At 36.3% G+C, this 72089-nt stretch overlaps 2 protein-coding genes across 4 annotated transcripts; both read left to right on the forward strand.

The window, feature by feature from the left end:
• Positions 1–27944: 27944 nt before the first annotated feature.
• On the forward strand, positions 27945–29500 carry LOC149155619 (auxin transporter-like protein 4). The gene is made up of 3 exons (XM_089445812.1): positions 27945–28801; positions 28899–28996; positions 29086–29500. Exons 1-3 carry the CDS (start codon positions 28748–28750, stop codon positions 29372–29374), a joined length of 441 nt encoding a protein of 146 aa, XP_089301938.1. The 5' UTR covers positions 27945–28747; the 3' UTR covers positions 29375–29500.
• Positions 29501–29801: 301 nt separating this feature from the next.
• On the forward strand, positions 29802–32583 carry LOC149155620 (protein S-acyltransferase 18-like). Of its 3 annotated transcripts, XM_089445810.1 has the most exons (6): positions 29802–30098; positions 30416–30768; positions 30912–30983; positions 31678–31758; positions 31926–32096; positions 32250–32583. In XM_089445810.1, the coding sequence occupies exons 2-6, from the start codon at positions 30727–30729 to the stop codon at positions 32523–32525; spliced, it is 642 nt and encodes a 213-aa protein (XP_089301936.1). In that variant the 5' UTR covers positions 29802–30098; positions 30416–30726; the 3' UTR covers positions 32526–32583. The 3 variants fall into 3 exon arrangements, with proteins under 3 accessions (XP_089301936.1, XP_089301935.1, XP_089301937.1); XM_089445809.1 differs by having other exon boundaries at positions 29802–30768; XM_089445811.1 differs by having other exon boundaries at positions 29808–30734.
• Positions 32584–72089: the final 39506 nt, after the last annotated feature.

Here is a 72089-nt window from a genome sequence, read left to right on the forward strand (position 1 = left end):
ATGGCAAGAGGTTAAACTACAACTGGATAATGTAATAGGGTCACTGTCAGAGCTGGCAGGATCTACTGGGTTTGACTTTGCTACACAGCTTTTGAGCCAACGGTAGCGACCGTCATGGTTGAGAAGGTATATTTTACAATTAAAGTCATTTTTGGTTTTGAAGTATGATAATTTAAAACTATTTTTTGTTTAATTGACTGTTATTCATTATAATTTGGAATGTCAGCGATGGTTAATTGAGTACAATTCTTTATAATTTGGAATGTCAGCGATTATATGTACAAAAATTCAAATAAATAAAACCATATGACAGGAGTGGGAATCTGATCAGATATTGTCAGCAGCAACACCATTATTTCTCCACAGACAGGTTTTAAGCCGTGCATTCTGAAAACACTGGATTAATATTGTGAAAGAAGGTCTGAAATGATTCACAAGCTTGTTTTTTTGAGAAATTGAGAAAGATCAGTGGCATGATGATCTTACTTGCAATTTCTCCTGTTTAAAGAAAAACAAAATGATAAGAGGTTAGGTTTAAAATGAAGGAGACTCTGTGGCCATTTGTTTTTAATGTGACCTTGGGTTGTAACATTTTAAAAGTTATGTAAAAATATTTTAATAAGTAAAATCTAAATATATGAGATTATTTGATTTATCTGGAGTAAAATTCATCATGTTATTGGATCAAATTTTATTGGGAAAGGTTGATGTAGAAATCATAATTATTTCAAGGAGTTTTTAAGTTTCACTGAATCATATAATCTTAATGACAATATTTATGATCAAATTTCAAAAATTGATGGAGAAATAATAATTATCCCAATAAGTTTCTAAGTTTTACTGAATCTCATATAATCTTAGTGACAACATCCCACCAATAAAGAGATCATCCTTCATCTAACATAACTTCAACTCAACTTCAACTCAACCTGACTGAATTAAAAACCAAAAAAAACAAAAAAACAAGTATAAAAATGGTGGTTTGTAATGTAAGTTTCCAGTTCAGCAATCAAATAATTGCAATGGTATCATTGGATTTATTATAATCCGAAAATATTTAAAATGAATATATATTAATCTTAAGGAAAAAAAATTAAGCGAATATATATCATGTAGGGTTTAATATACTAGCATGAGATGATTAGATTGATACTAATTTGAAAAACATTAAATATAAATATATATATGAATATCTATCCAGTGAAGTTTATATATATAAAATAATGTGAATATTATATATATATATATATATATATATATATATATATAAAATAATCTCAATATTTATGAGATGAGGTTTAGTATGAAGTAGTGATAACATTAGATTTATATTAACTAGAAAATCAATATAGTTTCAGTTTTATATATACAAATATAGTTTCAGTTTGGAAGAGAAAGTGGATTTATAACATTAGATTTATATTAACTAGAAAATAAATATAGTTTTAGTTTGCAAGAGTGTATGAATTAATAGTATTTAGTAAGATGATTAGGTTTATATTTATTCTAATAAATTTTTGTTTTAATTAATTATATATTATGTGTAGTTAAATGCAAGCAGTGAGATGTTTAGGTTTATCTTTTTTAAAGGGCTATTATGAATTAATAAATTCATAATAAAATTATTGTAATATATTATGTGTAGTTAAATGTAAGCAGTGAGATGTTTAGGTTTATCTTTTTTAAAGGGCTAGTGAATTAATAAGTTTATAATAAAAATTATTGTTTACATCATTTTGTTTGTTTATCATTTTTGTTTCAGTTAGCTAAGTAATTTTATCATACCATAAATGATGTTAATTACAATGTTAATAAGAGAAATTTAAAAAAAAAAAATCTCTTTAATTCATATGTATAATAAACAAATAAATTTCTTAAATGCAAATAGATAAACCTAATTTTATTTTAAACTTTTCTAAATAATAAATTCTAATAAGTTTATTATAAACTTTATCAAATATCTTGAGTTAAAATTCAAAATAAATAAACTTTTAAATAACAACACATTATACATTAATTTTATCCATATCCATTAGAAATAACACTTACCTATAATTAATTATTATAAATTTTAAATTAGTAAGGTTAGGTTTGAAATGAAGGAAACTCTGTGGCCATTTGTTTTTAATGTGACCTTGGGTTGTACATTTTAAAATTTATGTAAAAATATTTTAATAAGTAAAATCTAAATATATGAGATTAGATTACTTGATTTATCTGGAGTAAAATTCATCATGTTATTGGATCAAATTTCATTGGGAAAGGTTGATGCAGAAATTTTTAATTATTTCAAGGAGTTTCTAAGTTTCACTGAATCATATAATTTTAATGACAATATTTATGATCAAATTTCAAAAATTGATGGAGAAATAATAATTATCCCAATAAATTTCTAAGTTTTACTGAATCTCATATAATCTTAGTGACAACATCCAACCAATAAAGAAATCATCCTTCATCTAACATAACTTCAACTCAACCTAACTGAATTAAAAACAAAAATACAAGTATAAAAAATGTTGTTTGTAATATGTTGTTTGTAATGTAAGTTTCGGGTTCAGCAATCAAATAATTGCGATGGTATCATTAGATTTATTATAATCCGAAAATATTTAAAATGAATATATATTAATCTTAAGAAAAAAAAATTAAGTGAATATACATCATGTAGGGTTTAATATACCAGCATGAGATGATTAGATTTATACTAATTTGAAAAAAATTATATATATATCCGGTGAAGTTTATATATATATATATATAAAATAATGTGAATATTATAATTATATATATATATATAAAATAATGTGAATATATCAGATGAGGTTTAGTATGAAGTAGTGATAACATTAGATTTATATTAACTAGAAAATCAATATAGTTTCAGTGTTATATATACCAATATAGTTTCAGTTTCGAAGAGAAAGTGGATTTATAACATTATATTTATATTAACTAGAAAATAAATATAGTTTTAGTTTGCAAGCGTGTATGAATTAATAGTATTTAGTAAGATGATTAGGTTTATATTTATTCTAATAAATTTTTGCTTTAGTTATATATATATTATGTGTAGTTAAATGTAAGCAGTGAGATGTTTAGATTTATCTTTTTTAAAGGGCTAGTGAATTAATAAATTCATAATAAAAATTATTGTAATATATTATGTGTAGTTAAATGTAAGAGGTGAGATGTTTAGGTTTATCTTTTTTAAAGGGCTAGTGAATTAATAAGTTTATAAAAAAAATCACTGTTTACATCATTTTGTTTGTTTATCATTTTTGTTTGAGTTAGCTAAGTAATTTTATCATACCATAAATGATATTAATTACAATGTTAATAAGAGAAATTTTAAAAAAATTCTCTTAAATTTATATGTATAATAAACAAATAAATTTCTTAAATGCAAATAAATAAACCTGATTTTATTTTTAAACTTTTCTAAATAATAAATTCTAATAAGTTTATTATAAGCTTTATCGAATATCTTTAAGTTTAAATTCAAAATAAATAAACTTTTAAATAACAACACATTATACATTAATTTTATCTATATCCATTAGAAATAACACTCACATATAATTAATTATTATAAATTTTCAATATATATTATTTAATTTTAAATATATTTAATAATTAATTTTGTAGATATAATACAATTATATATTTTTAATATAATATAATTATATGATTTTGATTTTAAATATAATTTTTAATATTAAATTAAAAATATATATTTATTCTTTTATATAAATTGAATTTTTAATAAGTATATTATTATTAAAATATGAATATTGTTCATCTTATTCCCATTAAATTTGTAATAGAAAGTATTGGAGAAGACCAAGGAGGCTCTGATGGCGCGCACGCGTACGGGACTAGGCTGAAGGGTTCCTCGCTGTCGACTGCAGAACGACGCGGCTAGGGTTTTACTTACCATTCTCGATCTGTTTTACCGCCGCGGTCACAGCCCTGGGACTTTACTGCAACAGCATCTCCATTGGATTCTCCACCAGTCGTTTTCGGTCGCCGTTCAAGAGACAGTTATGGCTGACATGGAGCTAGAGGCGGTGGACTACACGGAGGATCCTTCGCCGGACAAGGCTATTTTCGGAAACCCTAGCTTTGCATCTCGATCACAGTTTGCGCCGTCTACATCTTCAACTGCTCCGGATCTGCCGCAGCACCCGCCCTCCGTCTCGCTGGCCGTTCATCGCACCCCTCAGACCTCTGCAGGAACTTACCCTATCGAATCTCCGCCATTTGAGGTCCCCCCGCTCTCGCCGGGCTCTCTGCATTTCTTGGCTACTCATACGCCCCCTTCGCCCTCTTTTGATCCGCTGGCCCCTCCCCTCCTTTCGGTGCCCTCCCCCCCTCCGTCGGTTCCCCCTGCATCTCATCCCTCAGCTTCGGGAGTCCGTCCCTCCGGCTGCTTTGAAACCCCTGCTGTCAAAGTTCGGCCCGCAAAACCCCCATCTCTGGATGGTATTACAAATCCCCTGGTCGACCATCCATCGGCTCCCCGCACCTGCAAAAAGAAGATCAAGTGTGTAAAGGCTACAGCCAAGGACATCTCCATCAAGTTCGACGAATCGAAGCCTCTCGGAGAATACATGGACATTGCCAACACTGTGTTGGTAGGGCATGTTAGGGGAAGGACATACTCGGTGAAGCGGCTCACACAATGGGTAAAGGAGATCTGGGGCGGTGTTCTTTTCGACCTACCTGTGGTCCATGTCCTCCCCAGAGGATGGTTTTCCCTTCATTTCTCCAAGGAAAGTCACACAAATTTGGTTTTGGGCAGATACTGGCATATTGAAATGGCCCCGGTCCTCCTCAAGAGATGGAGTCCCCTCTTCGACCCAGAACGTGAACAGATCGGAGCCGGACCAATTTGGGTACGCCTGCCAGGCCTACCATTGCCGTTTTGGGCTGAAGAAGTTTTCATTAGGATCGGAAATGCCCTGGGGACTTATCTGGATTACGATCGCACATATGTTGAATCTGGGAACCGAACCCTAGCGCGGATATTGGTCCATCTTGACACACGAGAAGGACTTGAGGAACATATCACTCTTCAGTGGGGAAGGTGTATCAGAGTGCAGTTATTGGACTATGAAGGAGTCCCCTTCCGTTGCAGACGATGTCACAAAGTGGGACACCTTGCGAAGGACTGCCCACTCAACAAGAAAGCAGAAGATACTCCGAGAGGCACCCCGGCTCCAACCAGGACGGCATCTCCCATTACCTCTCGTCCTTCCTCTTCGGGACCGCCCCCACCGTCAACCTCTCCTGTGGTCGATCCGGGACTTCGGCAACCCTCACCGCCAAAGACCAGGGCACGCTCGGCAGCAGAAGCGGGTACGGTCTCGGGCTCTCTTAACCCTCCCTTGCTTTCTTCTTTTGATGTTATGAATGAGTATGGATCCTCCTCACAGACTTCCATGGTTCACTGTGCATTAACATCTTCCCCCCATATCTGCACCACTGATCCCATCATATCCACCTCCTCCCCCGCGGCTAGCCCCTCCCTGTCTCCCTCGGAGCCCTCCCCACCTCATTCATATTTTCTCCGGTCAAGGACTCTTGCCAAAGAGCCTTCTGTCAGACATTCGGGTCTGGGCATTGCGATACCTGAGGGGGGATCCATGAATACTAGAGGGAGAAAATCCCATCTCTCAAAGGCTATTAAACAAGCCGGGGCAGAGGTTGTTTCTGGCCGGCAATCGACCATTGACGGGGTCCTTAGAGCAGGACACACCCCGAGAGGTGTTCCCCCATGAAGTGTCTATCCTTCAACTGCAGAGGACTGGCTAGTTCCTCCAAGAAACTAGCCATGAAGCGGCTCATTGAATCTGATCCTATCGATATCATCATGCTCCAAGAGACCCTCTGTACTGCAGATCAGATTACTCGGGCCATGCAAGCCTTGACCCCTGGCTGGATCTACTCTGCCATTGATGTCGTTGGCCGATCTGGAGGTCTGGCCATTGGTATCAACCCTCGTTCCATTAAGGTGGACTCGACTTGGGGAGGATCGGGGTTTATAGGGCTTGACATATACTCTGCTGAACTTGGTATGAACCTTCGAATTGTCAATGTTTATGCTCCCTGCACCCAGAGAGAATCGTTCTGGCAGCATCTACTACATCTCTCTATGATGAATGAAGACCGGGTTGTTATTGGAGGAGACCTTAATTTCTCTCTGGGATTCAGGGAGTCATGGGGCTCGGCAGCACAATTTGACCCCATTACCGACTATATGACCAATCTGCTTGAGCAAACAAATTTTATGGATATACCCATGCAGCGAATTCTTCCTACATGGAGGAATCGGCGGGTTGGGGATGCTGCACTTGCCCGCAGACTTGACAGATTCCTTATGAAGGAGACACTCCTACAGCGTTTGCAACACTACAGACAATGGGTTGGCTCGGGGGGATTGTCGGATCACACTCCAATATACCTGGAGATTCAGGGTCCTTTCAAGAAACCCAAGGCACCTTTCAAATTTAATCATACCTGGCTGAAGGATCCATCATATGTCAAGATGATATCGGATTACTGGTCCTCTCACCCTATCAATGACACAGAATCTCTCGCTAAAGGGTTCTGCAGGAATCTCTCTGAAATTAAACATATATCTATTGTTTGGGCAAAGGAGAAACAGGACCGAGACACGGCTCAGCTTACCCAGATTGAAGCTGAATTAAGCTCTCTCACCGACGAAAGAGGGCTGGGGTTCATAACAGCAGCAGATAAATGCAGGCTAATTGAATTGGAGAATCAAAAAGTAAAGATCCTCAAAGAGAGAGAGGAATCCATTAGACTGAGGAGTAGGGCATTATGGATTCAAGCAGGGGATGAAAACTCGAAGTTCTTTCATAGTTTTGCCAAGAGCAGGAAAGTTGCAAATACTATCTGGAAGCTCCCTACCCCGGATGGTGATATCGCAGATACTTTTAACAAGCTCGCTCATCTGGGCACCACTCACTTCAGGGATCTATATAAGTGTCCTCGGGAAGTAAATCTACCTGATATCATTAATGTGGCAAATCACTTCCCGAGATTTGTGGAGGAAGAAGACGTGGAGGCTCTAAATGACCCGGTCTCGGCAGAGGAGCTGGAAGGAGTGCTGAAATGGTTCAAAAAAGACAAGAGCCCTGGCCCGGATGGATGGACCATTGAATTTTACTTAGCCTTCTATGATGTCCTGGGACAGGATCTGCTGGGTGTGGTCGAGGAGAGCAGGACATCGGGTTCCATCTATCATGCCATCAATTCTACTTTCATTGCTCTTATCCCTAAATCTGATTCCCCGGAATCCTTCGATGATTACAGGCCTATCTCCTTGTGCAATTGCCTCTATAAAATCATTTCTAAGACCATTGCAAATCGTCTTAGACCTATCCTCTCCAGATCCATTGCCCCGCAACAATTTGCTTTCCTTGAATCTAGGCAGATTCACGAGGCCATTGGTCTCGCCCAAGAAGCAATACACTCCATATGGTCCAGGCATCTAAAAGCCATTCTCCTCAAAATTGACCTCTCAAAAGCCTTCGACCGGGTTAGCTGGCTCTATATAAAAATGATCCTCATCCACCTGGGTTTTCCTCATGCCTACATCTCTTGGATCATGGCCTGTATATCCTCCCCTACCTTCAGTATCCTCATTAATGGCTCGGCCTCCCCATTTTTTCACTCCGAAAGAGGACTGAGACAGGGCTGCCCCCTATCGCCCCTGCTCTTCCTTTTGGTCATGGAAGGTCTTAGCCGCCTCATGGACTCTGCAAAAAGGGCTGGAGATGTAGGGGGCCTCCGCATATCCGACCTATGCGCTCTCACTCATCTGCTCTTTGTGGACGATGTTCTCATCCTACTTGATGGCAGTGTTCGAGACTCTCGGACTTTCTCAAAGATCCTCCAACTATTCTCTGCAGCTACAGGTATGCTACCAAATCAGTTGAAATCAACCATCACTTGCACTCGCACTTCGGTACAGGAATCTCGACTAGCCCTTCAGGTATTCCCATACAATGTCCTCCCTCTGGATAGAGGTCTCAAATACCTGGGTTTCAATCTGAAGCCTACTTGCCAAAGGATAGCAGATTGGGTCTGGTTGGTTGCCAAATTGGAAAAAAGACTCACAGGCTGGAGCTACAGATTTCTCTCTAGGGCTGGCAGATTGGTGCTCATTAAATCTGTATTAGAGGCTACCCCGGTATTCTGGATGGCACTTGCGTGGATACCGAGGAATATCCTAGGGCGACTTCAGCAGCTGTGCAACCGATACCTCTGGAATGGGAGTCAGGATAAAAGAATTTTTGCTTGGATTAGCTGGAAGAAAATATCTTTGCCCAAAAAATGGGGTGGATGGGGCCTCAAAGACCTTCCTGATTTCGCTATGGCACTAGCTGCCAAGATGGGATGGACCTTATTAACCAGTCAAAACCTATGGGCGCATGTATCCTATCACAAATATATCTGGCCCCAGAATATTATGGATTGGGCTAGATTACCAACTTGGTCATCGAAGGGATGCTCATCAATCTGGAAGGCCTTGATTCATTCCCTTCCCCTCATTCGAGATAATCTAGTTTGGAGAATTAATGATGGCTCGACGGGCAGGATTGGCCTGGATCCGTGGATCAACAGTGGGGGCAGACACATCCTCAACCATGACCTTATTACACACCTACATAATCGAGACATTCGGAATTTTGCTCATATCGCCGATCATCTGCGCACAGACATATTTACCCAAGCTTGGAAATCGGCCCAGCAACTCGATCTCCCCCCGCAATGGCATCAGGAATGGAATGACTATATTACTGCATTATCTGAATCCCATATTCGCATCAAACAAGGTCCTGATGAACTCATTTGGTGTATGGCGGATCATGGTATATACGCTCCAAAGTTTGGATACAGAGCACTCATCTCTCACAGAATACCTGATCCAATACCTTCGTGGTGGCATATCATTTGGAAATTAAAGGCTCCACCTCGCTCCAGACTATTTTTCTGGTGTGCCCTCAAAGGTATCGTCCCCACGGGTGAACATCTTACTCGCAGATCCATCTATGGTCCTTCCTGGTGTACATTTTGCAAGGCTGCATCTGAGACCTCGGATCACATTTTTCTACACTGTCCGGCTGTACACACTCTATGGAACAACATATGCTCAATTGGGCATAGCAGGGAATTGGTATGGGGATGAACTATCGGGTGCTTGGACTGCATGGACTCACAGTCACCCGAGCTCCAAACTTTTAAATCTTCCCCTCGTGGCAACATGGTATATTTGGCTTGCGCGGAATCGTGTTATTTTCGAGGATCAAACAGTATCTTGGCCCCGGACAGAAGCTACCATCATCGCCGCGTACCAAGAATTACCCGACCCTCCTCCACCTCGAACCAGGTCGATACAGGCCCTGCCCACTATTGACAAATCGACCCCGTGGGCCTTCTTCGACGGGGCAGCAAACCAAACGGGATGTGGAGGTGGATTCGTACTGCACATAAATGAACACCACAGATACCTTGTAAAAATGGGATTCGGCAGAGGATCTAATAATTTTGCTGAGCTATCTGCCATCCGGAATCTATTGCATTTTGCTTTAACACATCAGCATACAAATCTTAACATATTTGGGGATTCAATGATGGTCATTAACTGGATCAATAATGTCACTACATGTCATACACACACACTCAGCAATATATTATATGATGCTCTCACACTCAAAGCAGCATTTAATCATTTCTCTTGTTTACACATTTACAGAGAACATAACAGCGAGGCTGACAAATTATCCAAAGAGGCCTCGATACTTCCCAGAGGCGAATGGCTAATTGTGGAGCAGAAAGGAACTGAAGAACGCAGGTTCTACCACAGGCCATACATAGACCAGAGAGAACAGAGGGACAACAGTCCCGATAGCTGACAGTAATGGATAGTATATTTTGTCATGATGGAACTGTACATAACTATGGTTATTTTTTGTATGTAAATGGATCCTATGTGAACTCGAATAGGCTAAAACAGCCAGACATATGCATGTACCTAGCTCAATTTTGTAATATGCTCTGATACAATCACCCTGTGAGGTGAATTTTGTATGAACATCACAGCAATGCCAACGGCATCTACTATATGTAATTTTCTAATCTTAATGAAAATTACTGATTTTTCCAGTGGAAAAAAAAAATTGTAATAAACTTATTGTGATCAAAATATTTGAATCTAACATTATTATAATTTAAAATTTATATATAATATTTTAACTTACTATTTTAATTTAATAAAAATTAGAATGGTGTTATAATTACATATTTTTTTGTATTTTTTATAAATTTATATATTAAATTTTTAATAAATAGTTTATTGATATTGATAATGATAATGATTAACTTCCACTAAGATTAATATGGTTTATTAGACCTTAAGAAAGTAAGATATTAGTTGAGATTCTTTAATATTGTATTCTATAATAAAAAAGAAATGAGAGAATTGTTCCTAGATCACTATGGTTTTGTTGACTTAACAAGTCAAGAAGGTTGATAGTGTGGAAAAGATTTTGAAAATTAGAAAGGATATGAGTAAGAGCTGGGCAATCCAAGAAAAAGTGATTTTCATCTTCAATCCTCTTAGTATAACAAAGGTGATAGACTCTTTTTTCTCAAGGTGTTTTGGGAATCGAACAAAGCCCAGTTTCACTTTGGAGCTCATGAGAATTAGTTTTTATCTTGGCAATATTTATTTTCTTCTTAGGACTTGTCAAGACATAAAGATAATTCTCGCTATTAAGATTGGATATCTTTCGGGTTATCAAGATTGGAGTTCATTACCTACTTATTTATTTTTCCTTCTAACTCCTTATCATCCCACAACTTATCCTTAAATTTGGAATAATAATATTTTTAATATTATCCTTATTCTCCAAGATTATCTCTTCTTTTACCCCAATGGTCTAGCCAAGATTGGGCATTCAGCCTCAATTGAGCTGGAGGTGGGGGTTTTGGCTAAAGTTGGAATCAATTTTGGGGAACCTCTTAGCTTCCATGTTGTATAGCTTATTTTTATACATGAGATACCTAATCATAGCCATGCTTTCAATGGGGGGAAGGTTAATTAGCTTCAATCAAGAGGATTGGGTAGGGAGTCTTTCCTTTAATTTTGAGGTTGTAGGTTATAAATTTCTTTTGAATCAGCTCAATCTTCCTCATGATTCTCTAGATATAATACAACCTCAATCCTCACATCCATATAAAATAATAGGGGTCACAAGAGTCTTAAAGAGAAACTTCTGTTTACTCCACACCCAAAGATCTGTTGACTTACAATTGTTTTCAAGTTCATAATAATCTTTCCAACCTATTTAAAATTTATCATAATTTACAATTATATATTAAAATAATATATCCCCAATGGTTAGCTCAATTGGTCAAGTCCCTGTCGTTAAAGCGTCACAGATTCAATTCTCTCGACACTCTCGGAATCAAGATCCATGGTTGAGCCAGCAGGAAGTGATCCCTTCGAGTGGATCTGCCTTGTACAATTGTTTTGTGGGTGTAGCAGTCACCAATCTCGGATGTTCATGAACCACATAGAAAAATATATCAAAATAATATCAAATTTTATTAATTTCTTAGGTCAATTCAATTGCAAATAGCTGTGAAAATGAAATGTTATGTGTCGGGAAGTTCAAAGTTTAAATGCCTTGATACTCCATTTTACCAAAGAAGAACTCTCAACAAGCCAATCTAAGATTTTCCACTTCTATTTTTACATTACAAACTCTCAACTTTACAAATAGTGCATAAGTGGTTAGATAAAAATCCACATTTATAATGTGGATTGTTATCCAAATACTTATGCAAACTTGTATCATATTGCAGATTAGAAGTGGTTAATTGCGAAGGTGGATGCAAAGATAAACATGTGGGTAAATCTTTGTTTATATTTAGGTGGCCGATGGATCTTGGTGAAGGTCGTCATGGAGGAAATTCCAATTTTTTTTATGCTTTTAGCAAAAATACCAAAAACAATTCTAAAAGGCATTCAAAAATCCTATAGTAGGTTCTTATGGGCAAGAGATAAATTAGGCTATTATGTTGCTTATGTAAGCTAAAACAAGGTGTATTATCCAAAGAAAATTGGGAGTTGGGGTATCAAAAATTTATTCTCTTTCTTTGAGGCATTAGCAGTAAAAATTTGTTGGAGATTCATCACTTCTAATTTATGGAGATCAATTCTTAGAGAAAAATATTGGAAAGGAACTTTTGTGGTGGGGTGGATCCGTAAACCAAAAAAAATAGCATTTGTTACTTTAAATTTTTGGAAACATATGGTGGAAGGGTTTTACAAAAGTATAGCAATGGATTTTATGGAAGATTAGGTCAAGCTCACAAGTCTGATTGGGGGAGGATTCTTGGCTTGGATGTAATGGTAAGGTTCATCTATCAAAAGGTTTGTTATCATATCTAAACATAATTTAAATTTATACTCCTTGAAAGATGTTTCCATAGTGGAGAGATCTAGTTCTATAAGACAAAATTGGTTGGATGAATAAATGTTAGGAGTGCCACACATTTGGAAAAATGAATGGTAGGGTTATATAAAGGCCTTTCACTGAGTTGGAATATCTATGAAATATGACATTCAAGACAAACTAATTTGGTCAGCTAACACCACTATAAGAAATCTGGAGGCAAAGGTGTGTTATTTGGTTTTGATAGAAGAAAAGAGTCATTCGTGAGCATGGTGGTGGACTAGTTTTATTTGGAAAAGTCCAAGCCCTTTGAAGATTCGAATATTTTTTTTGGCTTCTCCTTGAGAACAAGGTATTAACTCAGGAAATTTCCCCAAAAGAGGTTAAAATGGTCCAAGTATATTCTATCTATGCAAGAAAACTGAGGAAAATATCCCCCATCTGTTAATATTTTGTGAAGTGACAAAAAAAAAATTAAAACAAGTAAAAAATCTTTTGAATTGTTGGGGCTCTTGGGTTGGATCTACAATGGAGGAGTGTTTGTGTTCTATTTAAGATCTTTTAGAGGTTCTTTATTTAGTTACCTACCCTTATTTATGATGTGGGGAATCTAGATTGCTAGGAATAAATGTCTCTTCAAAAATACAAATTTCAATCTTCTTCAAATTGTTATAAAATGTATGGTGATTTTAGGGAGCATACAAAACCTCGGGAGAAAAAAGAGATAAGAATAATTCTAGAGCTAGTATCGAAGATACTAATCCATGTGGTTTCTTTGATGGTTCTTATCAACAAAATATATGTGGAGCTGGTATTATTATAAATATTACTCAGTCTCATTACTTTAATTTAAAAATTGGATTGAAGGAAGGAATAAATCAAAGAGCGGAATTATTGGGTTTTTGGGGCTTGCACAAATTTGTGTCAAAGCTTTCAATTAAATGTATGAAAATTTTGGTGATCCATTTTCAACCATAGAATGGGAAAAAGGAAGACAATAACTCTGATGAATTGCTTTGGAGACATGGCATCTTAAGATCAAAGTTGTTTAGGAGGAATTCTCTGATTTGAAAATGGTTCATAATTTTAGGGAACAAAATGTAATGGCAGATGGCTTATCAAAACATGTTACCTTTGTAAGTAATGGATTATACTTAGTAAAATAATGAAGGAATAACTTTTGTTTATCATGCTTATCTCTTTGGATTCATCAGGCATATTTTTATAGCAGTGCGATATCGTTCTTGTGGTTTTTCTCATAATTACAATTAAAGTTTGTAATGAAGCTTTAGAATTCTAGTTATCTTGTTGAATCTTTAGTAAACCCTCTTGATGTGTTGAAGATAAATTCATTGTAATTTTTTAGTATCTTTGATAATAGCAAAAGTACATTTTTCTTTGGAAAAAAAAACAATCCAAATTTATAAACAGTTTAATTTATATAATTGTACTACTTATTATTATGTATTTGGGGACATCTATGCTCGCTTGAGATTAATTACACTATTTGTACTTATGCACAATATTTCAATGTCCAAATTTTAACATTAGAATTGTATTTTTTTTATTTTATGATTTTTTTTTCTAAGTAATATTGTTCTATTAATATGATACAAAAAAGAAGTTACAGAAAATCTTGATCTCAAAATTGTTGAGCATCAATCATCACCAAAAAAGAATCTGTCTGTTTTTTACTGCCCCAACATAGGGGAAACCAGTCCATTAAACCAGAAAGAACCCACACATGGGTAAGCAGTGTTTATCCAAAAAACAGAGAGAGATATTGCATGTCTAGAATCAAAAATAGTTAACCGAAAAGGATTGTTCAAACTTAGACACATCCACCTAGAAAAAAGGAATAACTAGATGCCATGCGTTAAGACTAGAGATTCTCCGGTGCTGGTTCCTCTTCGATCCAACACGCGAATTGGTACCAGTCATCATCTGCATCAGGCACTTCACTACCCTGAGATGGAGGAGCCTCCTCAATGCCACCTATGCCTATCTGCATTTCAAATGTGTCGTTATGTCTGCTTCCCGATGCCTTTGTGTCACCATGTCTGCTATCCTCAGCTGGTTGACTGCCAGCTACAGCTTTGCCATGCAGAGCCGCTTTGCCTTCATCATGATGTCGATTTCCAGGAATGCTAATACCGCAACTACTTGGAGCCGCTCTGCTCTGCTTGTCATTGTGCCCAGACGGAGGAGCTTGTGGCTCAATCTCTTCCGAGAAGGAAATGGTCACAGTAGCAGTGATTACAGGCCAATTTAAGGAGCTACGGAAACGGAACTGAGTGCTATGGGGAGCAGGATATGGTGGAAGGGGGAAATCCACTGAGTGAACGGAATGACCCCTTCCACTTCTGGTGTTTGGGTAGCGGCGAGAGGGAGAGCTGAGAGGATTAAGCATATCAGTGGAGGAGTCAGGGGAAACGGTGGCAGAGCTAGTCGAAGCCGGTGTGCAGATGATGCCTCCACGAGTTCCGCCATGCCTGCTGCGCATACGATGCCTGATGCGTGCCATAGCAGGATTAAGAGTTAGGTTGATAGCAAAGGGATTGATTGAGTTTTGATGCAGAGAATGAGCAGGGGAGGTCTGGGCCTGGTCTAAGATACAAAGGCTGGAGTGAGAGAAATGAAATCTGTTGCCGAGATCAAGGCAAGGAAGCAACCAGCATCGGCTGCTAGTCACAGTGCAAGTGCAGGGTTCTGCAGCCTGCGGAGGGCAGACACAATGGAGCAAGGGAGGAATTGCATACTGCTCTGCTGGAGCCATGTCTATGAGGGTGGTGGAGGTGGCTCGGTTTCGGAGTCATTTAATGTCCTCTGCAAGGTGGTATGAATTTTCTTGAGGTTGGCGTTGGGGACGACGTTGGCGGCCATATGGCCATCCTGTCCGGCTACCAACCATCTAATCATATTGATTATTAGAGCAATCACCTGCATCCGGGTATTTTATGATTTTTTTTAAAAAGTGATTTATTTCTCATTTGATTAGATGACAGAGGAATATTTCATGCCCCGAATATCTTTGATTCCTATATGGGATGGAAGGATGATTCAATAGTAGTGTCCTGTAGTAGATAAATGTTGCAATGAACGCAGGGTGATCTCATTCTATGGCTCTCCAGTCAATGGCATTGATTTTGTTGATGTCAAGGTTATGACATCAATGAGGTTGAAGTTGAGGCAGTTGTAGGCATGCGCCAAGAGAATATAAAGTGCCACATGCTAAATTTCATGGATGGGTGATTACTTGCAAAGAAATGCAGTATCAACCTCATACATGCAAAGCAATGAGATGTCAGGTGATCTTGCAGGGTAGTTTTTCCCTGATTCTCTTTCCTTCATTTTGTTTCTGGTTCAGTTATGGTTTCAATTGTGTGTTAGTGGGTTCTTGTGCTCTCTTTTCCTGTCAAGTTTTCTTTACTTTTGATTTAAAGAGATGGAATCAACAAATGTTCAGTTTTGATGCTTCATTGGAGGGCTTTCATGATAGAATCCTACAAGAGATTTTCGGTCCCTAAGGAAAGTCGGGGAATCCAAGCTAAAGCTATGATTTTTCTTTTGATGGTTGGGTAAGTCTCTACTATATTCTATTTACAATATTTATTGTTTATTTTGGGGGTTTTAATGCTTTTGTAGGTGTATTTTGCTCATTTCTAATGGGTAAAACATGGTTTTTGATTTCTGCAAATTAACAGTGACTAGAAAATTGAGAGATCTCGTGGATTCAGCTTTGTGACCTTTAATGGTGAGCAATCAATGAGGAATGCTAAATCGAGGCTTAAGACTAGTGAAAAGAGGAGCCAACCAATGATGAATCAATTCATGGTCAAATTATACAAAACTTTTTGTGGTTAAATTAGTTGGGTAATGAAGTTCACTCGAGGGTTATTACCTACAACAAAAGAATAAAAATCTTAAAACCCTCTAATGACAGACCGGTACAGGATACCATAGCTGCCAATAACCTAGGACAACTCAAAAAACACCCACAACTTTGTATCCAATTTGACAATAATTCAGGAAACATTTACACTATGCAGACAATATAGGAGTATGAATTCACTTTGCTCAAAAATGCCATGAGAGATTCTCCATCTAACCTTCTAATCCTCACCTCATCCAATTACATGGGATTCATATATCGAATGATGTGACAAGTATGCCAAAACTTACATTCAAAACCTAACACGTAGCCTTGAAAATTGTTGGTTGTAGGTGCTACAAGTTGATTGTGTAGTGTTGTTATAAAATCTTGTAGGCGTTATGAACTAATTTCATAGCACTTCCAAAAGCTATCTTTTCGAATTCCTGGAAGGTGAAATGACTTGGCCTTGCTACCAATCGACTCTACATGACCTAGAATTTCTTCCTAACATTACACATGACTTCATACACCCTCCTTCATGGGGATTTACAACTCTAACTCAAACTTACCAAGTAGGAACAAATTTGAAAGGTTTGGACAACATTCAACAAAACTGGGTGCTCTGTTTTCTCCATACACGTGCACTCTATGAACACAGTGACTCAAACAAGGCTAGCACAACTATAAGCTACAAGCATGGTTTCTCAACTCTTGAACACACTATTTATAACCTTAGGGGAACCAAACAATGCATATCGTATTCCAATCAAAAGGGGTGTGACTGCAACCAAACATTGGTGTTATGTTTTACTCTAACAACATTCGAATCACACACAGTCACCTACCAGAACACAATAAGTGACCTACTAGAACACAATAAGTCACCTACCAGAGCACAATAAGCACTCCATCACGGGGCGTTGAAACCATTTAAACAAGAACAAAAAATGTATGAATGAACCCCAACGATTTATGGTTCCAATATTCATATTCTTTAACACAAATCGACTTTACAAGTGAAAACTTCTAAAGGAAACAATGCGTAGGAATAAAAGGAGATTGCAATAGTTTACAAACAAAATCAATTTTTCTAAATACCAACAACTTCATTAACCGTTTACATATAGAGATTTCAACAAACACAGAAGTACATAAATTAATTTCTCATTAATCAAATTCAAACATACATTAATCTAGCCAAATATACAATGCAACCCATGCCTCTTTTGATCTCTATCTCTTCTCCTCATTCTGGATCTCCTCCTCTCTACCTCTCCACTACTCCACTATTGTTGCACTCCCTCTTTTCAAACACTCTTTATCTTTAGAAAGGAAGCTAACATGGGACAACCAAGAGTAACAAGAGACAATTTGCTTCCCCTTCTAACAAAATCAGGGAAACTAAAACTATATTTACATTAGGGAATATTTCCTCCAACTTATTCTAAAAACAAACTCACATCCTAATGTAAATATCTACAATTTTCTACAAAAAATTTAAAATATATCCTAGCATCCTCATGTGACCATCCCATCACATTGGTTAGCTTCAATCTAGTCTTCATCAAACTTTGTGCCCCATCTACGCACCTGCACCACCCTCCATGTGAGATCGATCATGGCCACTTTACTGATCTCCATATTCACGTTATTCTAACTTCACCTTAGTCACGCCACTGTCAATTGTTCTTAGTTTATATTTTTTTTTTTCATTTAGAGGGTTACAATGGGGTTTGATTCTTACGCATCATTTCCCTTGAAATCTATAAATTTTCCCTAAATTGATTCCCAATGAATGTTTTGGAAATTGAATAAAGGACATGTTTTCCCTTTATTGTTGAAACCAATGCAATTCCTTGAAACTATTTTTATTTTGGGAATTTTATATAAAATATCCTTGAATTTGTGTATTTAATATTTTTTGAATTTTTTGTGGTCATGGTCCATATATTTAATCCTAGTTCAATTTGGAGTTTTTATTACGCCCACATATTTTTTTTGCTGTTAAGATTTAATTTGTGACAATTCTTCTCGGTTGTATCTCTTGTGTTGTGTGACTTGTTGGATAAGCTCCTAATTTTGGTTAAGGATCTTTGGGCTTTGGCCTCCTTAGGAATCATTTTTCCATGGATAGTTATAATGTAGTTATTTTTTCTATAGACAACTTTGAATTGTGCTAGATCATAGACTCTACTTAACTTGTTCGAATTGGCAACCCCTGTTTGGTCTCCTGGTGTGGACGTACATTTACAGTTCTAAATACAAAGGTCGAAATTATTGGATCATTAAAATACTACATATGAGTATTTTTTTTTCTTTTGCTGGAACTTTTATGAGCTTTGAAGCGGTGTGAAATAGAAAGTTTTTTTTTCTTTGAGAATTATAGTGGGGACTAACTTCCATACATGTAGTAGTTTGATAAAATTCTATTTTGTAATTCTTTTAGTTAAAAATTAAAAGTTTTATATTTAGCAATGGAATTTAAAATTATTTTTCATACATAAGTTAAAATTAGATTAAATTTAAAAATAATTGGACTCTAATAAGTATAAATACAAGTCAATATAAAGAGTAAAGATAAAATTGATTTCTTCATAAAAAGCTTATGTGTTCAACAAGAGCCCAGAAGCATCTTCTGCAGATCCAAACAGCAATATTGATCCCTACGAATAGGTTTGTACAATCTTATGGACGTTGTATATCAAGGTGTAGATTGTATGGACAACAAGTTACAAATATGCAAAAAAAATTCTAGATTTCTTAGTTTATAATGGATAGATTTCTCAAAAAAGTGCTTAGTTTTTTTTTTTGTTAGAGAAGAAAAAACAAACATTTTCCATTATGTATGAAAATTTTCACATAATATCCAAATATTACATATCATTTTCACATATCATATTTACATATATATCCTCAAAATATAATCTATGTTGTTCTACCCTAAGTTCTAATCCCATATATTTATATCCTCTAACTAGCACCAAAATGGACATATCTACATATTCTTACGAGCTCAAAATACATAACTAATATTGATACTATAGAGTAAATATTGGCATTTTCCCTCCTATGAGAGGCTCATCCTTGAATTCCTCAAAATATAAAAGTCCCTCCACCTTACCAATACCATCCTTTGAGAGAATATCTACAGTTGTGTTCAATTCTCGATAGATGTGATGATATGAAATCTTGTTGAAGGACTCCTCTATCAATCTAATTCTTTGTTTCCAAAAGTACAAGGGTGTGGCTTCAAGTATATCCCTATTCATAACATATACAATGGTGACTTGGGAGTCCCCAAAAAATGTCAAATTATGCACCTGTCGAAGATATGAAACATATAAAATACATCATAAAGAAATCAATTCCACCCTTTGGTTTATCTTGTTTCCACTATTCATACACAACTTAATAAAATTTGATTTTGTCATATATATGATTCCACTGCTACCACATCTCAAGTTAACATTAGCCCTATCAAAATATGTTTAAGGTAAATTACATGATAACTCATGTTGGATAACTCTATCTGTATAGATCTTCCCCTTGTGCCTTGATTCCATCTAGAACGCAATTATCTGTGGAATACGTCTCCGATTGGAAGGGTCCTAACCTTCAAAGATAAGTAGATTCCTTTTTTTCCAAATGTAGCTAAATATGAATAATGGAAACGCAGTGTGCCTTCTATTCCTTTGGTTTCAATCCTGTAAGAATTATGAAATAAAAATCATTGGCCAAATATAATGTATTCTCATGTCTCCTAAAACTCCTTCTCAAATACCTTTGGCAAAAGAATACTACAAAAAAAGATATGTTATTGATTCATCTTCACCCCTACATAAAGAACACAGTCCAGGTCCATTTAAACCTCTCCTTTTCAATTTGTCCCATGTGGAGACACAATTTTTCCCCTTCCATAATCTCTGGAACCACCAATATTTGTCTTGTGAGAATAGTCCATTTGTAATATAGAGATAAACCATAAACGTCGTAGCATTCCCACCTGCATTAATGTCTTTCCATACTAGTTGGTTCACCTGTTGTGTCAACAAAATGCCTGCATGTAAGAGGTACATAATATATTCACTCCACTCAATAGTAAGCTCTCCTAATAGACCTACTTCCCTACTATATTCCCATCTCGGTAAATGGCTCATTCCATCAATACCATGTGCAATCTGATAAAGTTATATGATACATATCTCCCTCAAGTTTCTAATCAAAGGAATGGATAATATGCACCTACCTAAGGAACCCATAAAAGTATCTTCACCCACTCTAAAAATTTGTTCTGAACCAATCCTCCATTGGAGATTTTCAGTGATCTAACGCTTTATAGAGGTCAAACTATGCCATATAAATGAACATTTTTCCTGGGATTTGGAAGAGTTCTAATATCATGCCACATCCCTTCCTCAAAAGTACTCTCCACAATTATTTGACCTGTAACACCCACCCAAAACATTCAATGTTCTTTAGCCCCCATCAACCATCAATTAAAGGCTTGGTAGTATATTTTATCTTAAACAATGGGATATTTTTCTTTTCCTTGGTCCCAAACCAAAGTAAACTATTCAGAATAGACTCCAATTTCTTATGATCCCCTTTGGGACTCTAGTAATCATGATCCAATAAACAAGTAGATTGTGTAGTTTTGTTCTAGTAAAGACAAACCTACCTCCAAAAGAAAGACATATTGATGTCCAATTTCCCAACTTATATTCAAATATTTTTATATTGACCAAGACCAGTCCTCTGCCAAGTACTTGGAAGCTTTAACAAAAAATCCTAGATAGCGGAAACCTTTTTCCAATGGCTAACAATTGATAGAGAAAAGTTTTGTAATATCCTAAGATGTCTCCTAATCAAGACCAGACTCAATAAAAAGTGATTTTACTTTGTTAGGCACTAAACCAAAGGCCCTACTAAAGTTATCAATCACCTGCAAGTATTGAATCCATTCCTGCATCTCACCCTTTCCAAATAACAAAAAATCATTAATGAATAGCAAATGAGTAACAGATTTGTACCTAGAAAGTTTGATACCAAAGATCTTGTTCAACTATTTTTCCATCATAATCATCCTCCTAAAACCTTCAATAACAATAATAAACAATAGAGGCGAAAGGAGGAAACCTTGTCAAATCCCATGAGAAGCCTTGGCCCTTGAAGAATTTAGAAGGAATACAATTAATAATAATGGAAAACTGTAATGAGGATATATAGGCCATGATCCATTCCACTATATAAAAAGTGAGACCCAATCGATAGAGGGATAATTTTAAAAAGGACCAATCCACACAATCGTAAGCTTTTATAAGATCTAGTTTTAAGATTAATGCCTTGGATTTCCTCTTATTAATCGAATGTAAACATTCATGAGTAATAGCCACAACATCATGAATTTGTCTCTATTTTAAGAACCCAAATTGTTCCCTAGAAATATACTTGGCCAAACCATCTCTCAATCTAGAAGCAATAATATTAGCAATCAATTTGTATAAAACATTACAAAGTGAAATGGGCTTGAAGTCATTAAAGGTTTTTGGATTAAATTTCTTGGGGATCAAATCCACAAATGTAGAATTCAGTGCTCTAGTCACCTTTATTTCGTTCCTTAATTCCTCCACCATTTGTACAAGATCCATCCCCATCAACTCAAAGAGGTAGAGGAATAGTTCAATGGTCCATTTATTCAGACATGGAATTTTTTCCTTGGAAAAAGCATTAAGCGCCCTCTCAACCTCCTCCATTGTAACAAGCTTACTAATCTGCTCCATATCTTTATTTCCAAAGATTTTAGGAATCAGTTGTGACATTTGGATCTGATGTTCAATGTCAATATCCTCTCTAACAGTGTATTTTTTCCCAAAATGTTGAATGGTTTCCAAGTGCAGATACTTTTGTGTATGTATCAGCCCCCCTCCATCGTCAACTCCTAGATGGAATTATCCCTACACCTTTGCAAAGCAAATATATGAAATAATTTTTTGTTCTTGTCTCTTGAGGTTATCCAAATTGCACGACTCTTGAGCCTCCACGCCTCCTCCTATAATTTAAAAATATATTTCTTCCTCTTCCCCAAAACCAAGGCCTACTCTGTACTATCATCTAAGAATATGTTTTACCGTAACATGGTCAAATAATAGTTCCATCTTGTTATCGATAGATTCCAATTCATGTGAAAGTTCCTTATTTTTTCTATGTTCCCAGTTATTAACCTCACCTTTTAATAGCTTAAGTTCCTTGCAAATCAAACCCATATGTCATCTATATTCCCCTTCCAAATTCTGAGCCTAACATGACTTTATTAACTCTTGTAAATCCTTCTCAAGAGGCCAACTATGGTTGAATTTGAAAGGGATTCTTTCCTATGCTTGGTCATCTTTCCACTATTAAAAGTGCTCAATTATTATTTGGATTATGCATCAGTGATTTATTTGTAAGTTTTATATTTGATTGTTGATGTTCAAAAATATTAATTTATATGGTTAAATAATTTTTTATTTAAAGAGCCAGGACAACAGTCGCATAGGTTTGAAAATTCATAGTCTTAATCAACATTGAAAATTGGAATTTAATGGGTTTAATCAACAACGTATTACATTTTGAATTTTGCTTAATCATAGACCGTGATTTTTTTTGCATGGACAGATGTTTTCCTGTTAAACAACTGAAATACTGCAGATGGGCATGTTTATTTTCTTTTATGGTATTTTTCTCGTCTTCAATGGGTGGAAAAGATAAGCTACTTTGGGGTTGCCTCTGCTTTTCATATAAGCAGTCCATTTAAAAATTGGAATTTAATGGGTATAGTCAATAGTCTAGTTACATGTTGATTGCAAGTTGCTAGGCTTATGATCGGAAAGGTAGGCTTGAGCTTCCAAAGGCAATGGGTAGGGATGGGAAGAATGCATCCCCATACTCAAGTATGTTGTTTTGCGCAATGAAAAAGCTCGAAGAAATTTGGAATTGACAGTACATGTTGACACTTTGTAATGTTTAAGATGCTCAATATAACCAAAGACATACTAGACACACAAATTAGATTCGGGGAGCATTATTCCCAAGTACAATAAATATGATGAGTTGCACAACATATAAAAAAAGGTTTCTTAATAAACCGAGAAGGTAACACTTTTCAATAATTATATACAATTGTATGTGAATGACTATAATAATCTCCTATGTATACTAATTCCTCACTCCTTACTTATATGGACCCAATACCTGGCCAACAAATTATAAGTTGTCCCTTGTACTGCTCAGAGGGATCACACCATTGTTGCCATGTTATAGGTACTAGAAAAGACTCTTTGTATGGTTACACAAATCCATCTAAAGTAGGCTCTCATAGACACTTCATGGTTGCATATCTTAGATTATAATATTCAATATGTCATGTAATTATGTGGCCTTTATATATGCATCATTGATCTTAAGGATCTTGACATAAGTATTAGATCCTACTTTAGATGGGTCTATGTTAGTGTCCATATTCATTCACTATTACATATTGGATGCATATAAGCACGAAGTGTTAATGGATCACCTTACCTCTAACTAGGTTGTAGAATGCACTTCTATTATTTGATAGTTTACTGTTGGGAGTTTCTTATTATATTTACAATGATTAATGAGGTGACTCTGATGGGAGATTTTGATTATTGGATTTATGGATTTTTCCTTTTGGGGTTAATTTTGTCCTATTTCAGTTAATTTTTTTGTGTATTACTGTGTGTAAATGAAAATTGGTTGAGCGAATCAGGACAAGATTTAAGGAAGTGGATATATTGAAATGGATGCATGATGGAAGTGCTAGTTAGTGGGTGTTGGATCTCCATATTTTCATGGTTTAGATTGAGGATTTTTATTTTGTAAACAACTAAGAGCATCGTCTAGTAGCATGGATGGATCAAATTTTACTGGCTATTCAAATGGGAAGTGTGGTCAATTTTTAAGTGCTTAAGCTTGAAAAGGTCAATCAATTTTCAAGAAAAATTGGAAGGTTGAAATTTAATGAAAGAGCCAAACTTTCCCATAGGTGGTGCCTCATCACATGGAAAGCATCTGCCTCTTTCATTGATCATGTTGTTAGATACATTGTCAATGGGAGAACAAAAATATCCTAGTCAAGTTGAGCTGAGAAGGGTGATTAACGTTGTTGTGGGAAGTCAACTAGAAGGTCCATCATTGGGAGCAGTGTCTGGCAAATCCCTTTCTTCCCTTGAGGTAGAAGATCTCAAGTGAATCAGATCAATTTTTAGTGAAGATTCTCAAAAGGCCAGGTATTTCTTGTGAACAAGACTTAAATATCTACTCAGTGCTCAATATGTTTTTTACCCCTGTCTTCATTGCAAAAATTTAAATATTGACAATAGCATCAAGAACATCAGTCTTTCTCTCCTTTCCAACAAACTAATGGTCAATGTAATTCTTTTATGTTAGGGATAGATTTAGGAAACTAAAATTAAGGTTGGCTAAAGATCCAAGGACTTTCCCCTTGAGATAGTTGCTAAATAGATCAAGGTATATGAGGCTTTGGAGATCACCCATTTGCAAAGGAATTTCACCAAAAATATCATTTCTTTTTTAAGTTAAGCTCTTTAAGACATTTCAAAGACCCAATACTAGACAAAATGTTTTTAGAAAGAAAATTTACTTGTAGATCCAATCTATAAAGCTCATTTGTAAAGCTTCTTGAAAATTTATTGTTGCCAGAATTGAAAATGTACAAAATCCCTATATTATCAATCTCATATGGAAATCTTATATATGTCTAGAAGCATAGTCAGGAAGGGTAGTTGGTCAAGTTTTGGGTAAAAAAATTCGGATTGATGTGTTTCAAATACCCTGTTTCTTTGTGAACATTGGCTCAGTGTAGGTTGTTTTGATTCATAGGCAGTCATAAACATTCATTTAAGGACAATTGTAGGTTATTTTATTTCCATTTTCACTGTATGCATTAACTGGTTGTCATAACCTTTTACGATGATATTGCACCTATTAGCGAAATTCTATACCAATTTAGCATTTTTTTCATTTTCAAAAGGTTTAATTGGAAGCACATTATAGTGAATTCATGCATAATTTTATACATTAAGCCATCTTGAGCTTTGTGGGATTTACAACTCCCATAAACCTATCTAAAAAAGAAATTTTAACAAATAGGTGTTATCTATGAATTGTGATCTAGACTTGATAGTCAGAGCTGAAAAACATCTCTACAATTCCATGTGAGTACATATTCCAGGTTTCAAATCCATACTTTTGGATTAAAAAAAACTTATTGATTGTTCTTTCCTTCAGCAAGGTTTTCCTTTTCCTCTTCATGTTTTTCTTAATCAACATCAATGGTATCAGTGACAGTATCCTTGACATCTTTAGACAAGAAGATTTGTTCCACTTAAATAGTTTTGAATGTTGATACAATATCCTAGTCAATATATTTACTTCTTTGAATTTAGTAGGATATTCATACTCTTTGGGTTATTTCTGGGCAACATTTCTCGATGATTCATCATGTAATTTGTTGAACTCTTCATCTTGTAAAAGGCTACCATATTCTCGATTTACATTATGCAACTAATTTATCATAAGCCACCCACCTAAATTCATTAGATGAGTAAATTATTGTTTTCCTAGTGATTCATCATATAATTTATTGAATCCTTTATCTTATTAAAAACTACCATATTCTTCATTTACATTATGAAAATAATTAGTGATAATTTATCACAAGCCACGAGCATTCCATCTTGCGTTGTTCCCAACCTCAATTCATTAAGTGACTAGATTGTATGCAGAGCAACAAATTAAATTTAAATACAAAAGTGCTTTTGTTCCAAACTTCTTAATTGGCCCAACTTGTTCAATGGCTTTGGTAAATTCTAGGTCATATTCAAGATTCCAAATACTACTCGTCTAACATACAAAATTAATATTTAGTTTCACCTCTTGTTAGTCCCTGCCTGGGACTCTTAGCAATCGATAGTGCGTTGACTGCCTATTAATTTCTTGTTTGACTAAAAAATATTGCTATACATCACAATTTTAACCAAAGTTTTCATATTAAAAAATAATATAAAATTTATTATGTAATTGTTGATTGGCCAACAAAGTTGAGGGTCTTATTGCGGGCTTCGCAGGTTTCAAGACGGGTAAAAGTAAGATATCCTAAGTTTGGCTATATATTTCATATTAATTCAGGCGCACTGTTACATTTAACCAATGTTTTTTTATGTTTTAAAAAAACATATCGTGGTTTTTTTTGTTTTATCCAAAGTTTTGTTTTGAAGGTCTTATTGCCGAGATTGATTTCATAATAATAGGCGGTTCTGATCCATTTTATCCAAAGTTCTGTGATTTTATATACAGCGGGGCAATGTTGCATAAACCTTTGTTCAAAAGGTTTGAACTGGTGATTACACCTGTTACTGCCGGCTACCAGCATTATTTACACCTGTCGCCCATGGCCACTGCCGACTGCCACCGACTCTCTACTTGAAATAATTGAAGGAGACATCAGCCTCATTCAGCCTCATTGCAAAGCCATTGAAGCAGATAACAGCTGCATTGCAAAAAGTTGCGGAAAGTTGCAGCAGAAGAAGAAGTGCATCCAATCTAAAAGGAATCAGACCAAAGAGGAATTGATTGGTAAGCATAAACTCACCATGAACTATAATACGCACTTCCAATCTAAAAGGACTCAGACCAAAGAGGAATTGATTGGTAAGCATAAACTCACCATGAACTATAATACCCTTTGATTGCAAGAAAAATGGTTTCCCCTGTATATTTATTTCTGTGTGCATCATCTTCATCTGAGTTATTATAATCAATCTTTATTTCTATATGTCTATGTGCATTTATTATATTCAAAATAAGGATAACCAAAATCAGGGTGGAGGGTGAAGGAAAGTACTTACTGCCAAAGTGATTGCCCTTAGTTGCAGCATCGGGAGTCAGTCAGGCTGAAGCTACACTCTTGATACAGTAACCCAACAAATACGCCACCCTCCAGCACTGCCCACAATGTAGTCCTTCATTTGCTTGAGCTTTTCCATTTTCAGCGGTGCTGAATTCACAAACCTTATCTCCAAATGGTTGGCATGACCTTCATTATCTTTCTCAGGAGGTATACTTTCCTTATCAAAGGTTCCCCTTTCTTAAGCATCTATGGTTCCAAGTCCTTTCCTGAGGATGCATGTCAGGTTTAGAGCTCAGGTTCGACGTCCTTTACTCACATGTTGCATACAAAACTGCAAGGAAAGCACAGTGGAACTTGAAATCACAGCACTTGCGACTCAGTTTCTTACCTAACAGCCCAATGGTCCCCTGTGTTGCGTACTTCTCTGCAATGTACCGAACGATGGCCCTCGATTCTGCATTAACCATAAAGCAAAAAATGGATAAGTAAAAGATGAATCTCTAACAAATTGCCATAAGTTTCTAGATGTAGTTTGAGTAATTATGTGATATGTATGCATACAAACCAAAAAGAGTCAGAGCGTTGTCCTTGAGCACAGGTACGTTCATCCCCTCTCCCCTCCCTATATTATAAATCCCCGTCAAGCCGCAGACACCTTTGCTCTGCTCACAATTACCTCCCTGTATTATACATCCCCGTCAAGCCACAGACACCTTTGCTCTGCTCACAATTTACGCAGGCAGTGGGGAAATTGCTATTGCCGACATTGAAGTTGTACTTGAGCACGATACCATAATTCCAGCAAGTGGGATCTGTGGCATCGTCGCCTAATCTCTAAATGCTGGTGTAGGACTGGCATTCGAGCTTAGCCAAGTTTATCTCATCAGTGGAGCTCAGATTGATGGGCGCATATACACAGCAGGAGGAAATTGGGGAATATGGCTGTAAACCAAGGCCTACCACTCCAGGGCAGCTGTAGAGACTAGTGCAGATTTGGGAGCTACCGGTGTCGCACATATAGCACAGGTACCTGTCCGAAGGGCTGCATAAACGAGAACCCATTTCATTAAATTTTAAATTCGAGTGTCTGCTTTGTGTTGTCATCGTGCATGTTAGGTTATCGCATGATAGATAAGCGGTAAGATCCTTGGCCCACAGCGTCAGACAACCAGTAAAATTATCGGCGCACACGACCAGACAGGTGGACAGTCAAAAAAGCAATCACAATCATAAAGTAATGGTTTACACAACAGAGTTTCATTTTCATAATATTCTGAAACCTATTTACTTTTATTTCATAACTTTATTCTTTCACAAAGGCATTTGATACACAACAAAGTTTCATTTTCATAATATTCTTGGACATACATCTTTGGAACTTGTTGTGCAACGACGGTCTTCATCCCGTCTTTCCATAACTACCGCATTTGGTCATTCATTGGACTTGGAATGACAACATACACTGCATGGTATATGACAATCGTAGCATCTGTTCATGGACAGGTACATATAGCCAAAGCTCGTACAGTTTTCTCTCCGCAATAAGATGAAGTTCCCAGAGTAATTCATAGGGATATCTAATAGTGTCCAAATTGGGCAGGTTGAAAATGTGGAACACTCGGCCCCAACAAAGATGGTGTTATACTTCACAGGAGCCACAAACATCCTTTACACTTTTGGGGGTCATGCAGTCACAGTGTAAGCAACTCTTTATCAATTTTCAAGCTTTTCTATGAGTTGAGTTCTCTACGGATTTATCTGACCAATTACGGATTTGTACTCTACAGTGAAATAATGCATGCCATGTGGAAGCCTCAGAAATTCAAGTATATCTACTTTTTGGCAACTCTCTATGTATTCACATTAACGCTGCCATCTGCAATATCGGTTTACTGGGCTTTTGGAGATGAGCTCTTGAATCATGCAAATGGTTTCGCTTTGCTCCCCAAGTCAGTTTTCCGTGACATTGCTGTCATTCTTATGTTAATTCGCCAGGTACGCTGGAGTCTCTATCAACGATTACATTTTCAATTTACTCAGAAATTAGAATTATCTTGGAATGAGTTTAATATGTGACATCCTAGAGACCCCATTTTGGACTTATTTTTCTCTGTAAACTGTTAATAAAAGTAGTTTGGTTACACTGACAGTATAATATCTTGCTATTCTTTGTGTACAGTTCATTACCTTTGGCTTTGCATGTCCCCCTCTCTACTTTGTTTGGAAAAAAGTCATTGGAATGCATGATACCAAGAGAATTTTCTTTGGGCACTAGCAAGGCTGCCTGTAGTGATTCCAATCTGGTTCCTTGCAATCATATTTCCTTTCTTTCGCCCCATGAATTCTGCAGTTGGAGCTTTGTTGGTTAGTTTTACCGTCTACATCATACCAGCCATGGCACACATGTTCACCTTTAGGACACCTCCTCTTAAATGGATTTTACTCTTACTTAAAAATACCCTCTCTGATCTATAAACTGAGGAGCCGCGGTAGCATTTCCTAGATTCCACAGTGCCGCATTCTTATATTTTCACATTCTCACATTCCCATACCCATTCATCTACATGCACCTATTTAGTTCAAAGTGGAAGGCTCTGGCAAAGGGTGGCATATGAAGCTATATCTCGTCATTTATTCTTATGAATTTTCATGCATTTATTCTTATGAATTTCATGCATTTGTTAGGTGATGATGCTATATCTCCTCTTTTCTTACAGGCGATGCATTTGTTACATATGACAACATTTCTTTGGACACATTTCTTACAGGCCACGCAGTTGTTACAAGCAGGTGGTCCACGGTAGTTGGATCTCCCAGACACCTGCACTTGCATGCGCTGCCTCACATGCTTGGGAATAAAGTTTTTCATTTATCATATTTCTTACTTTATTTCTTACTAATATTATTTTCAAAAATCTATTTCTTACTAATATTATTTTCAAAAATTGTATGACTATTAGTAAGTTGATTATTAATATTATTTTCCAAATTTGAGTGAGTATTGGCGAGTTGATTACGAATTCCTTCATTTTTTTTAATAATGGTTAATTCTTAAAAATAAAAAATGCGCTCAGAGCTGCATGCTTTACGTTTGTTACTTTGTTTTTTTTTTTCCAGGTGCCACTGTTCCAGAACCTTGCTCATGTTTCAGTGTTATACTCTGGGCCAAGTGAGGGCTCTTTCTCTGTACTCGATTAAGGTGTCGATGCACTGGATGCCAGTGCTTCATGCCAAGTTTCAATGTCATGTTTACATGCACTCTACCCAAGTTATCCGTGAAAAAATATAACACAAAAGTTGATTAAGGAGAAGCCAAAGAAAGGATCCATAAATGAAAAGCCCATGACGGTGTGAAAGCTTCTTTGATTTCTTTAGTCCACCACAACTTCCATTGCCGGGAAAATTCGATATTCTATTCAGGTCTCAATATGGTCATGTTAGTTTTGAGAGATACGAAAATGAGAACAGAGGTTAGGGTTTTCTTAATTTCTAATTGTGCCAGGTGTAACTGTATTTGGCTTGAATTGTATAGCTCATATAAGTTCTGTGACATTTTGTATTTATCTATGATATATCGTTGGCTTTGATGAGAATTTTGTTCTCTGTTTTGTAGTGGCTCAACAACTGTTTTGGAAGGAGGAATTACACTACTTTCATGCTTCTTATGGCTTCAATCCTCATTATGGTGAGTGAAGGAAATTCATGCAATGGCACTTGATCTAGGAAAAATTGGATTATACTGTACTGGAACAACTTTTGCTTCATGAATGAGGTTAAATGGATTCTGTTTTTCCTTTCTTTTACTAAAATGGTACATGCTGCTTCAGACTCCGAAGTGTTTCAAAACCTCATGCATGCTTCCTAAATTTCTCAAATAAGCTTTGCTATGACCGTAGACCAATAGCTCAAAAACGATCGAATTTTTGACTAAAATGGGCTAGTTGAACACAAGCATATCTGGTTTTCCAGAGGTCAAACGCGCAGACTGCCCATGGTTAGAATGGTTTTTGTGGATTCAGTATAGGTTTGGAATATGCTAGACGTCCCTTTCTTGATAGCCAAACTTTCAGCACCTTGATTCATTATCTGGATTGGAGTTTCATCGTGTATGTGGTGTCCATTTTTAGCTTATACTGGAGGGAGGTGCAGGACTTGTTGTATTTATTCGCTGCTTTGCAAATAGAAGAGACATCATTCATGAACTTGAGTTTAGGTTTGGAAATGGATTCCCGAGAAGGGCTTTAGCAGTTATTGTAGTAAAATTCTTCTCATTAATGATGCTTTTTCTTTCAGTTTGAATGACAACAGTTTTATTGGTTTATTGAGCAATAGAATAACTATTAAAATTTATACTAATTAAGCCTCTTATCTGGGCGCAGGCTTTCCTTACTGTAGATTCAGTGTATGCTTGTGCAGCCCTTGGGCAACTTTTTTTCTTCCACATAGCCCTAATAAAGAAGGTATGTGTGCGAAGATTACATAATGAGATTCCTAGATTATGGAATGCACAGATAGGGTGTAAAGACTGTATATTTAAGTAATTTTCATTTAATTTTAAGCTGAAAAGCAGCTGCTGAATTTTGCAAAGGTCATTTTAGAATATAATAACTTGACATATATTTGGCAGGGAATCAGAACATATGACTACATTCTAGCCATGAGAGAAGAATGCAACACGGAAGATTTCTTGGATGAATCCGATCTGAGCGAACCCTCATCTCCAACTAGCTCAGAAGAAAGTTTTGGCAGTGCATCACCAAAGTTTAATTTTCTCACGAGATTCAAATGCCTCTACAAGGTTATCATTCTTCTCTGAAGTCTAATTTTCTCACGAGATTCAAATGCCTCTACAAGGTTATCATTCTTCTCTAGTTTGTGTTGAATTCACTTGCAGAAGTTACGCGGTTTCCTGTTTATTGATACACTTATTGCTTTGGAATGGATGAAACAGGAAGATTCCATAGAGTCAAGACGCTTATCTCTCGGGCATGATTTGGAATCTAATTTGCCTAAATCCCCAAAACAACTTAAGACAAGTATCAGTGCTTGGAGACTGATAAAGTTGACCACATGGGAAGCATTGAAAGCTACAGAGAGGGTTAGAGGAAGATCATCTGTGTTCAAGCAGTTTAAGAGCTCATCAATAGTTGACAGTGGGGCATTTACAGACACAGTACTGATACTAATAATAGTAGGGTCAGCACCAAACAGGGCGATACTATTGTGAATACCAAAAATGAACTTAAAACATCATCAGATGGACCACCATTGTTACTGCTTATGCCTTTGGAAAGAAAATGTGGTCCAGATGGACCACCATTGTTACTGCTTATGCCTTTGGAAAGAAAATGTGGTCCATCCATCAGTGCTTCATAAAGGAATAGAGTTACTCACATATAAATAAGAAACTAGGAATTATCTACATTAGCTTGGCTTTAAACCACAATATAACCATTCCTTAGATTATCATAATAAATAGTAAATACCAGTAAAATGTCATTATTGTTTGCTTTAAACTACAATATAACCATTCTTTAGATTACCGGTGACTGCAATTTCATAAAAACTTAATTGACATTGTGCGAAACTAAGCACAAAATTGGTCCAAACTCCTAAATAGCAAAAAGCTTCTGGGCAGGAGCGGAATGAAAGTTTGTTTTATAAACTCTTGGTGGATAATGTGCAACAGTTACTTCCAACTATTTACACCAACTGTTGGCAAATCCGGTCATCTGTAATGTTATCACTGGCAACTTTTTTTGTTATGTTTTGTCATTTCTTGCTGAAGCAACTTTTTTGTTATGTTTTGTCATTTCCTGCTGAATTTCGTTTTTGAGATGTATCAACAAATTGAAGTTCAGTTCTGTGCCTCATATCCCATGGAAATCGCATTAGAATCATTTTTATTTGTGCTTACAGGAGATTTTGTAAAATCTATGGCGGGTTCTTTTATCTTAAGAATGTCTCAACCTGCAATATACTCTTTTTTTACCAGCACCGCAGTTCGGTACGTGTGTGAGATTTTCGTTATAATTACACGCAACAACGGGCGCAATAGGAATGCATGGAATGATAGAATAAATTTCAATGGTTTCATGCTCATGGTGTATAATTATTTATTTCAATGGTTGTATGCTCATGGTACGATAAATTTTAACGGTTCAATTATGCCACAAAGGATCCACATAAATGTTCACTTTTCTATGCAACATAAATCAAATACATGCCAAAACGCATTCACTTTAAGTTTGTGAAACTGAATACATTTAAATGGGCGCGTGGCTATAAAACAGTCCACCGATGCCAAGTATAAGAACGTTAGTCCACTGATGCGGATCGATTGCAACGTTAGGGCGCGTGGTGCATCTCGAACTGTAATGCAACACATGTTTTTTTGGCATATGGATAAAAATAGGCAGGGACTGCCGCTACGCAGTTTCCCTTGTTATAATAGAAACCATTCTGTTGAGATTTTCTGTTTGTAATGAAATAGGAAAAATCTCAGCTGGTGACAACAATAGGAATTCAGGTCCTAGATTAACTCCAGGTTGTTGGGAGGGAGTTAATGCCTCCTATATTTGATGTGAGGGAATTAATGAGGCTGTTAGATTCTCTAGGCTATATAACAGGCAACCATTCGGATGTTTGCTAAGAGAGTGTGAGGATTTCATGATGTAATCTCCTAATTTGATTAATAAACTCCTGATGCCTATGTTTGGTGGACGTAGCCCAGATTGGTTGGGTGAACCACGTTAAAAATTGTCTCCTATGTGCTTGATTGTTTTGCTGTGTTAATTCTGTGTTTATTTAATTTTGTTGTGCACCTGATCCAACAAATGGTATCAGAGCATGTTGGAGGTGCTGGTGCTGAGAGGAGGATTCTCTGCGTGAGTGGATTGCTGGCAGTTTTTCTGCGTGAAGAGCTGGAACGCTGAGGGAGCGTGGTGCTGGAGGTGGAGCACAACGGCGCTGGAGGTGCTGGTAGCACTGGATTTCTTATAACCCTGCTGGTACGTATTGATTTGTTTTTGCTGGGCGTATATTTCAAAACGACGAGATCTGCGTATTCAAAACGGCGTTGATTCATAGTTAAATCGGTGCGTATTTCCATTTAAAAATTGCGTGGGTATGTTTTTTGAAAACGTTGATACGTATATGTATTGAAAACGGTGGAGAACAGCGTGTATTGAAAACCAAAAACAGCGTGGGTATGTTTTTTCAATCAGTGTGAATGTATATGGTAAAACGGTGATATAAACAGCGGGGGTATATATTTGAAACAGTGTGATTTATTTGGTGCGTGGATTTAAAAACAGCGAGGATTCATTGTGATAGCAGCGTGTATATATATAATAAAAAACAGCGTGGGCATGGGCTTGGAAATATATATATGCAACAGCGTGGTCATGTGAATTGGACATATATATAGCTGCAAATTGGGTTCCTGTTTTGAATTGCTTTCATATTGTGAATTGGTAATTGAATGCAATTGAACGCATATTTGTTTTGCGTGTGGGTTTTTTGTTTTGCTGTGAGCGCCGGTTTTCTGAGGAGCTACATAAAGCCTGAACTTTGCTTACGGATATATGAAACTGACAGTGGCAAGAATCGTTTGCAAACTAAATTCTGGTTGTTTTATATATATTTGCTGGTTGTTTAAAACAGTTAAATAAAGGCAAATAGAATAAAGACAGTTCTCATATAAGTGCAAAGGGCAGTTTTTTTTTTTTTTTTTTTTTTTTTTAAAAGGCACAGGTACAAAAGGCATAGGCAGTTTTTTCTTTGTTGTGTAAAAACAAAGGCATAGGCAATTTTGTTTTGTAAATTGCTGGTATTTCAAATTGAAATTGGAGATTCTTTGACGAGATGGCCAAAACACAGAGTGCCCGTTTTGAAATAGAGAAATTTAATGGCAAGAATAATTTTGAGATCTGGAAGGTGAAGATGCACGATATGCTAGTTCAACAAGGTGTGGCGAAAGCACTGTTGGGGAAAAACAAAAGACCTCCTTCCATGACGGAGGATGAATGGGATGAGATGGACGATAGAGCTCTAAGCGCAATTCGGTTATGTCTGGCGGACGATGTTCTGTTCAACATTGTGTCAGAGAAAACCGCCGCAGGCTTGTGGTCGAAGCTTGAGAAGCTCTATATGACGAAATCTTTGACAAATCGGATTCTCCTGAAACGGCAGCTTTACAGTTTGCGGATGAAAGAAGGTACCTCAATTGCTGATCACCTGAATGTTTTTAATACCTTATTGGTGCAATTAAACAGTCTAGATGTGAAATTTGATTCAGAGGATAAGGCAATAACTCTATTATGTTCTTTGCCTGAATCCTGGGATCACTTTGTTACTTCCATAAGCTTTAGTACATCAGAAATCCTTGAGTTTGACGATGTTGTTGGAGCCTTGTTGGCTGAGGAAACGAGGAAGAGGTCGAATGCAGACACCTCTACATCAGAGGTAATGATGGCCAGAGGTCGCTCAAGAGAGAGACACTCCGGGGGAAAGCATAGCGACTCTCGCTCAAAATCCAAAGGAAAGAAGCCAAAGGTGAAGTGCTGGCATTGTGGCAAGGCTGGACATCTGAAAAAGGATTGCTGGAAGTGAAAGCAGGCTGCTAAAGAAGGTTCTTCGACAGAAAAGAAGGAAGCCAACACCACAGATACAAGTTCAGTATTTGGTTCAGGTATGAGTGATGAGGTATTGTCAGTTAATATTTCAAAACATGATCAACATTGGTTGTTAGATTTCGGGGCATCTAACCACATGTGTATACATAGAGATTGGTTTAAAACATATAGATCAGTTGATGATGGAGTCGTGTACATGAGTGATGATGTCACTTGCAGTATTGTTGGAATAGGAAGTGTACAACTACAAATGTTTGATGGCACAACCAAAATATTAACTGATGTGAGACATGTACCAGATTTAAGGAAAAAATTGATTTCATTAGGAGCACTTGATTCAAATGGATATAAAACTGTAATTCAAGGTGGAGTTATGAAAATCTATAAAGGTATTTTACTAGTGATGAAGGCTAAGAAAGTAGGAAAACTATTTCAGTTAGAAGGTAGAACTAGGTCAGATCATGTGTCTGTGTCTGAACATGACAGTAACTCCATTCACTTATGGCATCAAAGATTAGGGCATATGAGTGAAAGACGATTGAAAATTTTGGCTGACCGAAAGTTACTTCCTAATCTAAGATCTGGAAAATTGGATTTCTGTAAACATTGTCTGTTTGGTAAACAAAGTAAACAAAAGTTTAAAACAGGCAAACATACTAGTAAAGGGATACTTGATTATATTCATTCAGATGTTTGGGGTCCAGCCCCTACAGCGTCGTATGGTGGCTCGTCGTATTTTGTGTCGTTTATTGATGACTTTTCTCGGAAAGTGTGGGTCTACATGTTGAAAAAGAAGTCTGATGTTTTTACAGTTTTCAAGCAGTTTAGAGCATTGGTAGAAAACAGCACTGGTAGAACTATAAAATGTTTAAGAACTGACAATGGTGGTGAGTTTTCCTCCAAGGAGTTTGACAGCTATTGCAAGGATGCAAGGATCGAAAGACATAAGACCACGGTTTATACTCCTCAGCAGAATGGAGTTGCTGAACGCATGAACAGGACTCTTCTAGAGAGAGCAAGGTGTATGCTGAGTAACGCCGGGTTGCCGAAGGAGTTGTGGACGGAAGCAGTGGCAACAGCTTGTTATGTGATAAACCGATCTCCATCAACGGCGATAGGCTGCAAGGTTCCGCAAGAGGTATGGAAAGGACACCCTTGTGATTATTCTAAACTCAGAGTGTTTGGCTGTGATGCATATGCTCTAGTGCCTAAACATCAGCGAACTAAATTAGATCCGAAATCTAAAAGGTATATCTTTGTTGGGTATGGTGATGGAACAAAGGGATTTAGATTGTGGGATCCTACTACCCGCAAAATCATCCTCAACAGAGATGTAAAGTTTAATGAATCCTCTCTTGTACAGTTAGATGTAGATAGAAGATTGAAACAGGATGATGTATCTGATTTCCAGCATATTCAGTTTGACAACATTTCTAATGATAGTCATAACGACCATAGTTCAGATTCTAGTCATGAACAGGTTTCAGAATCAGATTATGAACAGGGTTCAGATGGAGGACGTGAACAGGTCTCAGATGGTGATCATGAAGAAGTTTCTACAGATGATAGACAGCCAATTGTGGAAGCACCAGAAACATTCTTAAGGAGATCTACAAGAATCAAACGTCGTCCGAGAAGGTATGATGATCATGTTACTTCAGTTGCTTTGATCGCTAATGATGATGACCCTTTGTGTTATCAGGAAGCTGTAGAAGGTTCAAATAGTGACAAATGGAAAGCAGCTATGAAGGAGAAATGATGGCCTTAGGTAAGAATGGTACGTGGGATCTGGTTGAACTTCCCAAAGGCAGGAAAACTGTGGGATGCAAATGGGTCTTCAAGCTGAAACGGGGTGTGAATGATACGGAAGACAGGTACAAAGCTCGGCTGGTTGCAAAAGGGTTTTCTCAGAAAGCTGGCATAGACTTTCATGAGATATTTTCACCAGTGGTTAAAATTGTTTCAATTAGAATTGTGTTAGCATTAGTGGCTTTGTTTGATTTGGAGTTGCAGCAGTTAGATGTTAAGACTGCATTTCTACATGGTGATTTAGATGAGGAATATATATGGAACAACCGGAAGGGTTTGTTCACCGTCGCAATGAGAAATTTGTCTGCAGGCTCAAGAAGTCATTATATGGCCTGAAGCAGTCGCCTCGGCAGTGGTATAAGAAGTTTGATTCTTTCATGTTGAGTCAGAAATATGTAAGAAGTGAATATGATCATTGTGTTTATTTTAAGCAGTTAAATAATGGCATGTTCATTATCTTAGTGTTATATGTTGATGATATGCTTTTAGCAAGCAAAAGCATTGAAGAAATCAACAGGTTGAAGACTCAGATGGCAAGGACGTTTGATATGAAAGATCTAGGAGCGGCAAGACAGATTTTGGGCATGGAGATTTTCAGAGACAGGAGTAATGGTAAGCTGTGGCTATCACAACAGAAGTATGTTGAGAAAATACTTTTGAGGTTTGGTATGAATAATGTGAAGCCTGTGTCAGTCCCTTTAGCTTCCCATTTTAAGCTTTCTTCGAGTTTATGTCCTAATACAGATGAAGAAAAGGATTATATGTCTCGAATTCCTTATGCCAATGTAGTAGGATGTTTGATGTATGCGATGGTGTGTACGTGACCAGATATTTCTCATGCAGTTGGGGTTGTCAGTAGGTACATGGCAAATCCGGGTAAAGAGCACTGGTCACCAGTGAAATGGGTGCTTCGGTACTTGAAAGGCACAAGTAGTTATTGTATTTCTTACAATAAGAGTAGTGAATTTGTTTGCGGATATGTTGATTCCGATTTTACAGGTGATTTGGATAAGAGAAGATCAACTTCAGGGTACGTCTTTACTCTTGCAGGTGGAGCTATAAGCTGGATGTCAAAGCTACAGAATATTGTTGCTTTATCCACTACTGAAGCAGAATACATTGCTGCTTCTCATGCTTGCAAAGAGGCGGTTTGGTTGAAAGGTTTGCTTGGTGAGTTTGGTAGGTTACAGGATAACATCAGGTTACTTTGTGACAGTCAAAGTGCAATACATTTGGCTAAAAATCCGGCCTATCATAGTAAATCAAAGCATATTCCAATCAAGTATCATTTTGTAAGACAGGTTATCACTGAAAGGGGAGTTTCTCTTGAAAAGGTGCATACAAAGGAGAACTGTGCAGACATGTTCACGAAACCAGTTTTGTTGGAGAAGCTACGCTGGTGTTTGACTTCTCTTGGCTTGCAGAAAAGATAAAATAATAATAACAGGGCATCAGGCGAATTGTTGTCAAGGTGGAGATTGTTGAGATTTTCTGTTTGTAATGAAATAGGAAAAATCTCAGCTGGTGACAACAATAGGAATTCAGGTCCTAGATTAACTCCAGGTTGTTGGGAGGGAGTTAATGCCTCCTATATTTGATGTGAGGGAATTAATGAGGCTGTTAGATTCTCTAGGCTATATAACAGGCAACCATTCGGATGTTTGCTAAGAGAGTGTGAGGATTTCATGATGTAATCTCCTAATTTGATTAATAAACTCTTGATGCCTATGTTTGGTGGACGTAGCCCAGATTGGTTGGGTGAACCACGTTAAAAATTGTCTCCTATGTGCTTGATTGTTCTGCTATGTTAATTATGTGTTTATTTAATTTTGTTGTGCACCTGATCCAACACATTCCTAACTGCGGAGTCGTTAGCATGGTCGAATCCCCACTTGAAGTTGTTCCACCTCCGCAAAGACCTCAAATGGCGTGATGTCATGGGGGTTCATAAAAATATAAAACTATATGCATCGATCTATCCACTATTTCACCTGCAATATGCATATTTGCGAACGCGCTGCGGTGCTTTGAACTCTCTGCAAAACAAACAAGACATAAGACTAGTATTTCGAAGCAAGAATTAGGGGAGGGTCGCCAATACATGTGCGCCCTCCCTGCCACGTCACTTTACCACGCGTCAACCCACATGGAGCCGGTACGACACCTGTCCACCGTGGAGCTCCATGTGTGGGCTATCACCTCGCTGCATAAAAATCCGACTTCGCGCCATTTCAACGGTTGGTCTGGGCTCATTTCTGCGATGTTCCATTTTCCCTTTGTCTTTCTGCTCGGGGCCGGTTGTTGGGCGAAGCCCCCCGCCGAAGATGGCGCAGGACGGCCCTATAACCTGCGCGCATGGTGGTTTATTCGTGTGCTGGGGGAATGCTTTGTTCGGTTGGCAGGGTTTGTGTACCTGCGCGCAGTGTCGTTTATTCGTGTGCTGGTGCGAAGGTTTGATGGAGTTTTATGGTTTCTGGTTGGGACAGCGGTTCTGCTTTTTTTGTGCTTTTCCGCCTGGATTTCTTGGTCGTTCTGGAATGCAAGTTGTTTAACATGGAATGCCGGTTGTTTAGCATTTCTCTGGTGGTGGTCTTATTCGGCGATTTTGTTGTTTGGGGAGGAGTCGGTCGCCATTCTACCGAGCTTGAGGTAACATAGGATTTTTCTGTTTTGCGCTGCTGTTTTTGTTGTTTTTCTGATCTCTAATGGCTTTTTTCTTCCTGTTGCAGGTGTGGAAAAGGACGTTGCAGGTGTGGAGAAGGTCTGGCGAGCTCTGGGGAAGGTGGGGGAGGTCGGCGACCATCCATAGCCTGTAACCGGTAGGATTTTTATCCTACCAGCTATTACTCTGTGTTTTTCAACACAAGCAACTCTAACAGGATATTTTGTGAACTTTCTATGGCATTTTATGGCATTTTTTTGAGCATTTTTTTGAGGGTTTAGGGTTTTAGGCATTCTATGTTATTTTTGCTGTTTTAGCCTGTAATTTTTTTGAGCATTTTTTTCAGGGTTTAGGGTTTTAGGCATTCTATGGCATTCTATGGGTTTAGGGTTTTAGGCATTCTATGGCATTCTATGTTATTTTAGCTGTTTTAGACTGTAATTTTTGCTGCCCCGTGCCCTCGGCCATCCCGTGCCCTCGGCCGTCCCATGCCATTCTCGGCATTCTATGGCATTCTATGCTATTTTTGCTGTTTTAGCCTGTAATTTTTGCTGCCCCGTGCCCTCGGCCGTCCCGTGCCATTCTCGGCGGAGGGCTTCGCCCCACAGCCGGCCCCGAGCAGAAAGACAAAGGGAAAATGGAACATCGCAGAAATGAGCCCAGACCAACCCTCGAAACTCTCTGTAGCTGCTGTCAATTGACTTGCATAGCCGGCCCCGAGCAGAAAGACAAAGGGAAAATGGAACATCGCAGAAATGAGCCCAGACCAACCCTCGAAACGCTCTGTAGCTGCTCTCAATTGACTTGCATAGCCGGCCCCGAGCAGAAAGACAAAGGGAAAATGGAACATCGCAGAAATGAGCCCAGACCAACCCTCGAAACTCTCTGTAGCTGCTCTCAATTGCCTTGTTACTGTGTTTGCTTTATAGATAAAAACGCTGCATTTTTATTGTCCCTGCTATTGTATCTTTTTCATTGAATTCGGGATTTCATTCCATGTAGATATGACTACTTTTGTTCATTTTAGCAAGTTTAGTTTTTTAACTGTTTCTCTGGTTTGGTTGGCTCTAGCATCATAACCTGACCAGGAAATTTTTGCTCACATAACCTGAGTATTGTTTGTACTTTATAGAGTAGTTGTAGTATCATACTTTATTTCCAGCAATTCTTCTCGCACTTAACTGCAACTGTTATATTTCCTTTACTGCAACTTTCAAGATCAATTGTTCTAACTCTAATAGTTTTTGAACTGTTTCTCTGGTTTGGTTGGCTCTAGCATCATAACCTGGCCAGGAAAATTTTGCTAACATAACCTGAGTTATTCTTGCATGTTAACGTTTGTGTTTTTATGGTTTGTACATTTGAAGCGAGCAGGAGGTGTTTCTAATTGCGAGTGTAGACCTCTATTCATTGTTAAGTGATTGTGGACTTGCATAGTATCATACTTTATTTCCAGCAATTCTTCTCGCACTTAACTGCAACTGTTATATTTCCTTTACTGCAACTTTCAAGATCAATTGTTCTAACTCTAATAGTTTTTGAACTGTTTCTCTGGTTTGGTTGGCTCTAGCATCATAACCTGGCCAGGAAACTTTTGCTAACATAACCTGAGTTATTCTTGCATGTTAACGTTTGTGTTTTTATGGTTTGTACATTTGAAGCGAGCAGGAGGTGTTTCTAATTGCGAGTGTAGACCTCTATTCAGTGTTAAGTGATTGTGGACTTGCCCAACACTGTCATCACATGATAACTGTTTTTGTTTCTAATAAAATTTATATGCTAAATATGTTCGATCTAACCCCTTATTGTTATGACTCTCGCCTCTGCTTACTTGGTGTGACTCTCACCATTGTTGTGACTTATAGCACATGGTTATTGCTACAACTTGCTCAATACTGTTGTTGCAACTCTAAGAAGGCTATTGTAACTTTGCATCAATTATAACAATTCATTAGTTAACCAAACAATTGTCATATGTGAATCACTCATATTGTCAAACAATTGATCTACTCATGAAGGAAAATGAAAAAGGTGAATAGGTGCTTAGAAAAGAATTAATGACTAAGCCACAATTCGTCATATAGCTGATTAGGTTACTGTGCACCCAAATTTCTCTATCTTTTGGAAAGTTGATGTATCAAGATGGAACAATATGATTCTCATAGTTTTTCATCAACTGATTTGATTAATTTAGATACTTCCATCATTTTTACTGACACATATAAAAACACATGCTCTCTATAAGTTGGGCAGTAGTAAAAAAATAGGCTAGCTAGGTGATTGATAAAAATCATAACTATGTTCTTTATTGTATTTCTAGTTTCCAGCAATGTAAAGTTCTTATTCATTCTAATTCAATCAATAACATGCTAAGTATAGAGTTCCTTACTACTAGTGCCTCGTACATTAGAAGCGAGCAGGAGGTGTTTCTAATTGTGAGTGTAGACTTCTATTCAGTGTTAAGTGATTGTAAACTTGCCCAACACTGTCATCACATTATAACGGTCCACTTATTGGAGCCATAAGTGAGTTTAGAGCTTTGTACAGTGCGCACAGAATAACTTATAGAAATAGTTTTATCATAATTAATATTTTACAGAAAGACATATTCCATTGAAAATTTCTTATCAACACACAGTTAGGTTGCCACAAGAAATCACTACTAGGTTGTAAGCCAAAATGTTGTTGTGCCAAGAAAAAATCCATCCAAAATCCACATCATAATGTGGTTAGAACCGAAAACATATGACACCCCTATTCTTTATGGCCCTGAGAATCTTGAGTGCCAAAACTCCCCGAGTTACCTTCTTGAGCCAGGTAGGTTGGCCTACTAGTCAAGGGCTGATTAGGAAATGGTTGATTGTTGCGATATGATTGATTCCAATTTGCAGCTTCCAACCATGGAGGTATTGAGTACCCATACCTCACATTTGCACTACTGACCCCTGCATTAAGTGGAGGTGTGTAATGAGCATACAGAGAATTGACACCAGCTCTGGTAGGAACAAGGCAAGTGGGTAAACCCTCGGTTTGATAGTGGGGCACTTGAATGTTTATGAGATCTTGGAATAATGGTGTATTATCTGCAATGGAGTCCAATGAGTTTGAAATAATCCTGGTTTCATCAGCTATTCTTGTATCGTTGATCATCCCTTGTTCCTTTTCAAGCATTTGTTGTGCCTTTCGTTTTTCCTTTTCCTGTCTTGCCATTTGCTTTTGTTGGTCCTTAACTTGCCTTGCTTTATCTCTTTCAATCCTTTATTTTGCTCACTGTTGTGCTGCAACAATCCTTGCTGCCTTCTTCTCCTTGACCATATCCTTCTTTTTCTGTTTTAATTCTTGCATTTCAAGTTTCTTTTTTTCTGACTCAACTAACAGGTTTATATAGTCCTCTGAGGTGAGTAGCTGTGAGCTTCGGCCCAGACGAAGACTACCCGGTGCACCTTGCTTTTTTCTCATTGATACTCTCTCTACTGGTAGCTTTAGGAACCGTCCAAGTGTCTTCTCCACCCCTCCCACCTGCATGTCATTGCTTGGTACTTCCCTTTCAGTATCTGTTGGAACTGATTGAACCATATCATTATCTTCATTTGATGCCTCATTATGTCCTTCATCTTCTTCCATTGATCTATTGTCCACAAAAAAATGAACAATTTCACTATTCAATTCTGCTGGTTGTGAGGGCATGTTCATGCTTTCTTCATTGGTTGCTGAGACACTATGTGCATTCATATTGATCATTGCTTCTGCTAGCCATGAAGGTGGGGTTACTTGGCTTGGCAATGTCAATTGGTCATTGTCAACTGCATGTTCAACAATATCATTAGCAATATCAGCAACAGGAATTTGATGTTCTTGAGTTGGTGGAACAATCTCCATGTTACTAGGAATTTGTTCATTGTTATATTGTGTTTCACATACAGTTTCATCATCTTCAGCATATAACTGTCCTTGAGACAGGGAAATCATATTACCAGCTGCAACAACATCATCTTGGTCATCTACTTCTTGCACTTCAACACATGTTTGGACATTCCCTTCTTCCGGACCATCCACATGAAACGCTTGGCTACAACCAGTATCATGCATAAGAGCATCATAGTTCAGTGGCCAGATTCCTGTCCTCCTAAAGCCAGCCTTGATATTTGATGGTGTCAAAGCCCTTTTAAAAGCTTTACTTGCAAGCTCTGCTAGCTCAAACCTTTTCACCTCAACCCCTGGATTCTTTGCCATCCATGCAGCACGCTCCGACCTGAAATAGTTCTTGAAAGGGCCAAACACACTAACATCAAGGGGTTGCAGCCTATGAGTGGTATGAGCGGGCAATGTCAACAGGTCGATGCCTAAATTGTTTGCTTCCTCAATTGTTTGTACAGCCATGTGGCTCCCATGGCCATCTAATATCAAAAGGTGTTTGTTATTAGGCGAGACGCCACCTGGTACCGATGCAGCAAAGTGAAAAAGCCAACTTAGAAACAGTTCTTTAGTCATCCATGCATGGTGATGTGCAGCCATGCATGCACCTGGTTCACAGTTCTGTATATAGTTTTTCAGTTGATTTTTACCTTTGAATAGATAAAATCCTGGGATTGGAGTACCAATTGCATTAACACAACATAAAATAGTTATCCACTCCCTGCTCTTGGGCAAAATCTTTGGCACATTTCAGCTCCCTCTCTTGGCAATTACCCGCATGCCACAATTCCTCCCTGCCTGTAAACCTGTTTCATCACAGTTCCATATATGGTCTGCTCCATAAGAATGTTTATCATAAGCACTAGAAAGTGTGTCATAGAATTTTTGCACAACTGCAGGGCGCAAATTTAATGCTCTGTCTCTGTCAAGGCCCTCAGCAGTACGCAATACAAGTTCTGGGTGCCTTTTTTTAAACCCAAACCACCATGATTTACCAGGAAACCCATCTTTGAATGGGTTTGGCCTCCCTTGACAGATTTGAGCAACTGTTGATTTGAGTTGTATCAACTCTAGCCCATGTCCCAGTTGGGCCATCTCTTTACACCACTCAACCACCTCGGCCTCCTCATCCTCAGTCATAACTGTAAGAGGCCCTCTACGTTTTGTATGAGTCAGTCCATTTATCCAATAATGTATTGATGAGGGAGGAATACCATGTTTTTTTGCAGATGCCCGAACTGAGTATCCATTAAACTCTATGTCGTCAATTGCAACTAACATTTGTTCTTTTGTCCATCCTCTTATAGCACTGATCTTTTTAGTTGAGCTTGCCCCTTGGACTGTTGTTGATGGTGGTTCTGTGGCTGATGGTGTGTTAACATCAGCAGCTGTCACATGGTCATCTTCAACAATGTTCCCTGGTGCATTGCCAGCATCGACATCAGCTGGCCTGTCATCATCAGACGATGTGCATCGCAGCTGCGCACCCCTTGTCACTCTCCTGCCACTTCTCCTTGTACGAGCAGAGTAACTTCCTTTTGCCATAGATGCAACAACCTGTAAAATTATTGCATGCATTTAGACATTAGAATATATGTTAAATTATGCTTTATTACTTCTGCAAAAATTACTTTTCCTCTATTACAGGAAATTATCAACATGTATGTTGCATTTAGACATTTGAATATATGTCAAATTATGCGTTTTTAATTCTGCAAAAATACTTTTCCTCTATTACAGGAAATTGTCAACATGTATGTCACTGTTTTCATAATGAGAGCAAATGTTTCACTTTCATAGGGCAGTGTCAGGATATGCGTATACATTAGGATACAGAGCTTGTTACATTAGGATATGCGTATACAGTGATTACAGTCTATCCATATGTATTACCTTAGGATATGCGTGTACAGTGATTACAGTCTATCCATATGTATTGATTATGTATTACATTAGGATATGCGTATACAGTGATTACAGTCTATTCATATGTATTGATTATGTATTACATTAGGATATGCGTATACAGTGATTACAGTCTATCCATATGTATTGATTATGGAGAGAACGGTAGTCTGTATACCAATAAGAAAAAAGGTATTTATATAATAGGAATGACTAAGAGTGAGAACCCCGGGATATCATGTTGTATATTGATTAACTTGTCACCTTTGTATCTTATCTAAGCTTATGACAAGCTATGCAATTAGAACACAGTAGTTACACATGACTCTTTCTAACCATGCTTGTTTACCTAATCACTTGCTTGTCTCATTCTCATTACACTCGGCATAAGTAATAGCACAGATATTTTACAAGTAACATCATCTAAAGGTTGAACTATCAGTGCTAACCTAAGAAATACATGTATAGATATGATAAAGTACCTGTATCACAAGTTGGTTATCTCCCTAATAGACTGGATTCAGCTTTAATATACATATAACATATGTAATTATACAGAGCTTTGTTCTAGCTCACTCATAGATAAGGGTGAACTGAAACCATGCTCAGATACTAATACGAGCTTTTTAGTGTATAGAGCTTACTAGTGATAAGATGAATGAGATGTATTCAATAGCTTCAGTCATCTAATCCAATAAAGAGAAATGGTCATCCGCTCGGGCTTCCATTCTAAGAAACCATTCCTCAGTTCTATGGTCCATTCATCAGTAGTATAAATTCACTTATTTGCAGTCTTTCGACTCAATATCAAAATGTTTGCTTTCTCAATAGCTTCATGCTTCTGAAAATACATGTCTTTCGATTATGTTTCAATGTGATGTCTCAATGATGATTGTCAAGGTCTGAAAATATGTGAAAAATTACTAAGTTTATCAGAGTCATTAAAGTTACAATTCGTTTTTGTTCTATGTTTTAACTCATTCTGCATAGAACCCAAGCCATAATAATCGCTCAATTCCTGTAAGCTAAGGTTCAAGGTTCAATTCCTGTTAGCTAAACAAGCTATGACTACAGTACTAAGACGTCATACGTAACCTCTGTGATATGTAAGCTGTAATCACTATCACATTTGATTCTATGGTCTCCTAGGTGTCATAGACAATTGGTTTTACTTCAGTTTAATCGAGTTTCATTGCAGTCATTTATTTTTTATATTTTTCATATAATTTATTTAGTTATTTTGAATATTGTGAAGAACAATCTCTGCTCCAAGATTTCTCTCCATTTTCTGTGACTTAATTTACAGTGCTGAGTTATGTAAATCCCCATTCCTTTGGTCCAACTTTCACAACTCCGTATGGCTCGGGCTCTCCATACCCTAAGGTCTCGAGCTCAACGAGGTGAAAAGATATGAAGGCCAATAAGACGGTCATCTGCTATGTTACTTATAATTGTGTTTTCTCATTATCTAAAATCTTACAGTCATCTAATCCAATAAAGAGAAATGGTCATCCGCTCGGGCTTCCATTCTAAGAAACCATTCCTCAGTTCTATGGTCCATTCACCAGTAGTAGAAATTCACTTATTTGCAGTCTTTCGACTCAATATCAAAATGTTTGCTTTCTCAATAGCTTCATGCTTCTGAAAATACATGTCTTTCGATTATGTTTCAATGTGATGTCTCAATGATGATTGTCAAGGTCTGAAAATATGTGAAAAATTACTAAGTTTATCAGAGTCATTAAAGTTACAATTCGTTTTTGTTCTATGTTTTAACTCATTCTGCATAGAACCCAAGCCATAATAATCGCTCAATTCCTGTAAGCTAAGGTTCAAGGTTCAATTCCTGTTAGGTAAACAAGCTATGACTACAGTACTAGCACGACATACGTAACATTTGGACATACGTAACATTTGTGATATGTAAGTTGTAATCCCTATGAAGTTGATGATCGAATAATTCGTGTAAGCTAACCTTCAATTCCTGTAAGGTAAGCAACCTGTGACGTTGATTAGATGGATACGACTGTATTCGATAGGTTAACTGTATAAGCTAGAACACATACATAAAATCTGTATAAAAAAGGTTAACTGTAACTGTATAGGTTAACTGTCACCACCCTATGGACAGAACTGTAATGTAAGAAATCTGATAAATGAATGGACAGAACTGCAATGTAAGAAATCTGATAAATGAATGGACAGAACTGTAATGTAAGAAATCTGATAAATGAAAACAATGAAAACAGAACTGTAAGAAGAATGAGTTGTAATTCATATAACTAACTTGAATATATTGGCCACTGTTTTGTGATGTTGTCTTCAAGTTTGCTGAATAGTTTGAAAGCATAAGATGCAACTTCAACAGTGGGTGGACTTCTTTTATAGTTTTGGGGACTTGATTTTAATTGGTGGACATGGATGCACATGGATTGCAATGGCTTCATTTTGAATGTGTGGTATGGATTTAATTTGCTGTGATCTAATGGTTGGGAATTGTTTATTTGTTGATCCATGTGCTTTGATCTGTTTTAATGAGAAATAGAGTGAGTTGGGTGTCATTTATTGCAGTTATTGGGTCTGGGTGTCATTTATTGAACAAAGTGGATTTAATTGTTATTGGGTTGGGTGTCATTTATTGAACAAATTGGATTTAATTGTTATTGGGTTGGGTGTCATTTATTGAACATAGGGTGTTTAGTTGTTGAACAACACAGCAGTTATGGCTGACATACATTCCTTTTGTTATGTGTAGGTAGGCATATTTATTTGGGATGCAAAGTTGCAGTTCTGATGAGTGGGGGTTGAAGTGACTGTTGTTTTGTACTTCTGGAATAGACCAGTTTGGAAGCCTTTATGGCTCCAGCTGTTTTCTACTTGGGTCAATATGTTTTGCAATATTAAGTAGTTCAATACTATTTATGGACAGTTGTGGGCCCAGTCAATATATGGGTGATTTTTGGACATAATTTAAAACTTATTTATACATAATGTTATTTATTTCTGTTTAAATTTTGGTTTCAAAAGTCTTAATCACTGGTGGTTTGGTGGGACCAGTATTATATCAACTACTGGTCCCTGCACAATATTAGGAATCTCTCCCCTAGTCCCTTCGTTGCATTAAGAAACCAAATTTTGCATGGTGCGGAATTCGAACCTGCAAATAGCCTACCATTGGCTAGTGGTTTTCTTAATCCTTGCTGCAACATGAAGTCTAAAGTTCTCATGACTTGTGTTTTGTTTTTCAGAAGGAAAAAACGACTATCTTTTTTATTGGAAAATAAAAAACAAAATAGTTACAACATGTGTGCGAGTTAAAGCAAATCCAGAAGTTCCAGCATGGCGAACCTTAACCACCGTATAGTCTGCAGAATATATTAACTTAAATTAATTATCTAACAGAAACAGTCTGCAACCTGGTGAACTGCGTTTTCATTGGGTAAATGAATGCACAACTGTACCTGTACTTGGTCGTGCCTGCTCTGAATGAATTTCATCACATTAAAATTACGTAGTAATTTTTGTTTGTTGCAATTTATCTTTTTAGCATTCACGCTAGATGATAAAAAGGCTTTGTCCACCTGGTAAGGAGGTTAAACTACATCTGGATAGTGTAATAGCGTCAATGCCAAAAAACAGCTGGATAGTGTAATAAACTTAGTCTACCAAGGTTATAAATTCGTTCTCAAAGTTATTTTTGTACTAGAATTTGGTGATTTTTTTGTGTTTGAATTGCTTTTTAAAGTGGAAATAGATTAACACCATTGAAAAAATTCCTGGCCAATCTTAAAGTTTGACAACTATAATCTAGATTTCTCAAAATTTCTAAGTGCCGAATTTCTATTTTTTTCCAAATAAATTTGTAGCCTTGGTAGACTACTCTAGTCTAATAAGATCAATGCCAGCCTCCACTAGGTTTGACTTTGCTGGAAGGCAGACAGCAGGTTATGGTAATGGCTGTGAAGGTTGGACTATATCTAAATTTACTTTTTTAGTTTTGGAATATGACTTGAACTTATTTTTCAAGTTTTTGGAGTATGACTTGAAATTACTTTTGTTTAGTTGATTATAATGTAATGTAACTTGGAATGTTGATTTATATATATGTAAAAATTTGGAAAAGTTAAAGTTCTGAAAATCTGCTCAAATACTGTCACTGTGCCATTATTTCTTTGTTGTCACATTTTAAGTAATAAGCATTTTGAAAGAGGCACTGGAGTACTTTTCTAAAGGAAAATCTGAAATGATTCAGAGGCTTGCTTTTCTGGGGAAATGAGAAAGAATAGTAGATTAGTTGGTTTGCCTAGGGTTTGATCACTATCAAGTCACTATATCAAATCTTATGGGAAGAGGTTGAGAGTGGGATCCATTTATGAGGTTAATAACTGTCCTAAAAGGTGTCCAAGTTTGACTAAGCATCAGATACTCTGAGTGACACGATCAGCCAGATAGACAAATTATTTTTCCATCCAATATGGCCTAGGCTCAGTCTAGCTAAAAAAGTAAAATAAAATAAAACTTAAATATTAAAAAAATACTCTTTGTAATGTATGTTTTGGGTTAAATAGTCACATACTAGCAGTGAGATGATTAAGTTTATATTAATTTGATAAAGGTTGAATTAAATATATATAATGTAAGGTTTAGTAGGAAATATTAAGATCATTACTGGAAAACACAAATTCAGTTTCATATACACATTTTCATTTCTAGAAGAGTTTGTGGTTTGGCAGTAATCAGCAATGTGATTAGGCTTATATTTATTCTAAAGGTTTCAAGTTCAAAGTAATTATGTACCATGTGTACTTAAATGTAAGCATTGAGATGATTAGGTTTCTATTTCTTGAAGGGCTTGTGAGTTAATAAACCCACAACAAAATGACAATTGACACCATTTAGAAGAAAAATGTCTGCCTGTTTTTCCTTAGGTATGATAAGTTTGTGCAGTAAGTGTGTAAGTTAGCTAAGAAAACCTGTCACACCATAAACCAGTGTTAACTATGTCAGTAAGTGGAACCTGTTACAGCTTTTGTTGTTGATAAGCAAATTCTATCAATGCATTCCCTGCTTTGATTAGCAACTACATTTAATATTATTGGTGTGTGGTGAATGATTGGAGTGGAATTGGGAAAAGGGAATTCCGTTTTCATTCATGACATGGAGAAATGAATTTTTTGAATTTTTTTCCACCTCAACATGATGAAAATTCTAAAGTGATCACTTATCAAGATTTTGCTAAATAAAATATGGTAGTTCATGGACTAGGATAAGCTATTGGAGTATTAACTTAAATTTGGTTTTCTAATGTTTAACCTCAAGCAAAACAAATTGTTGTAGGTGGACATTTTGTAAATTCGTTGAGCTACTTTTGAATTGCATTGCGTTAAAGCGAAGGGTTTGGAAATGAAAGATCATTTTCCTCACTATTTTGTAGAGAGGTAATTTATACCAGATTAAAAAGACAATCAACATCTTGTGAGACGTCATCTTCCTTAGATGTAATGTCAGTCAAACACACTAATGGTACTGGGTCTATTAAGAGCTCTTAGGAATTAAGATACCAAGACAGGAATTTGTTAAAATTTCCCAGGATTAAATTAGCGAGAGCCTATAAGTTTGTTATTACCAACATAAAGCTTGGTTGAACACTCAAATTGCAGCTAGTATGTCTCACAACAATGGCTTTGTTCAAATAGGAAGAACAAGAAAACCCCTAACCATAAATATCTCACAGAAAATAATGGTAAAAAGGATGTGAAATAAAATCTCTCAAGCCTTTAGTGTAAGCAAGTATTTACTCAACTGAACATGGCCATCGAATGCCTAAAGTTAGTATCTCTTAACCCTAGTGACAAACATTGAGTGAGCACTTTATACAAATTATGACATCTACTAGGCCATCCACACTCTATTCAGGAACCAAAAATATGGACCTCTACCTCTATAGAATGATTTTCATTGTTTAAGAACAGCGTCCTAAGAATCTTCCAACAAATTACCCTCTTCACAATGAGCATATCTAACAGTTATTAAGGTCATGTAACTCTTCTTCAATAACATTAAATATGGCATTGATCATTCTTTAACCCAAAGCTTATAGCAAAGTTCATTTAGAAGCTCCTTTACCTAGTAGGACATGACATTTTTATGTTCTTTACAAAGGCATGTAGAATTAATAGCAATGTTCTTTTGTATCATGCCAAAATAGAATACCCTTCAAAACTAGGATGCAACAGTGCTCTACCAGTGGTCAACTTAGCTTCCAACGTAACAATGCTACAACAGTCTACCAGCAATCAACTTAGCTTCCAACATAACACTGATAAATCCTGAGACTAAAGTAATACAACTTGAACTGTCATTCTCCATATTTCTATTAATACTAAAAGGTGCATAACATTAAATTAATTCTCTAAAGAAAAGTAGCAATATTTGAGCCTGTTTAGTTTCTATTCAAACTTTGACTTCTACACTAGTTGGGGAAGTTCATTTTGACCATTTTCCCGTTGCTCCATAGACTTATATTTTCTTTCTCAAACTTCTTTGGCATTTGAGTTATCATAGACTTAATATTTGTTGGCATTTGGGCTATTTCAGCATGGCTAGCTTTCTCTTTGGATTTTTTGCCACTACATCGTACCCTTCAAATTTCCATCTTACTCTTAAAAAATTCTTTGGCATCTGTTAACAAAGGTATTGGCATTTATAGAGCTACATATTCTTTGCCATTTGGGCCTATTTGGGGTGGTTAAGAAAGGTGTCTGAATTTATAAATTTAATTTTCTTTAGCATTTGGGCCTATTCGGGGTGGTTAACGAAGGTATTGTAAATATGGAATCTATAAACCATGCATTTATTCTAGTACTAATTTTCATTACAATGGTATTGAGAACCATAAATGCCAACACATTGTTCCAAGTACTAATTTTCATTACAATGGTATTGAGAACCATAGATGCCAACACATTGTTCCAATATTAGAAGGGATCCATCGCAACAAAGGAATTATCTCATGGTAACTCATCCAATGTAGTTCTTTTAGTAAACATTACTATGTTGGATAATGCAATGTCCAAATGAGTTGGTAAGTGCATATTTGTGCTTTTGTTTGTGACAATTTTAGGCTTCTAAAATGTATCTAAATATATAGTTCATTGTTGATTGTAGTTTGTTTAGATGGAAGACAACCAACTTACCATTTACTGGATTGTTTGTGGAGGCAAACCATTTCTCTTTGTTTCTATATCAATGAAGTCTTCAAAGTTGTCTCTTCCATTTTAATATATATGTTCTTAAGTTGTCTCTTCCATTTTAATATCTATGTTCTTTTATGATGGTTTTTTGTTTGGCAATTGAATTTATAGTTATTTACAAACTACTTGTGATAACTAATTCAAATTAATGAAAGCAAGAACAATGTGTTAGGTGCATTTACCTCTTTGGATTGGGATTGAAGTCTTATTTATGACAAATTTCTTTGTAAGATAGAGGATGAATTTGTGACATGTTACCATGTTCAAAGCATAGATTCAAGCTTGATCCATAAACTGTCATGGATATTCCACAAGACAATTCATCACTACAAACATGATAAAAATAGACTAAAATCTATACTATGAGGGTTAATTTTCTTAGACACCATATTTGTTAATTATTTTTGTTATGCTTATGCATGTGATAGATTAAATGTGGAAAATAGACAACAAAAAAATATAATCACACACTAGCCACAATGAACACAAGATATGCTCTAGGAAACCCTTATGAGAGAAAACTTAGCTGAAAGGTGAGGCTACTCCACTCTCTCTTTCTTTGGAATGAAAATAATGCAAATTCAAAGGAGAAGACACTCTTTATGGAGTTACTTGTGGCTTGATAGGCTGCTATAGACACTAAAACCATTCTAGTATGCTCTCTCACTATCGCTTTATATTCCTATACTATATTTTGGAGCAAGGTACAATTGGAAATGAATGGCACCCATTTTCATCCTAGTGGCCATGTTATAACATAACCCCGATTGCCAACTAGGGACTACTCCTTCAACCCTCAACTAGAGTTACAATTTTGACACTTTTAGAGTCTTCTTCATAGTCTTCATTGGCTAGCCTCTTTTCCATGAGTAACAAGGGCTATTGTGGAATCCTCTCAAATTATGGTGATCAATCATGATAGATCAACTTCCATGACGCATATTTTTTGCATATGATCTTTGATTAGCATCTTTATTACGCCATTAGAAAGGTCTTTGAGTGTGGAATGGCATCCTAGCATCTTGTGCTTAAGAAAGAAAGATTCACCCCCAAAAAATGCCATTTAAGGCCTCAAAATGGAGCGAAAGGTTTCAAAACCAGATTCTTCAAACTAGGTTTCGCTAATAAAACTACTCTTGTAATTTGATTCCTCTGATTTTTCCACTCTAAAAGCATCAGGATGGATGAAAAATCATGCAATGATCCAATCTAAATCATATCTTCTCATTTTGGGAGGTATTTGGTCCCCAAAATCTTTATTGAATAAGGTGAGGAAACTTATCCTCTACCTTCTCCCTAAAGTACCACTTTGCTTTTCCTCGAAGTTGTCCTTTCAAACCAGTTTATTAAAGGTCATGCTACTCATGTCTTGTATTTCTAGACCTCTTCAATAAAATTGTATCCTATGTCAACTCTACTTGGACATATAGAGCTAAGTCATATCTGGAAGGTAGGACCTTCTCCTCTTCCTGATGCAACATGGAAGAATCATAAAGTTTGAGATTTTCCACATCCACTATTGAGTTAATATTGCATATGTATGGGGGTATACTAAGTGTGTAAGCATTATCTTCCACCTTTTCTAGTATCTTGGAAGGACCATATTACAAAGCCTTAATTTTCTTACAAGGACCCTATAGCCTCTTCTTATCAACTGTAACCATACTTCATCTCCCACTTTGAATGACTTCTATATTCGGTGTTGATCGTACCTTGCCTTCTAATTTTCCTAGGACTTCTTCAGCGTCTTCTGCACTTGCAAATGGACCTATCTAATTTTCTCAACGTTATTTTTCCCTCAAAGCATTCCCTGTGAGATCCTCCCTCAGTGCTCATTATCACCCATATGAAATCTCCAAAGGTGAGGGTGGAAATATCCCAAACAAGTTTCAAATGGGGACTTATGAATACAAGTGTGAACTGCTTTATTATAAAAGTGTTGTATATATACCATATTTTCATCCCAACTCTTCAAATGCTTCTAATTGTAACCCTTCAAAAGACCACCAAAGTCCTATTGACTACTAGTTTCCCATATGTTTGTGGATGAAATGTTATATAACTCTTCAACTTCATGTCCATCTTCCTCGACAATGTAGTCCAAAATGCACTAAAAAATCTCATGTCCCTATCTGAAACAATGCTCCTTTGTATCTTAATGTGCAACCAGACCTATTAAAAGAACAAGTTTGTTGCTCCTTTCCCTCTGATGTTATTTTTAAAGAGCATGAGAATGCACATCTTGTTGAACATGTCAACTACCACAAACAGGTAGTCATGTCCCTTCTTCGTTGTTAGTAAACATCCCACAAAGTCCATGGAAATGTTTTCCCAAGGATGAGTGGGTACAAGAAAGGTATTGTTTCCTAATTATGTGTGTAATGGATGAAATGTGGAAAATAGAGAAAAATAAAATATAATCATACATCAACCACAATGAACACAAGATATGCTATAGAAAACCCTTATGGGAGAAATCCTAGCTGGGAGTGAGGTTATTCTTCTCTTTCTTTAGAATTGAAATAATGCAAGTACAAAGGAGAAAGCACCCTCTATGGAGTTACCTGAGACCTATGGCCTTCTAAGCTACTACATACACTAAAACTCTATGTTATGTCGCACACTCTTTATTGCCCTAATCTATTATGAAACAAGATACAAAAAAAAATGAATGACAACCCTTTTCCTCCTAGTGGCGTTTTTAATAGTATATCCCAATAGTCAAATAGAGGTTTAGTTTGACTCCTTAAACTCTCAACTAGAGTCACAAATTTACCCTTCTAGAGTCTTCTTCATAGTATTCACATGTATAGCCCATTTTCCATGAGTAACAAGGACTAACATGGCATCCTCCTTAATTATGGTGGTCAATCATGATAGGGCAACTTTTGGGAGGTATAACTTTCACACACAAACTCTAATTGACATCTTTCTTGCACCATTGGAAATGTTTCTAATTGTATACCAGCACCATGGGATCCTACATGCAAGCAAGAAATTTTTACCCCCAAAAAAAAATCATTTAGCACCTCAAAATGGCCCCAGAAGGTTTCAAACCCCAATTCTCTTAATCGGGTTCTATTGATAAAACTGCTCTTGTAAGTTTATTCCTCTAATTTCTCCACTCTAAAGTCATCGAGATGGATGAAAAACTATATAGTGATCTAATTTGGATCTAAGCTCCATATTTTTAGCCATTGGGAGACAACTTTGTTGGCGATGATCATGAAAATGAAGTGTTATGTGCAATGAGTTTCAAGGTTCAAATCTTCTAAATTCACCTGTACTTGCAAAAAAGGCATATGTAAGCACCTAGAGGTTATAGTGATATTAGTTAGAATCGACCTTGTGTCACATGAGTACAAGACCATCCCAATTGTCGATTCTTCTAGTTAAAAAAACCATTCTTTTAATGAATACAAACTTCGTCTAAATATTAGTTACAAACTCCTTATAAGTTTGATAAGGTACTGAATTCAAACATTCTACTTTACAATCATTTTGTTTTACTTCCATTCAATGTTTTATTTATCTAAGATTTATAGATAGAGTTATAATGGAAAAGTTCGTAGTCAAACATAAATTAATCTTTATATGAAAAGGCAAAATAAATAAATAAATAAATATCTATATATATATAGAGTTTACACGTTATGTATGCCTATCATGATAAAGTGAGGATCAAGAAATGAGAAGGTAACAACGTTGCCTCTTGTGCGAAGAATTAAGCACATCTAATTGAGCCCATCGATGTGCAAATATTATCAATGACGTGTAAACATTTTCCATACATTTTATAAGGTAATTGGGTCATTTGTGTTGTAACATCACAAAACTTATTAATGGAAAGATGATGACAACATTTGAATTTGTGTAAACAACCTTGGAAAGTATATAGTTATGGTTTTTTCAAATTAAAATTAAAACACTCGGTTATCTCAAGATAAATAGTACATGTGTAAGAGTATTTTTCATGATTACAAGTATGAAAATGTTCAGTAGTTTTGGATAAGTAAAAATATATATTGGTGTTATGATTAGATTTTAGTAATCTTTTGAATTATAAAACACATTTCTTTTGTATTAGTGATTATGTCCAAGAATATTCAAATCTCTTAACTTTTGCAACCTATAACTTGAAACTATAACAAATTAGAATCTAAAATTTTGATGCAATGCACATTCATTGCTTCCTATATCCAGCCTATACCATTCATCCCTTGCTTCGTTTATCCAATCTGGGATAGCACAAAACAGTGCTTCCACATCCTCATCCTTTCTTGAGAGTGCATATGCCACCACATTTTGCTTCCCTTTTTTGTAGATGATTTCAAAGTCATAATCCAACATCTTTGTGACCCACTTTTGTTGCTCTTCAGAGGATAATCTTTGTTCTAAAAAGTATTTAATGTTATCATGATCCGTTTTTACCTTGAAGTGTCTTCCCATTAGGTAGGGTCGCCATTTCTTAAGTGCATGTAGTATTGCCAACATTTCCTTCTCATAAATAGCTTTGTGTTAAAACTTTCCCTTGATTGGACGACTTTCAAAATAAATGGGTCTTTCATCTTGCATTAAAACAGCACCAATTCCATTTCCTAAAGCATAACATTCCACAATAAAGGTTTTTGTGAAGTCCGGTGTAGCTAAGACTGGTGCTTGGCACATTGCCTCTTTAAGATGTTTGAAGGCCTTTGTTGCTTCTGGAGTCCATGAAAATGCATCTTTCTTCAATAATGTTGTTATAGGTACTGCTATTCTCCCATAATTCTTAACAAACTTGCGATAATACCCTATCAACCTGAGAAATCCTCGCAGATGCTTTATGGATGTGAAAATTTTCCATTCCTTAATGGCTTTAATTTTGCTAGGGTCTACCTTAACTCCTTCATGAGATACAATATGACCCAGATATTCTACCTCTTGTACTCCAAAGAAACATTTGGATCTTTTTGCATATAATTGTTTCTCCTCCAATAGTTGTAGCACCCTGTCAACATGTTCAACATGATCCTTCCAAGACTTGTTGTAGATTAGTATATCATCAAAAAATACTAACACAAATTTTCTAAGGAAGGGTTTGAAAATGGAATTCATCAAACCTTGAAATGTAGAACGTGCATTGGTAAGGCCAAAAGGCATGACCAAATATTCATAATGACCCTCATGAGTTCTAAATGTTGTTTTCGGAATGTCTTCAGTCTTCATTCTGATTTGATGATATCTTGAACGAAGATCCAACTTGGTGAAGTAAATTCATCCATGCAATTCATCTAGTAATTCATCAATGACAGGAATGGGAAACTTATCTTTAATAGTGAGTTTGTTGAGCTCCCTATAATCCGGACACATTCGCCATGATCCATCCTTCTTGTGCACCAATACTACTGGAGCAGAGAAAGAACTTTGACTAGGTTGAATTATACCAGCCTCTAGCATTTATGCAACCATACGTTCAATTTCACTCTTTTGGGCATAGGGATATCTGTACGGCCTGATGTTTGGAGGAACACTTCCTAGAATCAGATGAATAGCATGATCATGATCACGAATAGGTGGGAGACCTTTGGGAGTCTCAAATACCTTGGAATGATTATCCAAGACTTTTTGGAGATCTGAAGAAATAGATGATTTCGATGTGGAAACATCTAGAGAACATAATTGTGCACTTACACCTCTTTGTTCCTTTTTTAGAAGCTTTGTCATACCGTTAGAGTTGATTATCTTTCCCAGTTTCCCTGCAATACCCCTTAATTCAACTTCCTTTCCTTCCACAGAAAATTTCATGAAAAGTTCTTGAAAATTAAAAGCTATTGTACCCAAGGATTGTAGCCATTGGACTCCTAGTACAACATCAGCACCTCCCATTGGAATGGAAAGCATTGGGCTAGTCAATACATATTCTCCCATGGATAGCTTGATATTATGGCACTTTCGAGAGCAATTTATTGTTCCTCCATTTGCAATCATCACTTGACACTCTGGTGCCGGATATAGGAAGCAATTCAATTCTTTTGCTACCCTACAATGAATAAAATTGTGGGTGCTTCCAGAATCAATCAACACTTCCTGAATAAAATTGTGGGTGCTTCCTGATATGGTCTAATTCATTTCTTCTTTATCTAGGCTTTGTTCCTAGAGTATATCCTCTTATTTTGACCTTTCTTGCTCCTTTTCTTCTTCCTCTTCACAATCTATGTAGAATAATTTCTTCTCAGCACACTTATGACCTTTAGTGTGTTTTCTATCACAATTGTAACAATGCCCTTTTGCTCTTTTTTCTTCCAATTTTTGTGGTGTCAACCTTATAGGTTGTGGAAGACTAGGGGCAACAACACTTCCATATTTATAGTTGTGAGTGGTATGCTTCCTGGTTGCCATGATTTTGCTTTCCATTTTTCTTGCTAACCTGAAAGCCTTCTCTAATGAATCAGGTTCCCAAAGGCAAACATCATGTTGGATATTATCCTTTAAAGTCCCTATGAACACATCAATCCTATGCTCCTCTGGAATATTTTTACCCTTATTTTCAATTTTTAGAACTCCTCAATGTGCTCCATTATTGAACCCTTTTGTTTGAGACTTATCAATTGGCTAAAAAAAGTGTTGCTTTTTGTATCCTCATAATGTGTTGTCAATGCTTCCATAAAAATTTCCCAAGTGATAATTTGTTTACGAGAGCAAAGCCATTGATACCAGACAAATTGATTTGGTTCCAAATATAAAGTTGCAATACGTACCTTTTGTGTGTTTTGCACATTATTGAGATCAAAAAATTCCTCCATCTGTAATATCCATGTTGCGAGATCCTTGCCATCAAACTTCCTCATATCGATTTTTGGAATATGGTGGGTCTTCGATCCAACATTAGAGTCTATGAAATCATGATTAACATTTATTTTGTTCTCATCATGAGTTTCCTTTACTACCCTTTCACCATTAGTAAGCATTTCTTGTAGAAAATTTGTCAAATTTGTCTTCAAATCTATCTTCAAATCGTCCATCTTAGCTTCCACGTCATTCATCTTAGCTTCTACATCTTTCTTTAAACCATCCATCTTAGATTCTGTTACTTTTTGTGCGAGTGACATTTGTTGCACTTGGTCTCGTAATTTTGATATATCATGTTGCATTTCTTCCTCTTCTTCATAAGTCATGCTAGATCTTTCAGGTTGCTTACTAGGTGTTTTCATTTTCTTTCCTCGGGGCATTAGTTACCGATAATAATTCTCTACTATGCCCTTTGAATTCCTTCAAAATAATTTTTCAAACCAAGCTTAAGCAAAAATTTAAAAAAATCTACACAACTTTTTTTTAATTTGTAGGAGCTTGATATTGCCTCTGATGTATCTCTGTAATTTTGGATCATCTAGTTCTGAAATTACACCCTACAGTAGCCCTCTATGCCCTCTTTCCAATGCCACCAGTCTAATCGAATTTAGATTCTCCAAGGCCAAGTTATGCACAATCTCCCAAGATGACCTGATTATAGACCTTTTCATAAGAGCGAACTTGTAGGAAGTGCCATGTGTCACTGTTTCGACCTTAGGATTTGAAAAATATACACAGGAAACTACAGTCTGTCCTCTTTCTACAACTTCTTATGAAATTTCAATCTAATGCTCAAAACAAAAGTTATGACTATGTTCCCCAGGTCACCTATTTGGAATGTAATTTGGGAATCTGCAAAAAAGCCAACTTCCTCAGATCATATCTCTGCAAATATAGCATAAAAAGCTCTGAAATTCATACCTACGGTTCAAAACGATTTCGGTCCAAATGGGTTTTTTTTTTAGCATCTGAAACATTGCAAAAAAAAAGTTATAGCTCAAATTCCATGATGACCTGTTTGGAGCAGCGAAACCCTGGAATTCAAAGCTTTGATATCAAATGTTATGAAACCAGCTCACAAAAAGATAGATCAACGCCTTAGAATTCAGCCTCTTTGAGGGGGAAACCTCCTTTACATTACACAAATGAATGATTCTTCAATGATACAAATGAAAAGACCTCCTTTCTATATATAGGAGTCTAAGGGGTCATAATATAATTAGAGCCGACATAACAATAATAATGTAAGGGCACAATAATAACAATAGTGGGCTTCTATGGGGCACAATAGTAACAATATGGGCACTACATGGGTATATAAATATAATAAGGGGGTTGTACTAATAACAATAAGTGGTTACCCTAGTAGTATAGGGGCCTAACAATGATGGAAATCTCTCAACCTATAGAATGTAGTGGAGACCTTCAAGGAAATTTACCTAACTTTAGATATCCAAAAATTCCATTTCTAAAACCCATAACTAAAGAATTTTTAGTTATTCTTCCTTAGAGGGGTTTCAAGATTTGACTCAAGTGTCACCTACAAGTCCAAAATTTTCCTTCTAAATAAAAAAGCATCGAATGGATCCTTTTTTTTATCATCCCTCCACATTTAAGGAGGATTTTGATCTCCAAAAGCTTTAGATATTAAATATATAAGGAAAAACAAATTTCAGATTTAGAATAGACATACTTTTTTTTCTATTGAGATGGGATCAAGGAGAGGATGGAGGCAAAGTAAAGCAATAGGGTTTTCTGCTTTTGCATTTTTTCGGTGGTTATCACCACAGACTAGAAGATAGATCTACATGGAGAAGGCAAGTGTTTTTCTAGAATCGATAACCCCATTCTGCTACATGGCGATGTATAATGATGGGTATGGAATCAACCTTTTGTGGAGTGCAAGACTTTGGGTAAAAGAGTGTCCATGGCTGCCACAAAGGAGCGGTGACTCAATCTAGAAGTTTTTCCTATCTTTGGGGCTCAAGTTGTATCAAATATTCACTGCAACTGCTAGGGTTTAGCCAACACAAGGTGTCTACAAAAGGACCTAGATCACCTTGCCTTGCATGATCTGGGGTCTAGCGAGCTGAAGAGATTGGTTCACATTATGGATTCTCCCTCCCATGGGATGCCCTTTCGTCTTTTTCTCACAAATATTTCCAAAAGATAGGCAGAGACGAAAAATTTTCATATTTTCTTTAAAAAAAAAATCAATGGGAAGACATCCATCTTCTCGATCTAGGGCTCAAATCTTATGGAAAACCTGAAGCAGGCCATTCAGAACTATTGAATTTTGTATTTATGGTCGATATTCATATTTAATATTTTAGCCCTTGATGTGTGTGTGATAAAAAATATAAGACATGTTCTTCATCTCGGTTTCAAAAGAGAAAAAACAAATTTTAAAATTTGATTTTTTTCCTCCAAATAAACTCAAGTTGACCTTCCTTCAAGTCAAGTCATCCCCAGACAGAGAGACCCCCATTCGGTCAGCTAGAATCACTATATATATATATATATATATATATATATATATATATATATATAGATTATTTGACTTCCTCCTCTTGGGCAATTCTAGTCACACAAGATAAAAGACATATTTGGATTACGCAAGATAAAATACATCTTCTGGGCATCCAAACGAAGAAGAAGAAGACAAGAAGGATGAAGAAGAATGACGAAGATATATCAAGTTCTCTCTCTCTCGACCTCACACATGCGAATTTTTATCATCTGAGCAGCAATTTCTGGGTAGAGATCTAAATTTCTAGTAGTAGCAGGACCGAATTTATGGGCACAGAAGGAGTTCAAATTTTGGCCTAGACAGATTAGATCAAGCTAAGTTTGTTGGAAAAATTAATGACTTCAAATAATGGTTTTCTGACTAGGTTTGACCAATGTTATGTTGTTGGTTAGTTTGAATTTATTCTTGACTAGAAGAATTAGATGTATCTCTATTGAACTGAATAATTTCTCTAAGGAAAAGGTTGTTGGGTTTTGCCCCATGTGGGTTTTCCCTGGGTAGAATTCTTATGTCTCTTGCCTAGTTATCTCGTTATGATCCTACTGGAAATTTATTTCTATTGGTGAGATCTTCAGTGTAATTACTTTATGATGAATGTGAATGCAAAAAAATATTAAACTAAGAAATCATAAGAAGTAATTATCAGTTTAGGATATCCTTGAAAAATCAACATGGTATCAAAGCTATGGTGTAAGAGCATCCAAAATAGAAAGAAGGTTTTAAAGGCTATTTGCTGAAATATTTTGTTTGTGCCCTAAAAGAGGGATGAAACCTCTCTCTATGAGTTAATCCCATAATCAGGGGCATAAATAAGGAATTGCAGAAGCTCAAAGTCAAGCAACAGGTATAAGGAAGGGAAATTTTATGATTTTATCTATGATGAGAAGAGGGCCAAGTTTAATTAGAAGCTAGGTTGAATTTCAGTGGATGATTTGTACCCTAAAAAGGGCTTTATCCAAGACAAAATAAGGAGGAGGAACCATCAAAATTCCATCTGAAATAATGAGTTTTGTTTTGTATAAAGGAAGGAGGACAAACCCCTGGAAAGAGGCCTAACAAGCCTCAAATTCGATCTATTGTGGAAGGTTTAAGGACCTTAGGTGGTTCACTAGAATTTGTGGTAAGGTCTAACCCTAGAAGAAGTCTGAAACACCTCTGTGGAAAAGCGAGCAAAGTGTCTCTTCTGCTTAAATCCTACTAAAGTTCATTTGCACAAATTAAATTGGTAAAGGAACTATGCATTTTGATCTCAGAAAGGAACCTCTCTCAAAATGCTTGAGTAGCATTGGCATTTCACAACTGATAATATTCAAGAGTTTCAATGATACATATTATGTGGCTCCTAGCTTGAAAATTTTTCCATGCAAAGCATACTACAATGTTGGATGTTCAGAAGCTAAGTCTGAAATTTGATGCCTCCTTGAATCCTTGGAATGTGAGGTATGTATCAACATAATAATTTTATTTCAAAGTCTTCTTAGACCTCAATTATCTCTTGTCAACATAAAGGAGATCCACCAGTGAAGACCAAGTATAGGTTTGGTTAAAAAGTTTATATTTATTTCTAGTAAGGGTTGATCTTTGTATATCTTGAAGGATGAAAAATCATTTGTACAAAAATCATCATGAAAAATTGTGCACTGCTTCTTAAAAGTTTGTATATTTGTAGCACGTAAGCCACCTTGGTATTGGAAGAATCAATTACATCAGCATAAACCTTGAATTTTGACAATGGATCAAGTGTGTTTAGTTCACTAAAATATGTTATGGATTGAAATCGGTAACCTATATAGGACATCTCCTTTGAGTTCAATGTTTCTTTAAAGTTGTAAGTCTATAATGCCACGTCTTTGTATTATAGTAATATGTCTTGCATTACACCATCATGATTATGATTGTGTTGTCTGAGATGTTGTATTAAACTTTAGAAATATGGTAATTTTGATTTAATCTCTAACTAGTTTGCTAAGGAATTTCCTCTTCGAGTCAATGGGAGTTAAGAAAGGGAATTGGAATGAATATAGGGTTACCTGAGCCAAGAAGACAAATTGCCATGATAATATTTTGAAGAAGTTATTCAACCTTTAAGAAGCTTGGTTATTAACTTTGAAGAAGAACGTTTTGAGGTCACTTGTTGAGACAAATTAAATATTGAATACACTTGGCTTAAGTGTCTTAAGTTAAGTTTTGAAAAGGGGCATTCAAAATGAAAAATAGATCAAGTACCTCATCAGTCTTGGAGATTGTATTTCCATGTACACTTCTATTACAATTATTGTTGCTTCTGTTATGGAAATACATCAAATGGATATAGAGGTCATTTTTCTTCATGAATAAATTGAGGAAGAAATGTACATAGGACCACCTCAATTGTTTGAGGACCATGAAGGAGTCTCCTGCTTGCAAATATTATATTGTACCTCAAACTTGGATTGATGGATCAAGGTTGATCCTATATAATTTTTTTCTAATGGAAGCAAAAGGAGTCATGTGTTAGAGGAAGTAGTTGTGGCATAAATATTTATTTATATAACAGAGAGGGCGCCTTGTTTTAGCTTCAGAGGGAGTTGGCCTCTAAGTTCAAGATGAAGGACCTATATTTGATGCATTACCTCCTTGAAGCATACTATTGAGATCCCTCATATATTTTTGGGATGATGGATTTTCATTAAGATTGTTAAGCTAGATAGATGATATTCTATAGTACTAGAAGGTTGCAGTGACAAAAGGAGCAGCTAGGATTTCCACATCAGGATCTGTTTCAAAAAGAGCACCTAGTTAGAGTAACCAAAAAGTAGTTAATAATATTATGGTTGAGCAAGGGCATGTGTCTCAACATCTGTTAAATTACCAGCATGGAACAATTATTTATGGCACAACCAATTATGGTTTGAGATATGTATTAAAAAATGAAGTACAGTTGTAGGGATACACAAATTCAGATTGGGAAGAGAGTGCAGAAGGTAGAAATATTTCATCAGGATATCGCTTCAGTTTGGGCTCTGTTACGATTTCTTGAAAAAGCAGGAAGTGTTGAAAATAGTAACAAGAAATGTTAAAAATAGCATCTAGAAATGTTAATTTAATTTGTCCTGGAATTAAATTGAGAAATAAATTGTAATTATTTTCTCATAGCAACTTGTAATAGTTAACTAAGTTAAGTTGACTTAGTTAGCTTAGGAAATTTGAGTTGGAGGTCTATCTAGATTCATGTAGAGTGATCCCTAAATTTTAGGGGGGTAGATTGAGTTCATTGGGGTTGTAATTAGATAACTGAATCCAACTAAGTTATAGTAAGTTAAACTAGTTCTAATTGTTGGATGAACTAGTAGAGGTCTAGTAGTGGAGTAGTGCACCAGTGCATCCCTAGTACCACACCATATAACTGAAGATTCACTCATAAATAACTCATGCATGTCAGTTCCGAGAAAAACCTAGTTGATATTAGAGTGCAGGGACAGTGTACTATCAGTTGTATGATTTTCTGAGTTGTACAGATGTTGCATGCAATCAGTTGAGGAACTAAGTTTGGATTGCATAGTCATAGATGAGGAATTTCCACATTAAATAGAGGCTAATTCCTTTAGGAATTGCGCAAGGAAGTAGGGGCTTGGAAGGCAGAAAAATTGGCTAAGTGTTGGCTTGAGCTAGCTTGTGAGCAGAGAGTTAGATCATACTTGTGCATGAATTGTTCTATTGAGAAAAAGCATTGTATTTTCTTCTCAGATTTTTTGTTAACACAATATAGATAGTCGAGCTTTTGAGCAGTTGCTTTCCCCAAAGAGATATTGTGTTATGTGCAATTGACATTCTTCCTCTTGCTGATTATTGTTTTCATCGATCATTATTGGTTTCTAATGTTCAAAGTAGAGTAGATTCATGTCTTATGTTTTAGTACATTACATGATCTGTTGAATCTACAGTAAAAATCTACATGGTATCAGAGGTGAATATAGTATAGAAGAGGATATTTTGAGTTTGTTGTGCAGATCAAATTTGAATTTGCAGTTCATACTTCAGAGTTGGAAAATGGCTTTCTACAGTTTGAGACTTGAGTATGCCTTGGAAGTCAACTCAAATTACATAGCCTGGAAGGACAAGGATGGAAGCAATGTTGGCAGAAAATGGCCTCAAGGAATTCAGTGATCAAGGCATTCCTAAGCCTCCAACATCGGATGCTAAATATCTGGCTGAATGGAGCAAGCGTGTGGCAAGGGCAAGGTGGATTATCCATGAGGGAGTTCGAGATCACATTGTATTGAGTCTCCATGGCAAGGATACTCAATTTGGAAGGCATTGATGGACCTGTTTCATAATACAAGTGACCATAAGAAGTTGGCAGTGAAGGACAAACTCAGAAAGATCAATATGGGGAAGGGTGACTCAATTCTGAATTACTTGACCAAGTTCACCCATTGTCGGGATGAACTTTGAAGTGTTGAGTGTAACAGCCCAAAATAAACATGTAATTTTTTAGATTAATCAAGCAATTTATAATCAACATGCAATTATCCACTAATTAACATCAAAGTGAAAATCTATGAATAGAGACACTTACCTTTGTTTTCAGTTGAAGTCTGCTAACTGCAACAAGGTTTTGGGGACAACACTCCACCCAACCATAGGCTCAATTGCACCAAATCTTGCTACAACTAACCACCCTCGGGCCCTCAATCAACGTGCTACTGCCAGGAAATCCTTTGTCTTAGAACACTATTCTCTCAAGAGAATGAATGATAGAATCTTGGAATGATGGAATGCCTCTCATCTTCCTCACCATCTATTAAATAGAGCAAACATTGGAAGGGGAACCACATGCACACACTCCATGTGTCAACATGCAACTTTATTGCTTTCTTGTTTTATTTCTTTTGTTTTTACTTTTTGATAGCTCTACTGATTTTTACTGCTTTCTTGTTTTTTTTCTTTTTATATTTATTTAGAGCTTTAGTATTGTTATTTATTATTTTATTATTATTTATTTACTATTACTATTTTTTATTTATTGTTTATTATTTATTTTCTTGTATTTTAATATTATATTATATTATTTATTATTTTTTTATTATTTATTTATTATTAAGGGACATTACATACTCCCCCACTTTAAGGAACTTCGTCCCGAAGTTAAGTTGAATTATTTAACATTTTATTTTGTTATTTATTACTTCATGTTCGCCGACACCCTCTGCTGAACTAGTATAACCAGCAGGCATCGAAAGTTTCACAACACTCGGGAAATCCCAAGGAATCTATGTCCTTTTTCCCACTTTCGAAACCAAGCATAAGCCTCCCCAGTCTGTATCCTAGTCCAATTCTGGCCCCAAGGCTCGCGCTTGACTCAGACCTCATCTGCCCCAAAGTAGGCATCTGGTACAATGCTCAATGTCTCCGGGCATCTTGCAAGGTTGGCCCACTCCCTCCACAACTCATTAAGGCGTACAACCCTAGGCATTGAAGTCCTTACACCCCCACCAAACTTCAGCATCCCAATACAATACTAGGCACCTAGCCTTCAATATTAGGCACTTGGCCTCCTCAAGATGGTCCCATAGCCCTCAAGAGCTATCCATCAAGAGCTATACAAGACAAAGGAACCACTGGCATATGTAGTGTTGATTGAGTTTGTCCCCAGCCCATATGGTGTTACTTATTCTCCCTCATGCGTATGGGCTCGCACGAGATCATCAAATAAACCGGCCCTCTTGGCCCATTTGTGGAGTCCTGTCAATCATCACACCTCAACATGCAACCAATGCATTAGCTATACCATCATAGTATCATAGAAAATAATCCACATGCCAAGTCTTGCATGTCATCATGAGAACATAATATCATTGTTATCACAAAATTATGCATGTCATAAATCTACATACAATTACCACATGCTTCACATCATAATATCCTCCTAATTTATTGCATCAATGTATCAACATCAAAGGCATATCATCACATGACATAATAAATGAACCACATGTCAACATAAGTCATATCATAACATCACAAATCCTATGCCACTTTATGCATATCAAATTCCTCATGACCATACACCACCATTATCATAACAACTAAATAAATATGTGCATCATTATCCTTATATCATCATATCATGAAACCTCATGTAACCTTATACTCAACATCAATTAAACTAAACTGAAATCATAGTGTATGATTTAGATGTATCATAAAGTTTAAACATGATTTAGATGCTCCATAAAAGTATCTTTCTTAGCTAAGTAAGCACTCCTAATTAGTTCACCACATCTTAATCATCAAGGATTTGTTGTCATCGCTAGAAGATCATATTCAGAGAGTGTGTTCTTGCAACAATAGACCAGAGAAATGCCAAGCAAACTGCTATCGCTAAAGGACAATGAGAACAGCAATCCAACCCAAATAAATAATGAATAATACAATCAACATTTAAGGAATGTTATCTCTGTGTTTTTAGATCATAAAATAATGAACAGATGCAAGTGGACACAGTCAACAATTTTGCCACATAAACAACGATTATCTAAAGGTAATAAGATATCAGAGTTTATACCATTGTGAATTGGAACAGATTTCACTATTTTAGAGTACTTCAAATGGTAACAATATTACAATTGTCAACATCAATAATCAATGTATATAAAATATTCCAAAAATAATTTGTGAAATCTCTCTTTAGAAATCATATATTTAATTAACTCACTTATAATATCACATAAAGTAATTTAAATTTGAATTTTGCATGAACCATTTTATTAAACCATAATTATATGTAACCATATATAATATTTATTAATATAAAATAATTTCTTATTCCTATATACCTATTTCAAAAAGAATAATAGTGAAATAGACTAAACTCAACATGTTTACCTATATTATAAAAACTAACACTTACTATATAATAAAAAAATATATAAAAACCTTAAAGATAACTCTTAATCTAAAAATATAATTTTATATTTATTATCTTGCATTAAAATTTAATCAATGATGTTTTCATTACATTATTTATTCATTTTTATATCTTTATCGTTATTGAAATATGTGATTAAAAATAATGTGTTTTTACTAGCATCTTATCTTTATTTAAGGTAGGCATAAAAAAATTTCGTGTTAGGATGATTCTAGCCCAACTGCAGGCAATTTCCAACCTCTGCCGAGATCAGGGTTCAAATCCGGACAAGCTCAATGCCTAGTTTAAATAATTCCAATTACGTACTAGAAGGCATCAACCCTCATGAGATACTCGGCCCTTGGCTTCATTACCAGAACCTATTAAAAAGGCACCCGTTTTATTTCTTTTTCCATGAAATTAGTGGCTTAAAAATAAAAATTATTTTATTTTATTCAAAATCATCATATTTAATGAACATCAAAAATTTTGGACTAGCTTTTAAATGAGATGTGAAAAAGTAGAGACAACTCTGACACTAACTCTAATTTATTTTAAAAATATCTATTTTTCAAATACAATTTAAAATATCTTTCAAATCTATTTAACTAAGCGTGGTCGAGCTATAGATTATTTTGAAGATTTTGACCGGATAAACCAATGATATGATGGCACGATATTTAATCATAAGCATGAACTGAGCCAGCGCTTTAGCCACGCCCAGCGTTGGAGATTTAACTCTAGTTATTAATTATTCCCGAGTTCTTTTAAATGGATATTTCACTAAAGAAATTGTAAAAAAAGAACGTTCATCGTTGAGTGAAATTTATGATGGTTTTAACTCTGGTTTTACTCTTTGATGTTTTCAGAACAAATTTAGAAAGGCAACATTAAAGCGAAAAATTTAACAACGATTTTCAAGCAGATCTAGAACAATAACAATAGATATTATTAGTTCTTGCTTTAATTCTCAAACGTACCAAGAGTTTGAACCTTGCTCTGATACCATATGTAATAGCCCAAAAATAAACATATAATTAATTAGATTAATCAAGTAATTTAAAATCAACATGCAATTATCCACTAATTAACATCAAAGTGCAAATCTATGAGTAGAGACACTTACCTGTGTTTTCAGTTGAAGTCTGCTAACTACAACAAAGTTTTGGGGACGACTCTCCACCCAATCGTAGGCTCAATTGCACTAAATCTTGCTACAACTAGCCACCCCCAAGCCCTCAATCAATGTACTACTGCCAGGGAATCCTTTGTCTTAGAACACTATTTTTCCGAGAGAATGAATGATAGAATCTTGGAATGATGAAATGCCTCTCATCTTCCTTACCATCTATTAAATAGAGCAAACATTGGAAGGGGAATCACATGCACACACTCCATGTGTCAATATGCAACTTTATTGTTTTCTTGTTTTATTTATTTTGTTTTTACTTTTTAATAGCTTCACTGATTTTTACTGCTTTCTTGTTTTATTTCTTTTTATATTTATTTAGAGCTTTAATATTGTTATTATTATTTTATTATTATTTATTATTTATTTACTACTACTATTTTTTATTTATTGTTTATTATTTATTTTCTTGTATTTTAATATTATATTATATTATTTATTATTTATTCTTTATTATTATTATTATTATGTATTATTTATTATTTATTATTTATTATTAAGGGACATTACATTGAGATTACTTTTGCCGAGGACGATATGGTGAACGTAGCTCTTAAGAGTTGGCATAGTTAGAAGGACTCTGTCAATGGGAGGGAGAAGCTACCAGATTGGTAACAAATGTGGTCGGATTTGTTACAAGAAGAGTTTTGACGGAACAACAGAGATAGGACCTCTTCGAAAAAAGTGGAAAAGGACTTTACCTTAGAGAGTAAGGAAAATAAAGCCAAGGGAAAGAAGTCCCAAGGTGAGGCGGGCGATAAAAAGATGGACTTGTCCAAATTCAAGTGTTTTCAGTACCACGAGCATGAGCACTATGCCACAAATTTCCCACAGAAGAAAGCAAGAAAGAAGGAGCCAACAGTAGCGGCAATAGGTGAAGCTCTAGCTTCACAATTTGAACTTGATTTCACTCTCATTGCATGCATGGCTAGCACTGTAATGGGAGGCGTGTGGTATCTTGACAACGGTGCCTCATTCCATAAGACGGGGAACAGAGATCTCTTTAGTGATTTTGAGGAGAAAAACCTCAAGAAGAACATAAAGTTGGAGATGACAGTAGGTATAGCGCTACCGGGATCGATACAGTTACCTTTCATAGGGAGTCTAGCTCCCCTCTCAGAATCATAGATGTGATGTACATTCCAGGACTAAAGAAGAATCTTGTTTTCGTC

The sequence above is a fragment of the Pinus tabuliformis genome, chromosome 9 (assembly GCF_031772625.1).
Source record: "Pinus tabuliformis cultivar Carrire ecotype Pingquan chromosome 9, CPIR1, whole genome shotgun sequence".
Taxonomy (NCBI): Eukaryota; Viridiplantae; Streptophyta; class Pinopsida; order Pinales; family Pinaceae; genus Pinus; species Pinus tabuliformis.

What these genes read in the sequence shown, in the direction of transcription:
- LOC149155619 (XM_089445812.1), top strand. Translation starts at nt 28,748, where the DNA reads ATGACAACATACACTGCATGGTATATGACAATCGTAGCATCTGTTCAT. An exon ending in TAGCATCTGTTCATGGACAG is followed by an intron (nt 28,802 to 28,898) that starts GTACATATAGCC and finishes CAAATTGGGCAG; the next exon opens with GTTGAAAATGTGGAACACTC. An exon ending in GGGGGTCATGCAGTCACAGT is followed by an intron (nt 28,997 to 29,085) that starts GTAAGCAACTCT and finishes TGTACTCTACAG; the next exon opens with TGAAATAATGCATGCCATGT.
- LOC149155620 (XM_089445809.1), top strand. Translation starts at nt 30,727, where the DNA reads ATGGTCATGTTAGTTTTGAGAGATACGAAAATGAGAACAGAG. An exon ending in TGGCTTCAATCCTCATTATG is followed by an intron (nt 30,984 to 31,677) that starts GTGAGTGAAGGA and finishes ATCTGGGCGCAG; the next exon opens with GCTTTCCTTACTGTAGATTC. An exon ending in ACATAGCCCTAATAAAGAAG is followed by an intron (nt 31,759 to 31,925) that starts GTATGTGTGCGA and finishes TATATTTGGCAG; the next exon opens with GGAATCAGAACATATGACTA.